We start from the raw sequence: 72,089 nt of genomic DNA on the forward strand, positions 1-72,089 counted from the left end.
CGAAGTGTCAATGTATTCATTTCACATGTCATGGGCGCGTCGGTTGGAAACTACATTGATGCAAATAAATGGTATTGTGATAGTGGCGCAACCAAGCATATTACCCCAAACAAACAATACTTCGTCTCATATAGAGAATTTGTTGTTCCTGAAGTAATCTCACTTGGAAAGCAAAATGTGAGTATGTATGCACATGGCCAAGGAACAATAAGGATTCAAGTTCGACGAAACAATATCTGGTATAATGCTGAAATGAAAAATGTTTTGTACGTCCCTGATGCAAGTGTCCACTTGTTTTCTGTCAGAGCAGCAGCATCGAACGGCTACAGGATAGTAATCTATGAGAGAAGTGTTAAAATTCGAGACGAAATTGGTAAGAACACTGTCATGACTGGTTACATGAAAAGTGGTCTGTACATGCTCGATATACGCGTTGTAAAACCATATAAAAACATTCAGGTGAATTTTGTGACAGCGTCTGATATTCTACAGGTGTACCATGAAAGGTTTGGTCATCAAAATAAACAGCATGTAAAAGATGTTTTGAAGCAAATGAACATCAACGTGGAAGGTTGCAAAGAAGAATTCTGTGATGGATGTGCTTTGGGAAAAATGCATAGACTACGATTTAAGCAAAGAATGAATCGTCCAACAGTTACTGGCGAATTGATCCATGCAGATGTGAACGGACCAATGTCCACCGAATCTTTAGGAGGAGCACGTTACTACGTATGTTTCAAGGATGACTTCAGCAAGTTTCGACGAATTTTCTTTTTGAAACAGAAAAGCGAAGTATGTGATGTGCTTGAGCAATTTTTAAATGAAGCTAGAACAAATGGACATGTTGTCAAACAATTCAGATGTGATGGAGGTACGGAGTTTGTCAACAAAAGAGTTGCTGAATTGCTCGCAAACAGAGGGATAGAACAATGGATTCCTCCACCTTATACACCTGAGCAAAATGGTGCAGCTGAACGCGAAAATCGTACCATTGTGGAAACAGCACGTTCTATGTTGAATCCAAGCAAATTACCGAAAGGATTGTGGGCAGAAGCATGCAACACTGCCGTATATCTTTTGAATCGTACTGGAAAATCTTCAGTTCAGAACAAAGCTCCTTATGAATTATGGTATGGTAGACAAGTAGGAAGACTTGATCATCTGAGAATCTTCGGCACTGGATGCTACGTACATGTAAACAAGAATTTTCGATCGAAGTTTGACAATAAAGCTATTTTCGGACAGTTGGTTGGGTATGTTAACGATAAGGATGGATTTCGAGTCTGGATTCCTTCTCAAAGAAAAGTGATTATGAGTCACGATGTGAAATTCAAACCAGAAGTAGTCTGCAATCGGCAAAGTGATACTGTGGAATTTGACTTTCCTCGAGAGCAGCAGCCGACATCGGGTCAGTGCACTCCGTTGTCTGAGGTGAAGGAACCGGAGGAGGTCACATGCCGAAACGGAGAAAATCAAATCAAAACTGAAGAATTCGTCACGACGTCTTCTTCTGGAGGAAGCAAAAATCAAAGTGAATGTGATAAAAGAGAGGAATCAACGGAACTTTTATCGAAGCAAAATAATGAAACTTCTGACAAAGAAAACTGGAGAAGCAAGAGACAGCGAGGTAAACCATCCTGGATGGAAAGCAATGAATTTTTAATGATAGCAGGAGTTGTTGCTGGGGAATACAAAGACCCAAACTCATTTTCTGAAGTATTGCAATCGAACAACAGAGAACTATGGATGCATGCCATTCATGAAGAAATGGAATCTCTAAAACAAAACGACACATGGAGGTTAGTCGAACGTCCGAAAGATGCACAGGTTGTGAAAAATCGTTGGGTTCTGCGCAAGAAAACTAAAAGTGATGGAAGCACTCGCTTCAAAGCTCGGTTGGTTGCAAAAGGTTATGCCCAAAAACCAGGAATTGACTACGAGGAAACATTTAGTCCTGTCGCACGTTATGACACCATTCGAACCTTGTTAGCAGTAGCAGCTGCAAAGAATATGCAATTGGAACAGTTTGACGTAAAGACAGCTTTCCTCAATGGCATACTTGAAGAAAAAGTGTATTTGGAACAACCAGAGGGTTTTGATGATGGTACCGGTCGAGTATGTCTCCTGAAAAAAAGTCTGTATGGGCTGAAGCAGGCACCACGTTGCTGGAATAAACGATTTATCGGATTTATGAAGAAAGCAAGTTTTCAAAACAGTACTGCAGATCCTTGTCTTTTTTATCGAAACCAGAATAAAAGGCAACTGTATATCGCAATTTATGTAGATGATGGTCTTATTGTCGGCAGTGACAAGAAAGAGATCGCTGATTTTTTGAGAGCTCTGCAACAAGAATTTAATATGACGACAGGGTCTCTCGACAATTTTCTTGGGATGAAAATAAAACAATATGAAGATGGATCAATTACAGTAAGTCAAGAAAATTACACAAAAAGAATATTAGAAAGATTCCAAATGGCTGAATCAAATGCAGTCTCAACCCCTGTTGGCTGTGAAGAAAGTGATCTCGACGAGGCAGTGTCATCTGATATACCCTATCGCGAGGCAGTGGGCTGTCTCATGTATCTTGCAACTGCGTCTCGTCCAGATATCGCCTTTGCAGTGAATAAAGCTGCTCGAGCTACAGAGAAACCAACTATTCAAAATTGGAATCAGGTAAAGCGTATATTTCGGTACTTGAAAGGTACTATGAACTGGGGCATCATTTATAATAAAGAAGAAGAACTGAAAGTCTACAGTGATTCAGATTTCGCTGGTGACAAGAAGACAAGACGTTCAACAACTGGAATTATCGCGAAATTCTCGAATGGAGCTATATCATGGACTAGCCAATTACAAAAAGTAGTGGCAACTTCCACAACTGAAGCAGAGTGAAGGAGCAAAAGAATTAATCTGGCTACAACGTTTATTGTCTGAATTGATTGAAATGCCAAAGCAGCCTCCAACGCTATATATTGACAACGCAAGTGCTATAAAGCTTGCAAAGAATCCGGAATTTCATCAACGGTCCAAACATATCGAGGTTCGACACTTTTATGTACGTGAAAGATTTTTAAATGGTGAACTCAAATTGGAGCACATCGACGGAAAGAACCAATTGGCCGATCTGTTGACGAAGTCGCTTGAACGTGTCCGATTTGAACTGCTAAGAGAAAAAATTGGTTTACGAAGATTGTAACCATGTAATCATTAAGCAAGTCTTATTTTTCTCTTTTGGAGGAAGTGTTGTAATAAAAAGAAAAAATATGACAAGGCTCCCTCTGTCGCGTAGCAGCAGAGTTAACGTTTTTTTTTTTTTAATGTAAACAACCCGCATGTAAGTCAGCCATGTCGTTTACTCGTGAAGTCCACGTGTAAAGTTATTTATTTCAATAAAAAGTAATAATTTCATTTGTACTTAATCTATATCTAGTGCCACAATTAATTTGAATGTTTGTTTATGCATGCTTTAAACAATGTATTCAAATATGGATTTTATTATTTTATTGTTTACTTTTTATAGAAGTATCTTTTCATTTTTCTCTCCTGCTATTTTTATTATAAACATGATTTAAAAATTTTTTTCAAACTTAAGAGTAACATAGTAGTGCACAGTAATTCAATTGTGTGGTACCGACACGTTATTTGGACTCCAAATAATACTTCAGTACATACTTCATCTAGACTTTAAAGTGTTGCCGTGTAGACTTGAATTCAAGCTACATTGACATCGTAGAGAAAATTGTAGCTAGATTTTCCATTCTCTAGCAATACTAGTTTATAAATGCATGTACACTTCATCAGAATTTGCTGCTGCTAACGGAACTTAATCATTGTTCGTATACATTGGAGATGTATTTTTGATGTAGAGAACTCTAGAGCAGAGCTTCCCAATGGAGTCGGTATTGATCCCTTGCAAACAAAAATTTTAAAAATAAGAATTTTAAATATTTTTTAAAAATCTCAAATAAATATAGGAAGATGCCTTTTAAAATTGTGAAGGAGACTGTTGCATACGAGTGTGTGTACACACTGTATATTGAACAGAGAAGAAAATTACACGACTCCTGAGTCGGTGCTTTTTAAAATGACTCCGATTCTCCATTCCTGATAATGAAAGCAGTCGATACACGAATAAGATTTGAAGTTCCTTGTCTAAAGAATTGTAGAGTGAATATAACTGAACTTGTCGCAAATAAGACGACTGGTTGCCGCAGCTACTATAAAACTGAACCGAGAAAAAAATTCCAGTTACAGTAAGTCCTCTACTTACGAACTTAATCCGTTCGTAGCAGTCGTTCGCAAGTCGAAAAGTTCGTAACTCGAAAAGACGATGTTTGGCGCAAAAACTCAAATACAACGTTGTTTTTACAATTATGTAATGTTTAGGCTACTTGAATAATGTTGAATTAAGATTGATTTGAATTTATACTTCCCTTTAACAATCACATGTACAGTACATTGTTTTAAATGAGTAATTTTAATAAATAACTACAAATGTACATATGTATGTACTGTAAATGTTTTAACGTAAAACTTCAAAAATAAACTTGACTATACATAAAAAATAACCAACTGCACTTTAACCCGCCATCTGTCGGCTTTGTTCGTAACTTCGAAAGTTCGTAAGTCGAATGTTCGTAAGTAGAGGACTGCCTGTACCCGACAACATTTGGTGGCGCCATCTGTGATGATACATTCAAACCTCGGTTTTCGAAGTTAATTCGTTTCTAAAAGTTCAAAAACCGATTTGTTCTCAAACTGAAACAAATTTTCTCATAAACTATATGTATTAATCTGTTCCCGACCCCCAAAATAAAAATTTTTTTTAACCTTTAGCTGTATTTGTTACATAAAAGTGCCTACAAATGCGACAGATTAAGTACAGTAGAGCGTCGAAAATTGGAACGTCGGTAATTGAAATGGCCGGAAATTGGAACGATTTTCAGTCGGATTGTGTCGTGCTGAATCGAACGTTTTTGATACTAAATTTACTTCTAAAGTATAATTTTCATGTTTTTTGTATTCTTCAATATATTTATTTTGTTTGTACAAAATAAAGAAATAATTTTTAACGATACGATAGCCTCGATTATTATTATAAAAATTTTCGTTAGGCTTAAAATTGACGAAAATTCAACGCGAAGCGACACGCAACGGAGAAAAATTTGAACATCGGACAGGTTAATATATTTTTTCGTACAAAGTCGGAAATTGGAACAAATGACTAATTGGAACAACCCCAGTCCCAAATTGACCCCAATTTTCGACGCTCTACTGTATATTATTATTATATATGTATAAATCAAAATGTTCATCAAAAATCAAAATACAGTATACTGCCCAGATTCGATTTCGGGTCCCCCAGAGCGGTATATTTTGATATTTGAATTTTTCGGGTGTGGTCCGTCCGGTTTGTCGGGTCCTGTTCCTCACCACCCGGCCGCCCTATTGTGGACTTGGCCGAATCCATAATGGGCTTGCTAAAAGTGGCCCCTTAGTGCCCACAGGGCAGAAAGAGAGTGAAAAAAATGTATCTTACCAGCATGCACGTTGACGCGAGGCGATCTCGGCGCCATGACTTCTGAATCGGTAATCCCGTCGTTGATTGGTTGGGCTGTCAACTTGTGAGGACCCGAACGGGAGTCGACTGGGAGGTCCGAATGTGGGATATCAATCGAGAGATTAAAAATTTCCTGTTCAGACGCAACTAGGAGGAATTGAATATCCCGATTAAACAATGGAAGTTTTTCGATTTAAACAATAGAAGGGAATAAAGTCGAGGAAAACGCGGCTGGAGGGGCATCATATTCAGTCGCGCCGTCCCGTGCCCTCCACCGGGTTCGAGTTGTCATCAGGTGACAAGGAGAGACCAATAGAGAGGCGATTTTTGATGCAAAACGCTTAAAAACCGCGTGTTCAAGGACATCCGAGTTCTTAGTTGTTACTAATTCTTGGTTTTCGGTTCTTGCTTGTCGGTTGTTCGGTTGTTGATGCTAGTCATCTAAATTCACTACCGTTTTTGAATAACCACCACCATCGAGTCGGCGCCCGAATTTTACCTTCGCAGCCCGGAGACATCAGGTTCCTACCCGATCCATCTTTCTCTCCAATCTGTAAATCGAGACTGTGCCACACGCTCCGGGGCTTCCACCGAACGTACGTCGAGGTGGACTGAGTGAGCCTTCAACCGGACGCGGGACATTCCATCAAAAAGAAAGAAAAGAAACTTTTCATTCTCTCCCAGAATTCGGTTTGTGTCCAAGCTTTGAGGAGAATTGTAAGAACCTACTATTTTTATTAAACGGTTTTAAGATGGTAACCTGTCTTAGTGAGTCTTTTCACGCCCACCCGACCGTTTGAACGCTCGAGCGTCAGGACAGATTTCTCATCAAATCGGTTAACTTCACAAACTTTCTATAATGTAGGGAATAGACCGTCTGTGGCTTGCCGAGTAGCTTGTTCGGCAACCGGGACAAATGTGGCGTTCAAAATTTTGATTGAATGGCGAAGCGTTCGAAATCCAAGGTATGACTGTACAGTAAGATCTCGCTTAACACGGGGGATGCGTTCCTAGACGACAAAGCGCTAAGGAAACAGCGTCAAACGAGATCATTTTAATACAGAGTAAATAGGAAAAGGGGAACACGCGACCAAAAATAAACAAATTTTACTTTAATTTTTTTAATATTAATTTGCATAATAATATATGTTAAATAACACATAAACATATGCACACATATACGTAAAGTTCATTTTTTGTGATGAAGGTCCTGGCTCTTCTGAAATTCTTGTTTTTTTGCGATAAAGTCGTGTAGTTACATTTGTCGTTTTCTTTTTCTTAAGCAAATGTCTGTAGCAAGAGATCGCATCCAAAACGATTTTGCACTCATTCCAAAATCTGGATCATTCGCTACAATTTGATCAACGATTTCGGTTATCGTTACCAAACTTTTACTGAGGAAATCTGTAGAGAAATTCTTTAGGTTCTTCGTTCTCAGAATCTTTTTTAGTTCTACATGAATTCCTTGTTCTGCCAGTTCTTGAAGGTCATCGTTGGTAAGACCAGAAACATGCATAAATTCATGAATCTCCTGCTCGTCTACATCTTCTAGTCCTGCTGTATCGATTAGGTTGACAATTTGGTCAACTTAACGATACAGCGATAGGCTTTTCTCGTTGAGAATTCTTGGATACCTTTCAGCCATAACTTCTTCCACACTTCGTTCATGCATTTATCAGTTAATTCTTGCCAAGCGAAGTCGATTTCGCCTATGGCACCCATGATGTTATATATATATATATATATATTTTCAAAATTGCTCCAAATATAGATTTAAGGAAAGTACAGCGCTACTACGAATTGCCATCTTTTGCTGATTGGTTCACGTTTGGGAATAATCAATGAAATGCCGCAATAATTTGAATTAGCGTAAATTCTGAGCTTTTTTTAGACTTCGAGCAGATCGCGTTATATCGAATCAGCGTTAAGTGGGGTCTTACTGTATTTTATTTTTAAAACTTTAGATTTTTAATTATTATAAAATGGCAAAAACATTAATTTGGAGGATAGAGATGGATTTTATAAAAAAAAATTGTAAATGTTAATAACGAGTAATATCGTCAAGTCAGTCGACCTCTTTATCTCTCCACCCCCTGGACCTTTAACCGCCAAAATTGAATAATATCAATCCCCCTAATAAACAAACCTCCCTGCAAAATTTCAAAAAATTCGACCAAAACGCACTGGAGTTATTAGCGAGGTTGAGATCGAAGTTTTAAACGCGAAAACGTGTACGTCGGACGTTCAGCACCGCTTTCCAGTAAGCCTAGAAGTTTGACAACGGCTTTTAGAAAGTCAATGGAATCATGCTCGACATTCCAAACGCCATTGTCAAACTTCTAGGCTTACAGGAAAGCGGCACTGAACGTCCGACGTACACGTTTTCGCGTTTAAAACTTCTGCCTCAACTTCGCTATTAAACTTCAAAGACGGTGAAGATAAGTTTACCCATAAAGACAAAAAAATCTCCGAATTTCGTTTTTTTTTTTTTTTTTTTTTTTTTTTTTGCCTTTCTCGATGTTTCAAGATCCCGAGTCCAAAAATGTAAAAAGCTTGGGTTGGGGTGTCATTTTTAACCGATCGCCACACTTTCCCTCTGCTATATATAGCAGTCGGGAAAGTAAAAACATAATTAAGATAAATTAAGAAAATTTAAAAAATTCTGTGTTGCGTGCCAGGTAATTCTCCCAACGTGCCACTTTTGGTTCGCCATCCCTACACTAAAACCTGACGAAATTCGAATATGCGAACGAGTGTTTAAATTTCTGCAGATTTTAATTAAATGTAACTTTTTTAGTGTAATAATTTCTTGATTGAGCACCAAGCTTTGTAGAATCGATTCTCCCAATTCCCCAGACAAAATTCATACTTAAGATCATTGTGTGTTGAAGTGAGTAGAACAGTATTATTTAAATTCTCGTTGTTAAACATTCTATTCATTATGCTTCTTGCTATATTTGTTATATCCTTTTTCGTTTTCATCATTAACTATTGTAGTCGGGTGGTAGCGCTGTACTTTCCTTAAATCTATATTTATTTGGTGCAATTTTGGAAAAAATATAACATCATGGATGCCATAGGCAATATCGACTTCACTTGGCAAGAATTAAGTGATGAAAGAAGCGTGGAAGAAGTTATGACTGAAAGGTATCCAAGAATTCTCAACGAGAAGAGCCTATCACTGTAGCGTTAGGTTCACCAAATTGTCAACCTAATCAATACAGCAGGACTGGATCTCAGAAGTATACAACATACAGAATAACGTAATGAATACATTTAATATGATACAATGTCTATAACACCCATTTGAAAGCTTAAAATCCGTAAAAATAAGGAACGGCTTCTTAAACTTTTTCCGTTTGCGAAAATAAAACGTTAACTGATAATAAATATGTTTAATTTTAAACAATTCTTTGTTTTACTTATAATTATGTTGTCATCATTAAGACAAAAGTGTGAGCCCGAGAGAGTGCCGGAGGAAGTCCGGCTACCCCTTCCGGCAACAGGTCGTTGACCTACTCACTTGTCAAGGATGGCTGTTACGTTTTGTTGCGCGTTACGCGTTACGCGAGTGGAGGGGAGGTGAGATGGATCGACGATAAGGTGTGGCCGACGGTCAAGTAAAGACTCCATCTAACAACAAAACAACATTTATTAAAATCAACGAAAAAGTTAATTACAAGGGTTAACTACAAGAAAAAGTTAATTCTAAGTTCGTTAAGCTACAAGAAAAAGTTAATTCTAAGTTCGTTAAGCTACAATTTTAATTCTCAATTACGCGTAGGGGAGCTCGGCGGCCGGATGGCCGAGCGGTCAAGGTTAGCAGCCTGCCGCCCTGGGGGATCCGGGATCCGGGATCGAATCCGAACGGGTCGAAAAATCCCCAGGAATTTTTCGGGGGGTGGTCCGTCCGGATATGTCGGTCCCCGTCTCTCACCACCCGGCCGCCCCATTGTGGGCCTGGCCGAACCCATAATGGGCTTGCTATAAGAGGCCCTCTTAGTGCCCACTAGGCGGAAAGAGCTACAAAAAAAGGGGGGGAGCTCGAGAGAGAGTTTACAAATATCATTTCATACCTCTTTGCAAAGACCACAGAGAACGGAATATCCAAAATTATAGGTACTAAGTCAAATTTGTCGCGACCGTGTTAAACGAATAATTCGCGGCTCGTCCACGAGCACGTACTGGCAGACCGAATGAGACCCCTGAAGGGGGGGAAGACGCGGATTTTACAGATTCGCCGTGGGAACTAAGTCACGAGATCGTTGTCGGACGGAAGAAAATGATGAATTCGGATGTTGAGTGTACAATTTTATGGTGTTATAGCGTGAGATCGGTTGTCTTAAAAGAAAGAATTATAAAATTTCCCACGAATTCTGTTTTTCGTTTTTTAAAATCGTAGGAATAATTAATTCGGAAAAACTAGATAAAACCAGAATTTCACATCAGCAAATTTGCACACTTATGAGATGGATGCGCTTGTTTACTTTTGCATAATTATATCTGAGCCGAATATTTGACATACAGGACATAGGATATTTTCAACGTTTACAATGATTTTACAATCGTTAACGATGAAAACGAAAAAGAATATAACAAATATTGCAAGAAGCATAATGAATAGAATGTTTAACAACGAGAATTTAAATAATACTGTTCTATTCAATACAACACAATGATCTTAAGTATGAATTTTGCCTGGGGAATTGGGAGAATCGAGTCTACAAAGTTTGGTGCCAATTAAAACGAGAGCGGTTTCAGTTCATTATCTCAGAAAATAAATATTTAAAATAAAAATTCTAATGATAGAACTATAAGTAAATAAAGTGCAAATGACTTTAGTAAAGGTCGTCGTTGCAAAATCTCGTCTACATCTAATCTCGTTTATATTTGGATCAGAGTTTAATAATGATTATTTGCCGGTTTTATTCGAATAGCGGTCCACCAGTGGCCAAGCGGTCTTGTTCCCAGAACACTGGGAGTTCGGTCGTGGGTTCGCGCTTTGCTCGGATGGGCTGGCCACGTGGCGTTTTCCAGGTTCTCCACGTCTGTAACGCCTAAATAGGGGCTAGTTTCCATTTAAAAGACCTCCCGGAAGGCACCCTTCTAGGCAGATCACCCAAGTGTTGCGTTGCCATAACTAAACAAACAATGGAAAATCGGAAGACTTCAAGGAAAAGTTTTTTGTTTCAGTCTTCAATATTGTATTTTTAAAACACATTTTGTCCCGCATTTTAAAATCTTTATTTAAATATTTGATTTACGATTAGATCTTCAAATGCAAAATTATTTTAGTATTGATGTACAGTACTATAACAGTACTGTAACAGTACAGTACATCGTTGCAAAATTCTAGAAATTATCGCTAGTAAATCTATTGTTGGTTTGCATATCGATGTTTATTCAAAATATTATCTTATTAGTGCATTGAAATCCTTTGCATTTAACTGTTTCTTTTAATTATATCCTTAATTTTGATTTTTATTATAAAATATTAAAAATTTTATATAATACCGTACATTTCTGAAATGCTTTATACTATGTTACTTTTGTTTACTTCCACTTATATTTTATATGTAAATATATATTGCATTCTATTTTATATTTACTATATAAAGATAAAAATAAAAGTAAACTAAATAATGATTAAATATATAAACTATATACTGCATACATAATTGATCATTTCTAGAAATTAACTTTTACTTTGTTACTTTATTATATACAAAAATTACAAATCAATATTATTCGTTGACTTTGAAATAATTATAAAGGAAGACCCGGAAAAACACTATGTATTTACATATTATTTCTTCGAAAATCTTCTCAAAATGAATTTTTCAAGAGCCATCGTAGAATATTCGAATGTCAGACTTGCAAGCAAAGCACACAAATAGGATATTAGAAATATTCCAAAGAAGACAGTTATCTAAGGAAATAAATATAACATGTAAATAGCAATATAATGAAAATATAAAAAATAATACAATACTATAATAATGAAATTTATTCGAAAATTCTGTACGTTAATTTTTCGGTTTGAAATTATTTAATTAAAATATTTCTCAGAATAAGAATGGAACGGGTGTGCTGCATCTTGAACATGTATCAGTAGGCCGGATGGCCGAGACGATCAAGGTGTCAGCTACCACTATGAGGTGCCTGGAATCGAACACGGGCGAGCAGCACCCTAAATTTTTCAAGGAGCGATCTGTACCGGATATGTCGAGTATAGTCCTTTACTCTCCAGTGGCTCCCACTGTGGGCCTGGCCGAACCCACAATGGGTATGGAAATGGTCAAGAAATTAAGGTGTCAGCCCACAATTCTGGGAACTGGGGAACGAATCCGGGCAGATCGAAAAGATTCCAGGAATTTTTCGGGAAGTGTCTGTTGGTTCTCGTCTCTAACCAAACGGTCACCCCCTGTGGGCTTGGCTAAAAAATAACTAATAGACTATGTATTAATTAATATAATTTTCGTTAAAATTAGTGAATCTTACTAATATTATATGCTTGTTTTTCATTCTTAGCATTTCTTTATTTATAATTGGCAGCATCTAACACTTCGTACATGCGGATTTAATATACACAACTTAACATAAATACATCGCATAGCCTATATACACATGTAATTTTAAATTAAATGATTTTTAACGATATATTAAAAATGAATAATTTTCAATATTTCAATAATCTTGAAATATCGAAAAATGGGCTCTTTATTATGAGAGCAATTTAACTTATTTTTAAATATTTGGAAATAATTTATTATTGAATAGACAGAGAAATTTAAAAATACAGAAGAAATAGGATAAAAAGATAAATAGAGAAATTTATATTTTTGCAGTAAATTATTTATTAAAATCTTGTGTGTTATTTAAAATTATTAATAGGCCTACTTAAATATTAACTCAACTGTACTTGGTTTAATTAGATGCACAAAGTGAGGAGGAGACAAACGATGACGAACCAGGGTGTATTGTAAAGATAATGACTACTGACGCCTTTAAATGATTTTTTGCTAATACCAACTCTTAGATTGAAGAGCGTTGCAAAATGGATACTGATTAGGAGCGGAGTGGGTTTGTAAGGGGGTGTTTTAAAAAAGCCTTGGCGCCTTATTATGAAATTGTGAAGAAGAGGAAAAGAAAGGCACAGAAAATAGCTTTGGAATTATATTTTACAAAGGTACGTGATCCTCAGTCAAGCCCGTCATCGATGGATGATCTTCAACCGGTCCTATCATCTCAGAACGGAAAGTTACATCCGGCGGTAAATAAACAACCGACGATGCAATTTTCGGTTTCTGTTTATAAATAAATAAGTTATCATTTGTGAATTATTAGTGTATTAGTACTTTGTATTAGTAAAATTTCGGTAATAAAACCTTTCCTGTAAATCAGGAACGCATTCCTAATAACGTGGATTTATTTTGCACCTACTTTGTTTACTCAGCAATTTCTACGGAAACGCATCAGGCTAAAAATGAGTACAGCTTTACTCGTTTAGAACTTTTTCAATTTGCAAACTATCATATTAATCAAAACAATAAAATTGTTAAAACGCTCCTTAAGTTATTCTTCAATAATTATTTCAAAGATAGCAATATAAATACAGGTATCCTTCGTATAACACGGTAGTTATGTTCGAAAGAGTGCCGTGTTATGCGAATCCGTGCAATACGAACAAAGGATTAATTAATGAAAAACAGATGGTTGGCTCCAAAAGTTAGCAGATGATATTGAGCTGAAATATCAGTAACTTCTTCATTTTTTAAAATTTAAATCATAAAACATGTCATTAATCGAAAATTTGTTCAAGCGGATTGTGTTTGTTCAGTCAAATACCGAGCGACTTTTTTCCAGAATTTGTGTTCGAGTACCGAGATACGGCCGTGTTTCGTTTGTCATTTTACGAATGATTGCTTACCTACAGTTTAAACAAAAGCTTAATAACACTTGCTTTAAAATGTTTAAATAAAGTTTAATAAATACGAAGATTATAATCTATAATAAGAAAACATAGTGACAGTCTTAACGGCCAAAGTCTGAAAGCAACGACAACGACACCTGCTTGATAAGAAAGTTAGTGCAATTTTTTTCTTCCTTGTTCTATCAGTTTTCATTAAAGTAAACCTGACGAAAAGCACAAAATAATTTGAAAATTTCAATATTCTAAATTCCGCGGGCAAATTTGAGGCGATGCCACATGCTTACTTGAAGCAAGAAATACAGTAGAGTTTGCACTCGAAAACTATAAACTTTTGGAGGATTTTCAAAATTATGTTAGAGTAAAACCGGGTTGTACAAGGGATACCTATAATTTGATCTATAATTTTGAATAGATACTAATGCTCTGTATAGTCTTTAATTATTTTATTTTTTGAAATCTAGCATTTTTTAGTATACACGAATTAACGTATATCGTCCTTTTGAGTAAAGGCTAAGTATATTTTTATTATTTTAAATTATCATAATTATATAAATCTATAATTTTTACTAAAGTAGCAAAAACAATAGGGATAGTTTTTTATTGGATTACTTACCATAGAATCTATCTGAAAAAACAGTGGCTTTGGACTAGAATTGAAAAATGTTTTTATAACAATGGGGTGTAAAAGAAACGCACAGTAAGTTAATCTGCTTAACGGAATCCACGCTTTCCACGATAATATTGTATTAATTTTACCTGAAAATTAAATAATTATTATAAATGTAATCAGGTATTTACCGTATAATCTTTCTTTTATGTATAAATACCTCCGAAACCTGCTGTACAAGCGAATATCATCCAAGCAACGGCAATGCTCCACGTTACTCGAGATAAAGCGTCGTAAGCAGAAGCAGCGACAGATCCCATATGTGCGTGATAAACGGCAAAAACAACTGTAGAAGTAACAGTCAAAGACAAAACCCAACATAAAAATATAATTTTCTGAAAAAACGAATAGTATTAAACATTATATATTCAACAAAAACATACAGCAATATTATTATAATTATTTACGTTCAAACACTTACTCTACTAAAATATTGTTTGAAATGTTTTGCTTTATGAAGAGCGTAACCGGTGAGAATGCCTACGAGATATGGCCCGATGCGACAATAAGGCTTGACGTAAATATCATTATAATAATTCATAAAACTAAACAGAAAAATTAATTACTTAAATGTTTCGAAATCAAATAATATAAATTTACACTTTTAAACAAAAACCGAGCGTCATAATGTGAAATAGACGATACACAAACTGACTCATTTTGCAGTTTTCCCAAATCTGATTCCAGAGTTTCGACAGCAGAAAATATTGAGATTATGCCGGATTCTCCGAGAAGTCCCGTGACAATCATTGATGCAACTAAAGTAACGCATATCAATATGATTCCTCCAACAGAAAACCTGAAAAGTTGAAGTGCAGTTTTAATATAAAAATATTTATCTTACTAGTGAAATAGATTTGGAAATTAAGAAACATACTTCCATAAAAGTAACAAAAATATCGGACTGATGATATAGAACTGCATGTCGTTAGCTAAATACCACGTCCATCCCATACACTACAATGAATATAGCATTATCAGTTGTATTATTGTTTAGACAATTCCCAAAATCAAGTTTAGTTTAATCATAGATTACCGTATCGGACAAATCTTTGAAATTTACAATATACAAGAGATTCCACCACCAATAGTTTTTGCATTGAGTGTTTTCTTTTGGCCAAAATGGACCCATTCCCACGTGCAACCAGACAGTTGCATAAAACCCTAAAATCATTAGGTATGTAGGAGTTAACCTGAAAATAATACGAATTGAAAAATATGCCATTAACTCGTTAGACTCTGGCGAATTAAATACTTTTTAATTTTAATGTAGTTAAACATAAAAACGAAAAAAAAATTATAGAAATGTGTTAATTTTGAAGAAAAAGCTTCAAAGTACAATTTCCTTTGTCTCGCCTTAGCGCGAAACTTGACACCGATGTGTCATTGTTTACACAGCTGGATGACCTTGAGAACAGCTGGTGTCGTCTTTCGCGGGACATTCTCATGAAACTCTCGGGAGGAGAAGGGTAAAAAGTAGGGTGAATACTAGATGGCGGTATATTTCTAAATATTTTTTTAAAATTACGATTTTAATTGAAATTTCCGACCCCCCCGACTTAATTAAACGTATATATAATAAAATCTATTAATTAAAAAAATTAAAAAACTATTGGATGCTGTTTTTGACATCAGAAAATAGCTTTAAATAACTTTACCGAAGTAAAATCGACGCACTAGAACTTTAGAAAGATGAATAAAGTTTTATAAAAAAATCCCATAAAAAAACCATTAAGCGTTAATCGCGTGTCATTAAAGGTTAATTAAACTCGCAATAAAATTTTTTCGCGCGGGTAAAAATTTTTCAAAAAATTTGGAGACTTAGAAAACATCCGAAAAATCAAAAAAAAAAAAAAATTTTTTAGGGGTCCTAAAGGACCCCATTTTTTGTAACGCTATACAACTTGCCCGAGATGTCTCGGGCTAAGGGCTGAAGGCTTAAATATGAAATTTTGGGGTAAAGATAATTGACTTACCTCCAAATTCGATGAAGATAATAACGAGTACAGTGAAATTGTTTGTTTTTTCCTTTATGTCTTTTTAAAAATAAATAAGATAATAAAAAGCCACTGCAAATAGATAGCAAAAGTATGAGTTCAAAATTATATTTTTTAACAAGAGAATTAGAGAAAAAGTTTTCTTACCCGATTAAGAAAAATGTATCAACTGCAAATGTACCTTGAATTATGAATAAAGAATATTGCTGTTGAGCGATAGCCAATAAATCGAGAAGATTTTCTAAATACAAAACATTATATAATAACTATATTATCTTAAAAAGCATAATATATCTAATAGAATTATAATTTTACGTACCAGAAATAAGTGCAAATTCAACAAAAACATAACCAGCAATGATCCAAAGCATGCTTATAAAACGAAATCCATGAATGCATTGTAAAGGTTTCTTAACGTTTTCAGTATTAAATATTTGACCGAAATTTGTATATACAGAAAAACAAATTAAGAATTCCACAATTGCTAATAGAAGAAAATAAAAGTCAATTTTCATAGCTTCAAAATTTCAAATTATGAAAAGTTAAATGTTACCTGACTCGGAATTCTTGTCATTTGCTAAATACATTGTGGAGTCAGATATTTCTGAGCTGACGATTATCGCATTTTCGTTGTTAAAATCGTATCTGTTAAAACTTTCTGCAGAATTTCCATTGGCTATGTTCGAATTGTTATCTTCTGTAATAATTTTTCCCTTATTCTTGTAAATTTTTACGACATCGCACAAAGTACCAGCGATCATAAGAACGGCAAATATCGACAATATACACCTAGTTAACAATGGATTCGTTGTCATATTATAAGGATACATTCACATTTTCTAAATATCAGGTTGTAAATGTAAAATTTAGACATTTTGAAAAAGTACATTGACAATTAACAACAATTACAGTTCCGCCTGGTAGGTAATAACCATGAATATCAATCGCATCTCGTCATCTTTTTGCGAACTTTCAATCTCATGAGCAGAGAACGTGTTTTTTTTTTCTTTTGACAAAAGTCTTGAGCGCCTGGTATTGTCTTTGAACTGTGCAATGGTAATATGGTTTTGCAGGGCGCGAAATAGGTGGTAGTTAGTCTGCTCCAAGTCTATGTTATAAGGTGGACGGCCCTGACTAGCCAGCTTCTCTAAGGTTATCTTTATACTCTGTGATTGTCGTAACGGTATCGGACTTTGTCAATTTTTAGATGAACTGTACTATGAACATCTGGCTCGTTCGAACACCAAGATCAGTCATTTGTTCCTGGTGTTCGAACGAGCCAGATGTTCACAATAAAGTTGTTTCGTGACAGTTATGTTCATTGAAAGCAGCTCCATCATAATTACTTAAAAAACACAGATTATCGCTTTCTTATGCACTATCAGCTCTTTGACATTTGCAACACCTGGTTGATCTTTGTTTACCCATGAACATTTGAACAAACGCTTTGCAGATGAAATCAGGAGAAAAAGCACGCGAATGTATTCTTTCGAAAGTTTCGTATTGTAAGACATTACTGATGCGTCTATTTCTAATGATATATATATGCGTGGAAGGGTTGGTATCTCTACTTATATATGTACGTCGAACGTTCTAGAACTTTTTTTCAGTCATTTTTAGAAAATAATCGAAATGTGTAAATTTCACCTTTAAACCTGATATATACTCACATGTAAGCTACGTGACTAGATTCCCATTTTATATTGGACGTTTGACAAGTTATTTGTGTACTGTTGACGTATTTTATAAGTTTATTAACTATCGGAATATAATCTGCAAAGAAAGTATTTTAGTATAATTCTACTTTAGAATAATTAGTAATTGGTTTGGATTAATCAAAACATTTTTATTGGTAAGAATTGACCTTATTCAGATACAAAGTTGGAGTTTGTTATAATAAACAATTTTAAAAAATTAGTTTTTTAAAAGTTAAAATAACTTACGTAAAATTTTAGCTACTGCTTTTGCATCATTTCTCAATATTTCTTCAGTGCACGAATCAGGTACACATATACCAAATTTTAAAGGCATGTTTGCATGATACTATAATTAAAAATATCATTGTATATAATAGATATAAATAGAATAAATTTATATTAAAGAATTACCTGTTGTAGTGAAATCGTCCAAGTAAAATAACAATATTCGCCTTTAAACCCTCCAAAATTAAAGTTTCCAATAACTTTTAGTGGTACGGTGACATTTCGACATTGTTTAAAATCACCCAACCAAAGTAAATTTCCCTTTAATAACCCAGAAGGTAATTTTCCAGTAGCATCCAACACTAATTAAATTATATTTATAAGAAATAAGTTTATATTTTAAAAATGAGAAAATAAAATACGATACTCACTTTGTTCGGCCCAAGATTTTCGTAAATTAAACAACAAATAAATCAAATCATAATTACATTTATTTCCCGAAGTTTTAATGTCAGAATGCATAGTGTCTACAGAATTGTTAATTACATCGAGCATATTGTTATGATTCGATACATTGTACGTCAAATGATTTAAGTCGATAGACACCCCACGATGATCATTTTTATTGAGAAATCCAGGATTTGAGAGGCTACGTGTTATCCAAGCAGTATTTGGTATCGTCGACATGAATTTCAGCCATTCTATTCGTAAATGATTCAATTGTCTCACTGTATTGTCGTCAAAAACATCGACGTCTGGAGCACCCAGCGATCCAATTAATTTTAAAATAAGTATAAAAGACAAAAGTTTCCACATCTGGTCTCGAACTCGTATGATCGATTGTCGCAAATCCTATCGAAAAGAAAGCAAATTTCAACGGTATGTCGACTTTAGAACGTGATTAGAATTTATCATTAGAAATTTGATAAGTTTAATCTAACCGCATCTGATTATAAAAATATAATCATAACATCATTTACCTAGTCTAAATTCTTTGAGTAATTTTTAACTAGAAACAAAGTATTACAGGTAAAAGTCTTAGCTTCATTACAGTAAATATGCTATTTTTTATATACCATATACAAATACATTATTATAGAAGTATTTAAATACTATATGTTATATTGATTTTTGAAAAATGTTCAGTCTCTATTTTTTTTATATAACTTACATAATTATTTTATTGTTAAGAATTTTATTGTTGTTATGTTTTCTTTACATGAATAATTCGAATTAATTTGTTAAGTTAAATTATTTTTACAATAATATTGCATCGAAGTTTTTAATTTAAAACGAAAATCTAACAAAAAAAAAGTCAATAATTTTCATTTTATAAAATAGTTCAGTTATCTATTTTTATTTTTATAATGTCTAAAAGGTAAAAACGAAAATGCTTACTTATAATAGTTGAATTTGCAAGAATTCAGTTAGGTCCAGAAACTTCTGTAGTATCTGTTTCTATCAGTTTTCGATAATTATTATGTAAAGAAACAAAGTCCACCTGATAGCCAAAACAATCATTTTCTGACAGTTGCACTGGATTGTAAACAAATCTAAAAATAATGCATTAGTTATGCGATGCCCGTTTAACTTGATATCAAACTACTAGTTACTATGTAAAAATTTTTAACTACTTTCTCGTATAATTACAATTTATTTCTTTTGATATTAGGGCGGTTTAATTTTCGTTTTGGAGAAAAATGCTATATTAGATAAAGAAGAAAACAATGTTTTTTTTATTAATTTTTTTACAGCCTCCACGTAAGTGTAGGTTAATTAATGCTCTATATTGGTACGAGCAATTATTTATTGTGACATCGTCACAATACCGGGCTGCAATTATTAATATTTTTTAATTAATTTAATTTAATTCTCTCCACCTCAAATTAGTAGTGACTTGTCCCTGTACGTCATACTTTTCCTGCTAGCAATCGAGTAATGCCAGTCATCCATCTAACACCTTTCAGGGGAAATTTTGAATTGAAATAACGTGTCTTTCGGTTTGCATCGGAAGTCCAATTATAGTTAATTAGGGCCTTCTGTCCATAAGGTTTCCAAATCTGGTCTCGTGTTTTATCTATCTAACTACGTTCTTTAGATTAAGGAAAGCCAGACGGACGGACGAACGGACGACAATTGGAATTTATAGATCTACAATTTTTTCAAATTGCAGCCAAATAAAGCTCGTTAAAACTTTACTACAAGCAAATTATAAGTATATTGCCTTGTACAAATTATATTAATTGTATTATTAAAATTTTATACATCCACAAATCCTCTTAAATTTTGATACTTATAAAGTCTTAATAATTAAATATACAAATAAATTTATTTAGTTATTGAAATGGAAAGAACATATCTACGTTGAAAACGAAAATGAATAATTTATAAAATATATAACAAACTAATTCATAATTTAAATATCTACTCGATAAACGTAAAAAAGAGAAGACAATTAAGGATGAAAGTTTCAAATCTATTACTTTCCCGGATGTTATGTATAGGCTACATTACAATGGAAAGTATTGGAATCGTGTCAAATTTGACCCTCCGAGTTCTTTGTAAAATCCCCACGTTTTGAGACCACCTGAACCCAAAAAATCGAAAATAACAAAGAAAAAAAAATTTCCGTGGATGTATGTTTTACTTAATATCTCAGAATGGGGTAACGATAAAGAAACAAAATTTGGCACGGTAGCATGTGTATAAGGGGCATTGATGCTATTAAATTTTGTTGTATTAACGTGGAGGGAGTGGGGAGATAGAAGGTGATCGTGTATCACATCTAAAGTGGGGTTGGATTTAATGAAGATTTTACACGTTATTAGCATTAAAAAAAATCGTTTTTAATAAAACTCATCACTACTCTCAAAATTAAACATTTTGCTATTTTATAATAATTAAAAAATATAAAACGTTTTTGTAATAAAATCTATTAACAGCCGGTAAAGTTACGCAACTTGTTAGATTTTTTAATACTATTATCCTGTTAATTTAGCATATTGATATAGGCTACTTACTACACATAGCTAATCTTGTCTCATTACTTTAAATAACAAAATTACTTAAACAAAATGCATCATTAATGCTATAATTAAATTTTATACAGAAATAAATAAATTTTTTTATAATTAACTGCTTACAACTTGTATATCAACGAAAAATATAAAGGTTTTATATATTTCAAGTGGAAAATCTACTAAAAAGTGATACTGTAATTCTGTATATTCTAGAATTTATCTGTTCGAGATAAGAAGAAGCCTTGGAAAATTGTTGTCACGGAGTTATAAAACGAATCTGTTGTTATTATGTAAACCTATAATTTGAATTATATTCATTTCATTTCCTTAAATTTTCTTGTTCGAATTAAATGTTCTGAATGGTGAAATCGTTGTACGTTTTACATCTACTTTAATTATTGCTATTCGTTTTAATTTGAATAAAGTTTGAAAAACATTTCTACGCCGAAAACAATTGGATTAATATACTAACATTAATTTAACATTAACATATTCTGTTAAATGACATCATTACGAGATTCATATCTACTATGAAGGACAGATCTCTAAATAGATAAATAGATTAACTGAACTACGAATCAAATTCTTTGTTCAAATTCGATATTTTTTCTTAACATTTTAAATCTTCCAATATAGATAATGTTTGAAGTAATAAATTACGTATTTGAAATTCAAATAAAGTGCTTGACTATAACCCGTTGCCTTAAGATAAAAAAATATATACATTAAAAATTTTGATTCCAACTTGAAATTAATACAATTACGTAATGATTTAAATTTATTTTAAGCGCACATACTCATATTTACATATCGTGCCGACGTCTCCAGTTAGTGTCTAACCTTGTGTTATTGTCTGCCCAGTGCCGTAACTAGGCAGGGGCAATAGGTGCGCCCGCACAGGGCACACTTGGAAGGGGGGCCCAAAATGCATGTATTTGTTTTATTATTTTCCCAAACCTAATTAATTAATGGGCCCAAATGTAAATTCTTGCACAGGGCACAGGAATGGCTAGTTACGGCACTGTGTCTGCCTAAGAAAAGCAGTAAATGTGCTAGAAAACTGTTTGGCTATTATATATAAGTGAAATTGAAAATTTATATTTAATGCAATTAAATATAATTTAAGTTAACAACATTTTTTAAACGCCACACGTTAATTCCATTCGTCAAGTAAAGATATATTTTTAAAAAATTTAAAGAGTAAATGGAATAAAAAGTTATTATTTTATAGTAAATAAATGCCGAATTAATAATTTTTTAGTAAATGCAAATGAAGAAAAATTTTTTATTTGAGGAATTTATTTCCGAAACGTGCTAAATCCAATGTTTATTATTTTATTTTACATATAGTATTGCCCCGATTTGCATGGCATTTTTCAATATTATAAGCCATGTATCAGCGAACGCACTATTTAATTTTGGCTAACATTAACTTTTTTAAAAATTACATTATCTGTTTTTACGCTTGACTCAGAGGTCAAAATCTTAACAAATAACCTCTATAACAATGAAGATTTAAAAGATAATCACAATGATAATTGCGGAATTTAGGAATAGTGTTTTATTATCAACCTCTGTTTGCTTTTTGCCCTTAATACTATTTAACACAGTCTAAATAAATAGACACATATATATCAACCTCTGTATCATAGAACTCTATAATATACTCGAGGTCATCTGTTTGAGGAAAATACTTGCGTACTTTATTTCAGGGATAAATATTATTTTAATATGAAAAAGTATAAGTGTAAACTTTTGTACACGTTTTATACTTTAAAGTAATTCATACAATGTAAAATATTAAATGTTAATTGTTAAAAATATCTAAACAATATCAAATATTTAAAAAAATTTTAACGCTGCATTAATTTCGTTTTATTTTCAAGAAAAAATAATAAAAGTTCTCAGACGATGAGAACTTTAAGTCGAATTGGAACACTTTAAAGTGTTTCAATTTGATTTAAAGTAATCGTTATATATTGTGCATTTATTAAATAATCAAACAACTTTTTCCAAGGGCTCTAGCAGATCGGACACTTTAACACAAAGCCGGCCACTAATCTAAATTAATGGACAACTGCTAATACCGGTGGGATGGCCGAGGTAGTAAAGGCGTCAGGTCTACCTCTTTGAGGGATCCAGTGTAAAGATTTCAAACTAACCCCCTTCAAGTTACTTCCGGGTAATCTAAAATCGATTCCAAATTACTTATGTGCAGCCCAAACCCGATTTAGTATTACTCCTGCACTGCTTCCTTTCAGATTTAGCTAAAATAAATGTTTATGCTTATAGCTCATAATGCATTCATTGAATAAAACATGAAACTTACAATATTAAAAGTTAATTTCAGTAAAATAAAGTGTCATCACGAAAATGTTAACTGTATTAAAACCACTTAAACACTAGTTCAGAATGCATTATATATTATATACAAACTTATGATATACAAATATTCAACCTAATTGCAAAAATCTAAAAAGAATGTTACAATAATTGCGCTGACATATGTGCCCTGACTAGAGCAGTCACTCTGAAACGAACTAACGTTATCCAAAATAAATGAGACAATAATTGTCCTCAACAGACCATAATTTTCTAGAGTTTTAGTCAGTTTGGCAGAAGGAACGGACAGACAGTTGCTGTCGGGTTTTAGTCTGCAGGGCTGATTGTTTGGAATGTTACAAGTACCGTTCTGTTCTTTGTTTTATTGTGGTGGAACATACAAAGTACGGTTGATTTTAATGAAATTTTTGCCAACCTAGCAGACAGATGTGACTGTAATGGAGTCGGTAGACATGGTTGTGTAATTTCTGGCACTTGATGAAGTTGGGAGAATTTACTTTTTTTCTGGCACTTTATTTTGATCTGAAAGTCGGTAGGTGGTTTTGCCGAAACCTCTCAGAGGAAGCAATAACTCCTGAATCAAACAAGTAACCAAAAAGTCAGAGAGACTTATTATTTGTATGATGTGGTATAACTGTAGTGTAATTTTTATACTTGTTCAAGTTGTCCTTGATTAAATCCTTTCTTTTGTACATTCGTACATTCTAGCCTCAAGCATTCCATTAATCATCTTATATCTCATACATATACTGTATATATATATATATATAAGCTTTCAGCTTTATATCAGTGTATCAATTTGTTTTTATTACTGTTTTACAATTTATTATTAACAGTAATAAAACTGACTCCGACTCTAATGCCACTGAACTTCAATTTCTTATCTTTATAAAATTTCGAAGAATTATTTTCGAATCTATTTTTAAACAAGTAAATAAGGTGAATTTATTATCAAAAATATTTCTAACAAAATTCGTTTTCTTTAATAATAATGATGAAATTTGCTTATTTAAAATAAAGATTTATAATTTAATACATATTTACGTTGATGTAAATATAACACATATTCAAATATTTCATTTAAAGAACTATCATATTTTTGTTTTATTTGTAAAATATATATTTCGAATATGGCATCTCCCTTAACAGAAAAAATCAGAAATGATACTTTTGTACTTAGTTCTTACACTTTGATACTGAACCTATAAATCACCTTTGCTTTATCTGATTTAAAAGAGAAATTTTTAACAGATAAACTTCCATTTTTATATCACATAAGAAGTTTTAGTAGTAAACAAACACACATATAATTACAGAGTTTTAATTGTCCAGTTATATTATTTTAATTTTTAAAAGTAAATGATGAAAATCCAAATTAAGGTTTAGTATTTTGTATTTAATTTAATATATATATATATATATATATATATTTTATTATTCGAGGTAATATATAATGGCTTTTTCTTTACTACTTAATTTCCAACTTGAACTAACTTTATTAAGTTAATATGGTTCACGAGTTCATACGAAAACACTGAGTAAATACATAGCTTTTTATGTACGAATGAGCTATATCTTCTAGCGCACTTTGACATTGTAGTTAGTGATTAAACAGTTACATTTTTAGAATATAACAAGTTAAAAGTGTAAATAAAGTTCATAAAAAGTAAAAATTTATTTTTTGTGTTTAGTGGGGACAATCGCATTCCTTTAAATACGTCCCTGTTTCGTCAGCTCATTTCGGTGACCTCTCTATATATCTGTATAGCAATTTATAATAATTTTTTTTTATAAACAATGCTAGTTTTGTAAATATATTGATTAAATAGCTATAAATAATAAGGGAAAATTTAATGAAGAATAGTACGACAAAAAATTCTAATTTATAAAAAAAAATATTTATTTATTATTTGTTTAATAATTTTTTATTCTTAAATCTTCTTGGGATACAATACTTACATCACCCCCTATAAGTACACCAGAAATGAGGCCAATACAATTATATTAGATACCCTAAATATAGGCCTACTCATTTCGTTAAAAAATAAAATATTTTTCTAACAAATAACCAAGTAAATTAAGATATTACGACATAAATATATTGCATATTGAATTCAATTTTGTAATTATCGGTTTATGAGACTACATTTGTTAAATTATAAAATTTTAAATTATTTGCACTTATTTTTAAATATTTAAATGAGGATCTTAAATATTACTGAAATGATTCTAAAAGTTTTATCGTGACAAGTCAATTCTAATAATAAAGTTTCGCGGAATGTAGTAAAATTAGTATTTAAAGTTTAATTAATTTTATTCAAATGTAAGTGCATCAATATCACTTTTAAAAGTATATTATACATTATTAAATAAAAACAATCTGATTTATTGAAATATTAGTGTTTGTTTCAGGGTGGGGAGTGGATGGTAATTCACAAAATCTGCTTTTTATTTTCATTATTATCGACCAGATTTGACGAATCGGATGGCCAGGGAAGGGGGAGATTGAGTATGAAGACGAACGAGAAGGGAGTTAGGACCCGTACTAAAAGGAATAAAGTTGTGTCTCTTTAACCTGTGTGAAGTGTTCTTTGTATAATAGGTTGTATACGGCGCCTTACAGTTATTACAGCACCAGGGTAGTCACACAATTAGTGTATCTGTATTGGAAATTTACCTGTTAGGAACAACACATTGATTATTTATATTGTAATATGATATACGAATTTTTTTAATTGTAATATAATAGTACTTTCAAACGGATTAAAAACATGTCTACAATTATTCGTCAAGGGGTACCTTGGGGTAACCCTATCAATTTCAAATTTAGCCTACTTTCCGAAAGAATTTAGCCGAAAATTTAACTTAGAAAGTTTCTGGGGATGCTTAAATATGTCACGAAATATTAATCAGCAAATATTTAGATAATTTGTTTATTATAATTTTAAAAAGAAGAGAATTCTGAGAGAAAGTGTATTTTAACGTAATCGAAAAATTCGTTGAAGTTTGACGAGCGGAACGGTGTCCGGCCCACACGAGCAAACTTAGTGTATAACAATGGCCCACATTTCGAAAGTGAAAGCTCATTTTACTGTTGACCCACATTCTAAGAATTAAAGGTAGTTTATGTAATTTGTATTGTGACATAAAGTTTATATTCTGTAATAACATAGACCAAAAATTAAAAAATATCTCAATTTAACAAAAAATTAATTAATTAAAATCCCGATATGAACTTATAACTTATCGAGAGTATAATGAAGGTTCAGACATCTGATTTTATTTCGATTAGAATTTATGTATAAAATAATCTATTTAAAGTAAACAAAACACTAACGTAGTACTTACAAGTTATGATTTCTCGAAATGTCTAATTGTATTCTAAACTTTCAATCTAATTCAACTGCAAGTAAATTTAACACGGGATGTATAAGATATGCACTGACAACAAGAGGTCGAGGAAGTACATTTAACAGGTTGAACTTTTTTTTTTATCCGATTTTATTAGTATTAGGTCTACGAAAGGGAAACCAGTTTTCCGGTAGCCTTGCCGTATTCAATGTCATTTCGCAAACGAATATAATCTTGTATTAATATAAACAACCGGTTTCCAGATTCTCATATTTAAGTTAAGCGGATCAAATTGTACTTCAAACAATAAAATTACACGTCATAGCATTAGTAGCGTTTTTTACGAATACAGCTAAATAAATACAAACAGTCAAGACTGTGTAGCGCAATATAAACGTACTGTACATGTATATGACGTTCAAATCATATACATAAACATGTATATGATTTGAACGTTATAATGTAATTTAATAAATTCATTTTCGTTAATTAATTAAGCTACATTCGTTCTATATATCCTGTATTAAAGACAAAAGAAAAACCTTTTTATTAGTCATGTTTCCACTTATTCCTTCCAAAAATAGATAGCTCAAAATAAATTAAACCAGCAAATCAATCAACATCTGATATGATTAATAAATATTATTTTATAAATTTATCCGTTTAGTTATGTCAATATGATTCTAGAGTAACCAACTTAACCGTTACTCTAGATCCATTAAAGAAACACACATTTATGTTATATATTACAGAATTTATAATAATGTACCCTAGGAATGCCATTTTGTTCCTCCAGCAATTAATTAATTTATATAAATTAATTGGAATTGAAAAATATTTGGACTATCGTTAGAAGCATAACTACACGTTAATGGCATTATCAATTAGTATATAATTTATATTATGTTTCGTATTATGTATTAAGATGAAAATTCTAAATTTGTAATATAATTCCATGTGGACAGATTTAATTTTTTTTAAACAGGAATTGTTATAAGTTTTTTAATAGTATTACAATGAACTTACAAATTATAATAGCAGATATTCCTGAACAAATTACAAAAAATATACAGTAATAAAAAATTCAGGAATGAGTTGCATTACTTTTCCGGCAAGAATTGGAAATTGTGTGAGGCGCCATCTGATATGAGATTTTACTTTAAAATATATATATATTTTTTTATATTATTAATTATTACAAAATAGCAAAAAGCTTAATTTTGAAACTAGAGATAAGTTTTATGTTTAAAAAATTGTAAATGCTAATAATGAGTAAAATCTTCATTAAGTCCGACCCCACCCGAGATACAACATATAACTTTCTCTATCTCCCTCACTTCTCGACCTTTAGCCACCAAAATTTAATAGCATCAATCTCCTCAATACACAAACCTCCAGGCAAAATTTCAGAAATTTTCGATGAAAGATACGGTAGCTAAGCTTCAAAATGAGTGGACGAAATGGCGCCACACATACACAATAACATCCATATTGCAGGGAAAACTCGAATTTTTTCCATATCTTGGCGTTTCAAGGTCTCGAGCCCAAAAATATAAACACCTTGGCAAGGTAATTTTGTTTATAGTATTTTACATTTCCGTCTGTTATAACATTCCCGTCTGTATATATAACAGAGGGAAAGTATAGCGATACTTTCCCTTTATTATATATAGCAGCCAGGAAAGTATAGTACCAATTCTTGCAATAATCAATGTCTTTAAATGATAATAAAAAATGGAAGAGATAAACTATGATCTTTTCTGTGTTTTTTCGCCTTCTTTTAGGAAATAATTTTTCTAAACTGTACATTTAATAAAATTATAGGAACATATTTTAATAGTTTAATAGCTTCATTATAACAGAAGGAATAATTAATTACTTCACTTCTGTGTAATGAAGCTAATTATTTAATAATTATTAAAGTGTATTCATTCAAAGAAGATAAAAAAATATTACAGCAAAATATTAAATTTCTGTTTCAAATATGGTTATGAAATAGATAATTTATTTAACCTTAACATAAAGAAGTTGAATTCTTTCTATTCTTTTATTACTCAATTTTATCTGAATATTTACTATTATTTATAAAAATATGACATCTTATGAATATTTAATAAGGTTTATGAGTATATTTTCTTTTTTAACCATCATTGCCTTGGGGAAAAATAGGATATGCATGAAATGTAGTGTATGACGTTTGAATAAAAATCATATACAGTATGGCATTCATTATATCACTCCATAATTTTGTGGCGGAGTTTATTTCGTAAGGAAAAATGTTGTATATTACATGAAATTACCTTTAGAAATAATTGTAATACTTGAATAATTTATAATAAAATTAAATATAATTGGACATTTTGATAGCATCTCATAACAATTGCCATTTTAATGATGACTTCAGACTAGTAATCATCTCTTTTGAATTTTCTGAAAGAGAATGTTTATCGAATTATGTAATTCAGAAGCAGAAGGAAAATTCAAAAAATATTATTTTAAAATTCAAAACCAGCTTAAGTTATACGGCACACCCTCATTTTGTGTTTTACAATGACAGCAAATTTTTATTGATTATTTTTTACCTATTTAGAGAATGGAGCTAACTTATATTAAAAAATAATCTGTATTCGATTCAGCTATGAGTACAACAAATAAATTCGATTAAATATTAATTTGTTTATCATTAAAGATAGTGGATAATCTTTAATGCAAGTAATTACCTACTGGTGTTTTAAAGTAGAATGAAAAATAAATACCATAATAAATAAATAAAAATTAAGAAAATACATATAAATACAATAAATTTATCTATTTTTGTGAAATATTTATATTTCGTAATAATTTTTGCTTCGATTAATCTATGTAGTTTTCAGCAATATTAAATTATGGAAGCATTAAACTCATTATATGTAGTTATTTTTATCTTTTGTACAGACAATAAAATTGAAACGTTGCTCGAAACGATAGTGATCAATCGTTAAAAAGTATCAGTATTTCAGAATGTTATTAAAATAAAAATAACGTTGAAGAACCTGTATTTTATTTGTTTTAATGATATCAAACATTGACATTTATTATCATGCATCATATTAAAAGTAGCTGTTAGACTTTGATATTATCAAACAGATAAAATTCCTTTTACAAAGTTACTCATTTGTTACATTTAAACTGAATTTTAGCACAGCTAATTGTTTAATGGAAATACTTCTACCTAATAATTAACATTTAAAAGAAGAGCAACTTTAATAATTATCTTTATTATTGCAATATGGTAAATAGTATTTAATTTCTCTTTCAAGTTTCAGTATGACATCATATTTTAAACATTTTTTATGTGAATGGCTTACGTAGATGGATATTTTTTTTTAATTATTCAAGAGTAATTTCGGAGTTATTTAGTTAAATTTGTTCTTTAATTTTTTTTTAAATTAAAATTAAGAATTTAAAATCTAAATTTATACTTTGAGTTCTGATAAAAATGATATGGGTTCTTAAAAGAAATTATTTATTTCATGTGTATATAAATTTATAATTAAGTAAAATTTGTGTTAACTGAATACAATGTATCCTCAATTGTCTACTCTAATGACAGAAATAGACTCGTTAATAATTCGAAACTACTTTGACAGCCGGATTGGCCAGGCCCCAGAGCAAAAGAGAATTGGCCTATCGTTCTGTGGACTCTTGATCGAATTCTGCGAGAAATTATCTAGGAATTTTTCGGGTTATCTGTCCCGAATATACGGGCCCGTCCTCCATAACCTGGCCTTCTCCATGTGGGCCTGGTCGCGTACGGAGAAAAGGCCCACTAGGCGAAAAAAGACGACAATGAAAAAAAGAATTCAAAATTATGTTGCTAATATATATAGTATTTTTTTAATAGTATAAATGAGTTATATTTTATTTTATTTTATTATTTTTTGCGAAACTATTATTAATATAAAAGAATTTCGTCCTTTCAAGGACGAAATTTGAACTTTTCTATATACTGTATTTGATCTATCGTATTTATATTTTCCTATTAAATGTGAAGGTTTCAAGAGATAAAGTCGACGGATATAGTGATGAGTGAATTTATCAAAATTATAATGATTTAACCAGGAATAGCTTTTGTCGTTATGCTGACGACTATCTTGTAATATGATTCAGATCAAATAATTATATATCATGAGTTAACTTACATAAATACCTTAAGCAGGCTAACGTTTATTAAATAATATTAAATATTATATGAAAACATATACATTTCAAAATAATAATTAAAAAACAATAATGTTTTACTGATTTCCAGACTGAATAATGTAATAAATAATGCATTATATTTTTAGGGAAGTATTTCTCGTATGATCGACAATCTATAGATTCAATTATAATAATGTAAATGATAGATATGTATACATTAGAGAGACATTTGCGAACTCTTTTCGAGGAGGATAATGCAGCCGTTCATTGCAATACATATATTCAGCAGTTTACCTTCACACAGCAGAACACTGATGTAACATCGAGCCCAATACGTTAAAAGCGTTTAAAAAATAAAATAATATTTATAAATGGAAGTTGTACACAATTATGTATATAAAAAGGGAAATTCACGAATTATGGGTTCAATTTTTTAATTTGAGAGTATAAAATACGGAGTGTAAGGGAGGACTAGTGTTGCAGAGGTAGCAATTTGTGTGTGAGGTGGATCTAGTGCTGGAATAATCTTAATTGTTATGCATTTTATGAGTCAAATGTATAACATAGGCCTATATATACTGGTGCCATTGAAGCCTTTTCATTAAGTCTCAAGCTCTTCTACTGGACTTTTTTAAAATTAATGTCAACTTTGCTTAATGTCACAATATTCACGGATGTGATATTAAACGGGTCTTACTATATACGACATATTTATGGCTCGCCTATTTACGATTTATGCTCAATTTAGCTGGAATCTGAAAAGTTTGGGGACCACTGCCTTAGACTGTAATAATAAACAGAATATTTAAATAGCAATTAAATAAATTTTAACGAATATAATTTAATTAACATCTTCAATTAAATTTAGACTAGACTGGTTACATTTTTGTAAACACTTTTTAAGAAATTATATTACATTATGTTTTTCTCATTAACACGGGGTCTACAGCACAGTAAAAATACTCAGTTATACCCGTATAACTGAGTTTTGTTAATCAGTATCAAATAAACTAACTTAAAAATATTTTAATTGAACCTTTTGGTAAACTTTTTTTTCGAAAAAATTAACATATAACTTGAAATAAAATCATCTTTATTTAAAAACTTACAAAATTGATTTAATACTTCGTAAATAGGGCCTATATTTTCTACGAATATCGTTGATAAATTAGGTATCCATTTATATAAAATTAGTTTGGGAAGAAGAAGAAGAATGTGTTTAGTTTAATAAAATAGTGGACACCTTATTTTAATTAAATTTCGTTTTTTAACATACTCATTTAGAGTGACGCATTTTTTCTAAACGTTCAATTCCTTTTTTGCATTCCTCCCATAAAAAACTTTCCTTGATTCATTTCCTTACAGTAGTTTAAACTTCAAAATTTGATGAGAAGCGTTAAACTTTCAATTTTTCTTTTCATTTTAAGAACAACCGTGATGAATTCCGGTGGTTTCATATATTTAGGCTGTGAGAGGATGTGAAATAACCTCTAAATTCAGGTTCTTAAGCTTATTCGAGTTTCTTTTTGCGTATTCAAATGCGGTTTTCAGTTATCGTAACTCTTTTTGGCCTTTGTGAATACGTCTCTTGAAGTCAAATTTCACAACACTTCTCTGAATTGATTTATTCTCCCAGAAATACTTCTTGTAAACAACTTCCTTTCCATTCTTCTGAACAAAGAAAACAACTTTAAACTTTTCAATGGACAGAGAATAAGGATAACAATGCTACATCGAGTATTTCTATTTTCTGTGTTATAACAACAGTGGCTGTATGGAAGTGTGGACCTCATTTATCAATCAATATTCGTATTTTATAATTAGGTCTATAAATTATATCGGTGTTTATACAATTGTATTAGACAAATATACATTACCTTAAATTACTTTATATTACCTTAAATTAAACACTTTAGGGTAATATTTTTGTAAGATAACAATACAATAGTCAACGTTCATAAGTTAATCTGAACATTTATTTTTTTTAGTTTTGCAGATTTTCATAAGATAAATTATATTCATACGTACAGGAAAGAAAAAGTTTGTTCACGTTATATACAAAATTATAATCAATATTACCTATGACAACAAAATAAGTGTGAAAGAAGATACAGAATGATATTTATCATTAAAATTATTTTTAAAGAGTTCTGTTTTTAAATGTTAACTTATTTCTTTGAAAGTCTTCTCAAGATAAATTTTTCAAGAGCCATTGTAGAATATTCGAATGTCAAACTTGCAAGCAAAGCACACATATAGGATATTATAAGTAGTCCAAAGAAGATAGTTAGCTAATGAAATAAATGTAATATTAGATAAAAATTTATTCGAAAATCTTACATAATTAATAATTTTTCATTTTAAAATTATTCATACAGAATAATTTTATGCATTTACCATACAAAAATAAAGATAGAAAATAAGAGGCATGCATTATTGTCGTGGACTATTCGACCACACAAAAAGGAATAAAACCAGAATTAAATAGTTGCTTGAATTAAATTTAATAGATGTAATATATATAAAAATATTTTCAGATTTTAATAATTGTCGCATCTTTCTGTAGCTGTGTTTTCTATGTATTTTTTGTTATCATACAAGTAATATCTTTTAAAATTTCGGCAATAAGTTTTATGTCTAATTAAATATAAGTAGACTACTTTTAAGTGTTTGTTTCTTTTCTGTTTTTCCTTTTGTTTTGTTAAAATTATATTTCGCTTATGAGAGAAATGTTGATTTGTTTTAATTAGAGTTTGGTTTGGTTTGGTTTGGAATAAAGGCTTTATAAACATATTAATCTACGCGGTTAGATGGGAGCAGCTAGTCATTCTAAGGTTTGTCCAAAATTCGCCAATAGGGAAGCCAAGAAGGATAGGACTGATAAAATCAGTCTACACAACATTTTAGCGACCTGCCAAGGGGAGTACATCACGAAAAGATTTTATGGGAAACTGGTCCCTATTTAGATGCTGACACATGAAGAAAACCCGAGAAACTCCATGTGGCAACCTCTTTGTGTTTCACTAAGAGGTTGCCACATGGTGGTGAATCCGCACCAACTACTAGTGTTTAGTAGTTTTGTCCATTCGGTCACTAGTGGATTCCAAGGTGTGGATTCCAAAGTGTTCTTCACATAAAATTTATTTGCTTCCTTTCTAGGTATCCAATGATTATAAATATTGCCGCCAACCGTCTCAAGAGTATTCTTACTGATAGTCGTACTGAATATGCAGATCATCTTTGCATGATCGTCCGTTAATTGTAAAGTTATTTTACCAAAATGGGTGCCAATAACTGTTCCTCAAGAGTTTAGACGCCGTAAGAAATTGTAGTCTGGTCCTGGTTAGATAGATAATTCGAAAGTATGAGAAAAGTGGATTTTCGGATATCAGACATGGAAGAAACTTCCACCTGAGGTTTCACCGGAAGTTGCGACAATCATTATTGATACATCCCTGGATAGTGTCGTTGATTTAATTGAAATTACCAAATTTGTTATAGCATAGAGAGAAAAATCAAAGAAACTATTATAAAACTCAAGACTTAAATAGATTATTTTCTCAACGACTCAATGAATTAAAAAACGAAAACATTTTTAAAATTTTTTAAAATTTAACAAATTATTACTGTGTAAACGTCTTATTTGCTAAAAGTTTGTCGAAGCTGAAGCTTAAACAGAGTAATATATTTCGGGTACATAAATCATATAGTTCACCACGTGCAAGCAAGCTGCACGTGGAGAGTTTAAGTTGTGTTAAACCATACTAAAACGAATCTGCTTAAATTCCTAACTATAGTAGAGAATCGTTTAGCTGAATTTTTGCGATTTATAAGCTCAGGAAAAAAATACACAATTTATTATTAGGTTAAAAAGTTAAAATAAAAAAATAAAAACGAAAGTAAAGAATTTAATTTCGACAAAAATAAACAATATTATTGCACACTAGCAGTGTCTAGTGCTCGGTAGTATTGTTTATTCTATAACCAATATCTCTATAATTATTATGAAGCAAACATAAAGACACAAGCAACAAATTTTGTTTAAATACTTACCAAAGTATCAATTTGAATATAAAACGATTTGCAACTAGAACTGAAAAATGTTTTTATAACAATGGGGTGTAAAAGAAACGCACAGTAAGTTAATCTGCTTAACGGAATCCACGCTTTCCACGATAATATTGTATTAATTTTACCTGAAAATTAAATAATTATTATAAATGTAATCAGGTATTTACCGTATAATCTTTCTTTTATGTATAAATACCTCCGAAACCTGCTGTACAAGCGAATATCATCCAAGCAACGGCAATGCTCCACGTTACTCGAGATAAAGCGTCGTAAGCAGAAGCAGTGACAGATCCCATATGTGCGTGATAAACGGCAAAAACAACTGTAGAAGTAACAGTCAAAGACAAAACCCAACATAAAAATATAATTTTCTGAAAAAACGAATAGTATTAAACATTATATATTCAACAAAAACATACAGCAATATTATTATAACTATTTACGTTCAAACACTTACTCTACTAAAATATTGTTTGAAATGTTTTGCTTTATGAAGAGCGTAACCGGTGAGAATGCCTACGAGATATGGCCCGATGCGACAATAAGGCTTGACGTAAATATCATTATAATAATTCATAAAACTAAACAGAAAAATTAATTACTTAAATGTTTCGAAATGAAATAATATAAATTTACACTTTTAAACAAAAACAGAGCGTCATAATGTGAAATAGACGATACACAAACTGACTCATTTTGCAGTTTTCCCAAATCTGATTCCAGAGTTTCGACAGCAGAAAATATTGAGATTATGCCGGATTCTCCGAGAAGTCCCGTGACAATCATTGATGCAACTAAAGTAACGCATATCAATATGATTCCCCCAACAGAAAACCTGAAAAGTTGAAGTGCAGTTTTAATATAAAAATATTTATCTTACTAGTGAAATAGATTTGGAAATTAAGAAACATACTTCCATAAAAGTAACAAAAATATCGGACTGATGATATAGAACTGCATGTCGTTAGCTAAATACCACGTCCATCCCATACACTACAATGAATATAGCATTATCAGTTGTATTATTGTTTAGACAATTCCCAAAATCAAGTTTAGTTTAATCATAGATTACCGTATCGGACAAATCTTTGAAATTTACAATATACAAGAGATTCCACCACCAATAGTTTTTGCATTGAGTGTTTTCTTTTGGCCAAAATGGACCCATTCCCACGTGCAACCAGACAGTTGCATAAAACCCTAAAATCATTAGGTATGTAGGAGTTAACCTGAAAATAATACGAATTGAAAAATATGCCATTAAATATGAAATTTTGGGGTAAAGATAATTGACTTACCTCCAAATTCGATGAAGATAATAACGAGTACAGTGAAATTGTTTGTTTTTTCCTTTATGTCTTTTTAAAAATAAATAAGATAATAAAAAGCCACTGCAAATAGATAGCAAAAGTATGAGTTCAAAATTATATTTTTTAACAAGAGAATTAGAGAAAAAGTTTTCTTACCCGATTAAGAAAAATGTATCAACTGCAAATGTTCCTTGAATTATGAATAAAGCATATTGCTGTTTTAAAACATCCATAAATTCTAATCCATTTTCTAAATAAGAAAAAAACAATATAGTAACAATCCGTAATGTTTAACGAAATGCTAATTTTAACCTACCAGAAAACATTGCAATTTCGACTACTGTATATCCAACAAAGATCCAAAGCATGCTTATAAAACGAAATCCATGAATGCATTGTAAAGGTTTCTTAACGTTTTCAGTATTAAATATTTGACCGAAATTTGTATATACAGAAAAACAAATTAAGAATTCCACAATTGCTAATAGAAGAAAATAAAAGTCAATTTTCATAGCTTCAAAATCTCAAAGTATGAAAAGTTAAATGTTACCTGACTCGGAATTCTTGTCATTTGCCAAATACGTTGTGGAGTCAGATATTTCTGAGCTGACGATTACCGCATTTTCGTTGTTAAAATCGTATCTGTTAAAACTTTCTGCAGAATTTCCATTGGCTATGTTCGAATTGTTATCTTCTGTAATAATTTTTGCTTTGTTCTTGTAAATTTTTGTGACATCGCACCAAGTACCAGCGATCATAAGGACGGCAAATATCGACAATATACACCTAATTAACAACGGATTCGTTGATATAAAAATATATTCAAATTTTGTAAATATATACTCACAGGTAAGCGATATGACTAGTCTCCCATTTTATATTAGAAGTTTGACAAGTTATTTCTGTACTGTTGACGTATTTTATAAGTTTATGAACTATCGGAATATAATCTGTAAAGAAAGTGTTTTAGTATAATTCTACTTTAGAATAATTAGTAATTGGTTTGGATTAATCAAAACATTTTTATTGGTAAGAATTGGCCTTATTCAAATACAAAGTTGGAGTTTGTTATAATATTAAGCAGAACGTGCTCAGCAAATAATTAATTTATCACACTACACCTTTTGTGTTGCCGAAATAGTTTGTTATAACACAAAATTTTAAAAAAATTCGTTTTTATAAAGTTAAAATAACTTACGTAAAAGTTTAGCTACTGCTTTTGCATCATTCCTCAATATTTCTTCAGTGCACGAATCAGGTACACATATACCCAAATATAAAGGCATGTTTGCATGATACTATAATTAAAAGTATCATTGTATATAATAGATATAAATAGAATAAATTTATATTAAAGAATTACCTGCTGTAGTGAAATCGTCCAAGTAAAATAACAATATTCGCCTTTAAACCCTCCAAAATTAAAGTTTCCAATAACTTTTAGTGGTACGGTGATAGTTCGACACTGTTTAAAATCACCCAACCAAAATAAATTTCCCTTTAATAACCCAGAAGGTAATTTTCCAGTAGCATCCAACACTAATTTAATTATATTTATAAGAAATAAGTTTATATTTTAAAAATGAGAAAATAAAATACGATACTCACTTTGTTCGGCCCAAGATTTTCGTAAATTAAACAACAAATAAATCAAATCATAATTACATTTATTTCCCGAAGATTTAATGTCAGAATGCATAGCGTCTACAGAATTGTTAATTACATCGAGCGTATTGTTATGATTCGATACATTGTACGTCAAATGATTTAAGTCGATAGACACCCCACGATGATCATTTTTATTGAGAAATCCAGGATTTGAGAGGCTACGTGTTATCCAAGCAGTATTTGGTATCGTCGACATGAATTTCAGCCATTCTATTCGTAAATGATTCAATTGTCTCACTGTATTGTCGTCAAAAACATCGACGTCTGGAGCACCCAGCGATCCAATTAATTTTAAAAGAAGTATAAAAGACAAAAGCTTGCACATCTGGTCTCGAACTCGTATGATCGATTGTCGCAAATCCTATCGAAAAAAAAGCAAATTTCAACGGTATGTCGACTTTAGAACGTGATTAGAATTTATCATTAGAAATTTGATAAGTTTAATCTATCCGCATTCTGTTTATAAGAATCTGAGAAGAGGTTGAGTTCCGCGCTAATCGAATAGAAAGTTAAGAGAATCGTTAGGAAGTCTTATAATTTTAAATTATACTAGTATATAAAAGTATTTAAGTAATAAAGCTTAAAAGGAGTAATTTTGTTGAATTGTGATAAACATTTAAAAAATTTTTAAGTTTAAAAAATAAATCTTTCATTATTAATTATTATAAAAAGGCACAAAAGACTATTTTGAAGGTAGGAATTAGTTTTATATTAGTAAATATTGTAAATGCAATCTTGTAAAATTTTCCCGATCTACTCGAGACATGACTTCCGTACTCCAAAATTTAATAGCGCAAATACCTCCTAAATATAAGCTACTGTGAAAAGTTCGTTTTCTAAGCTTTACCTCATCTTGAGATATTAAACAAAATGGACGGCCCCACACAGAAATACATACAAACACACCTACACTCATACTAACAAACAGAAGCAAATACCGGGAATCTCTCTTTTTAACTTTTTGGATTCCTGGGGTCTTAAAACAACGAGAATTGCGAAAAAAACGAGGTCAAATTTGACCCGATTACAGTACTTTCCTGTGATCTTTTAACAGCCGAGAAAGTAATAATGATGGCAAATACAGTATAATCGTAACATCATTTACGTAGTCAAAATTCTTTTAAATGGGTAGGAAGGATTGCATATAAAAGTCTACTTAGCCTCATTGCAGCAAATATGCCGTATTTCAATTCTATATAGAAATGCATTATTACAGATAAATTTAAATAAACAATATCGATTTTATAAGTGAAGGAAGATGAAGAAATTTCTAAAACAAATTATATCCGCACATGCTGTGAGATTGTAATGCGTGTAAATGTATTTTAAACTTAATTTAAACTTTGGAAAAAGGGTTTTAAAACAGTTGAAGCTGGGAATTGCTTTATGATTTTCCTGGTAGACAAGAGCATCATCTTTTCCAAAAACACGGTTATTTCATCAATCATAAACCAGTCAAAAAGTAGATTTTGCTTAACTTGAATGTCTACCTCCTCTAGAAAACAAATGAATCATGCCGATATCCTTTCACTCTCTAAAATTTAATGCATCTAACTGTACAGTGTCTTATATACAAGGTGTAGACAAAAAATTAAACCAGGTATTAGCTAAATGCAAGTGCACGAGAGTGGGCTATTCGATAGTTTAGTGTCCATGCATCTCCGACTCCCTTCTCATGGGAATGGGAATTCTTTCCAAATTTAATTTCGGCTTTCATGAAAAATAGCGGCTCGGGTCAGATTAAATTACAAGTTAAATATCATACGTCCTTTAACAATAAGTCAGTTTTCTTAGTTTTCTTACGATAGTCATTATTAATTTCTTACGATAGACATTAAAAGTTAATTCAGATGAATTATCAGTAATGATTTACAAACTTGTAAATATTTATAAGTAGTAACGGGAAGAAATTATCAAAAAAGCAAACTGCACTAAACTTCGAGTGCAAGTTAAACAAATTATTTGGTAGTATGGTTAACTACTATTATAATTTTTTCTAAGCAAATTAGTGGAGCAGCTTGATTCAAAAGGCCCTTGCGCCATAAAAAATCCAATAAACCAAGCAACCAACCTAAGAAAATTAGTAATAATAAGATAAAAGAAAAAGGGTTTTAATGATCTAATTAGTTTATTGACAGAAACAATTGTAATTATGTTTTCAAGTGAATAGAAACATGTTTACAATTATCTAAACTTTCTAAAGTATTAATTTAAATAATTATAAACAGTTGTTAATATTTTTATAGTCTTTAGATATTTTAAGAGTTCGTACTTTATCAAAGGAGCCAAAAAGAACAAATGTTAGGGGTCAATTTAAAATTCATGTAATGTAATACGTAAAAGTTTTATTTCTTTAACAATTATTTAAAGTAAGTGTATAAACTAAAACAGTGTAAAAGTATAACCAAATTAGAAAGTAATTATAAAAATATTAAAGTATAAATATCATTTTAAATAAATAACGAAGCTTCTGTTAGCAATAAAAAAATCTTATTGACCCTATGTCCCTGGAGACCCGTCTGTGACTTTACACTTTACAAGTATAATCACACTCGTCTCTGTAACTATAATCATTTCGATCGTCAATAACTCATAGCCTAACGAAGCAATAGTAAATCTTTTTTGTATTTATTTTAAAAAGTAATAAAAGTTGCTAGTACATATATGAATTTTATTTTATATAAAAAAAAGACATACAATTAACATATTGTCTTTTTTTTAATATAAAAATGGCACGCTTTAAAAGAGAAAAGCACGTATTAGTGTTGACTTGCCTTTTAAAATTATATGCCATATTTTGAATTTCTATAATAATAGAGACAATAAATGAAAAATATTCTATACTTTTTAATCTATAAATAAATAATGCATTTCTAATCCTTAAATTTCGATATTAGCTTATTCTGGTGTTAGACATTTAATGTTAATTTTCTTAGAATTTGCTATAATAAATTTTATTTAAAATAAATAAAAGAGTATCGTACTTACAATGGGTTATCTACTGACAGAAGCCTATGTTAGAAATGTCTAATTATATTCTAAATTTTCGATAGAATCCAATTGCAAGTGCCACGGCTCAGCTCGGATGTCTGAAACGCACAGACAGTAAGAGTTTATGAAGGAAATTAAAGTACCTAAAGATTTTTCTGTATTCAAGTTTAGTTTATCAGTTTTCCAGTAACCTTGTAATATTCAATGACATTTTTTAAATAAATATCATTTTGCCTATCGGTATAACAACCGGTTTCCAGATTTTCGATTTCATATTTAAGTTAGCGAATCAAATTATAGGCTACTTCGAAGAATAAAAACATTAATAGTTTCGTATGAAAGCAGCTTAAAATACGGTAAAAATTTATAAATATTATAAAACACTCGTGAAAGGGTTTCATCACTTTCAATTTTAACCCTACACAAACCGAGAGCCAGCGATAACCAAAAGATCTAAGCACAAGTGCAATTTCACTAGCTCGTTCCGGAGCCGCATGAATGTGCACCCCACAATAATACATTTTTTAAACGTCTCCAAGTGTTTATTAACATTTTCTAAAAATTTTGATAAAAAGATCGGACACGAAATAAGCTGATTGTGAAAGTAGTTAATTCATGTTCAATTGTATGAGATACCATCCACGCAGTTACACCATGAATTATTCATTTTTGTAAAACTGGTTAAAATAATAATGATTGGATTTCCCGTGTTTTGTAAAGAATTGCTCGAGCGTAAAGGCATTGACTTTAATATTTTAATTTTGCCATTCGGAAATAAGAACAGTAAATTTATGAGTTATTTTGACGTTAACGTCTTTTTTCCACCTACTGTCCCATGTCCTGTCTGTCCATAGCCGAATGCTAGCTTTAACAAATTAAATAGGTAAATTTTAAATGCAATGTTGTTATTTAGATGTGTAACAGTTGCTAAACTATCCGCTAATCATTTCTGTAATATCCAAAATGACATCTAATCCAGGCAATTTTTAAGTTACAAATGAAAAGCATGAATTTTAATATTAATTCCACTTTGTTGTTTATTGTTAAAAAATGAAACATTGGATATACGAAGGCTGTTTTTTACAATACAATACAATACAATATAAATAATACTAACTCTTGCAACAACCAATTTCTTTAAATTCAGTTTTATGCTATAAATCAGCAAAGGATCCTTTCTGTTTCTTGCCATCTATTTTTCGGGATATTTTGCAATACAAAATGATTCACGAAGTTTTAATATATTTAATGTTGTCTAAGGTAAGAAAATTAATACAATTAATTTAAGGAAACGAATGAATAAATCACACTCATGTTTGATATTAAATTTAAAAAAATAATTATTTTTGTTTTGAAGTCTTGTTATAAATAAAACTTCAATTTTATTTTCTGGTTTTACTTAGTCTTAAATTTGTAATATATATTAAAATTATTGTTAAAATTAAGAATTCTGTAGAAAATTAATTATAAATCATTCTGTGTCTCAGCTTTATTTTCAAGTCTGAACTCCATGAAAGCGCTCGAAACCAATTCAATAGTAATGAAGCTAATTGTTTAATAACTATTAAGGTGAATACGCCCAGACAATATTAAAATATTTTAGAAAAATATTATATTTCTATTTTAAGTGCAGTTACGAAATAAAAAGTTTATTTTTCTGTTCAATAAACATCAATACTCAGAAAAATTATTTTAAAAAAGGCAGTTCGAACGCAGAAAATCATTAATAAGTCATTTAAATAACTTTGCAATTGAATTTATTTTATGTAAAATGGTTGTATATTATACGAAATTACATTTAAAAATTATAATACGTATTTTGTAATAATAAAATTGAGTATAATTGGATTTTTGATAGCATCTCTTATAACAATTGCCATTATAATGATGACTTCAGACTAGTAATCATCTCTCTCGAATTTTCTGAAAGAGAATATTTGTGGAATTATATAATTTAGCAGCGAAGAAGGAAGCAAAATTTAAAAAAAATAGTATTGTAAAATTCAAAATTAGCTTTTACAGTACAAGTACATGTTCATTTTCAGTTTTACAATAGCACTACATTTTTATTGCACAATTTTTATTGATTTTTATAATTATATAATGGAGCTAATTTATATATTTTTAAAATCTATATTCGATTCACTTATGAATACAACGAATAAATTTTATTAAATATTAATTTATTTATCATTAATAATAGTGATTGCTCCATAATGCAAGTAAATACCTATTCATATTTAAAAATAGAGAAAAATAACCACAACAATATGAAAAACTTAAAACTAAAAAGATGCATAGATATATAATAAATTTATCTATTTTTGTAAAATATATATATATCTTTTGAATAATTTTTGCTTTAAACAATCTGTGTAATTCTCACAGATTTAAGTTATTAAAAAATTAGTTATTAAATTTAATTATTTGTTGCATAATAAAATTGCTTGAAAAATTGTTCGAAGTGACAAATGTTATTATTATTATTATACAATTTTACTAAACTAAATAAAAAATTAAGAATAAAAATAACATTGACGATACTGTATTTTATATTTTCATTATTCTAATTATACGGAATTCGCATTTTTTTAGTTGATATCAAATGAACGGCTAGGGAAAAAACAATCAAAGTCAACCTTTACGCGCTTGTAAATTAAACCTGTCATATATTAAAAGGCATAGAATGCGATGATGGAGCCAGTTTAGTGAAAAAACAATCATAGTCTCTTCAGTGCCATGTAAAGAAAATGAGGAAGACGAATCATATTCTACTACATTTACAGCGTATACAAAGTTACATAACAAGCAATGACTCAAGTACCAACAAACGTAATCGTTGCTTGTGTCAGTAAATGAAACTCAACGTGCTTCATTTCTTTAGACGTTTAATCAGTTTCTTACGAAAGATCAGCAGGATTCCTACTTAAGTAGCCTGATTCAACTGTGTTCTGTAAAAAGACGTCGGCCGAGAAAACAAATTGAGGACGGCGTACAAATGATTGTGGCATTTATACACGCCATAACCAATTCGTACACATACGTGATGAAAACGATATTGTTACGGAAGTATGCCTTAAAGCATTTATAACATTCCAATAAATCATTTAAATAACTTTGCAATTAGTGTGCCAATTAGTGTGCCAATTTGCAATTAGTAGACCAATAGACGTGTGCAAACCATAAAGAAGAATCTTGCCTCCGCAGTGAGACCTCAAGATAAGCGAGGTTAACGCAAGAATTCCGATGAGTCATATCAACCACGCTTGAGCTCATATCGAAATTCGAAGGGAAAACGGTCCTATTACGGTCTTAAAGATTCCATCAAAGTATATTTGCCTGAAGAGTTGAATATGGTAAAGCTGTATAAAATGTTTAAGAAAAATACCCAACAGTAAGACGTCGCAAGATAAGTATCGGCGTATATTTAATAATGAATACATTGGTTTTAGAGTCCACTTGCAGTTTCTGTGATGCTAGCAAGATTAAAGAACAACGCCTAATTTTGCTGATTTCTTATGGCGAAACAGAAACTCCTAATCTTAATAATTCAGGAAGCACTGGTAGCACTTTACAAACCACTGTTAGCAGTTCAGCTGAAAGAGTACGAATTAAAAGTAAAAACTTTATTTACATAAATCTGATAAGTTTTATGAAAAGATGCAAAAAGCAAGAAACAAAACTAGTTCTACAATGCATGAAAGTATATTTGATTACTGTAAAAATCATCCCGTGCCCAACGTTTCTTCAAATGACGTACGAGCATGTTACAAGTGACAACTGTCTTGCTATGCTTTCAATATCCATGTGTTGTCAACCGAGAAAAGGAGAAAAGTTCTTTTTACATGTACGATAAACCGTGGCCAAAAACGAGTTTCGGCGATTAGCTTCATTGTTGATTAATTTCATGGATAACAATCTTGACAATAATATAAAAGATTTGCACATTTTTTATGATGCTTGCGGAGGGTAAAACGGAAATTATAGTATTGAGAGCGTTGTATTATTATGTAGTGAATCAGATTGACAGGAAAGTATAAAAATCACATTTTCTATAAGAAGGCCTAGTTACGTGGAATACGATTATGATTTCGGTTTCGGTTTAGTAAACAAATGTCGATTGTTTATGTGCCGCACTGCTGGATGAGTGAGTGTTTTCCGAAGTAAACAAAATCCAACACCATTTCATGTGTTTGAATTAAAACAGGACATGTTCAACAGTTGTGATGAATTTTACGTCCATTTTACCTGTGCCGGTCTCCTTTTGGCATTCGAAAAACAAGGAAATGGTAAATGACATCTGTGGTTACCCATACCGTGCTACATCGCAATGCGTACAGTGGATCTTGGTTTGCTTCAAGGTTTCTACTGCAAACTCACAAAATATAATTCCAAAGGTGTTGGAATATTAAAAATAAACTTTTATTCTGCTCTTATCCCATTATTTGTGGCAAAATATAAAGATTTTCAAGCTCAAGCAATTTCTACCAGCTTAACACCATGTTACTTTTCCGCAATCTCACGATGTTAATGATGATTAAGGGTTGAATAAATACTTTTATTTTTATTGTGTGACTTTCATTCACGTTTTCAGCTTGAAGAAGGTTCAAAGTATTTGTTACAATATGAAAAATCACATTGCTATGTATACTTTCAGCTTGGCGAGTTGTCAAACTTTAAAATTACAATTGCCAATTTTTAGTATGAGTGAACTGTAATAGTTCTTTCCCCGAGCCCTTCAAATGTTAATTTTTGTATATACGGTATTGTATTTAAACAATAGCCAGTACACAATTTAGACTATATAATTCAAATGTAATCCATCTTGTCGTTTATAAAGCTACCTATTTCGTTTTTTTTTTTTTTTTTTATAGTTAAACTTAAACTTATTGTAGCAATTAATTGCGTGAACGAAATAATAATAACATGAAATTTTTTTTCTGTGTGTGCTTTGCAAACGTTTCTATATAATGTAATGTTTACAATAATCATATTGTTTTCGGAAGGAACGGAATTATTCAATAAATTTAAAATTAAATTTGATTACTACTTCAGTTAATTAATTAAAAGTACTGTATTTAACTTTCATTTATATCTAGTGTGACATCATGACGTAAGCATGTTTATCTGAATAATATTATATAGATCAGAGATAAACTTCATTATTATTAATCAAGAGTAAAATTAAAATTTTAAGTAAATTAAAATTAATGTATAAATTTAGCACTTTGAGGAAAATAAATTTCGTTTTCCTCAAAGTATAAATTAAACAACAGAATTTTCTAGATAAATCGTTTTGTATGAAACACAAATTTTGTAATAGCCGACTGTATTATAAATAATAAAGCTATTAAATATTTTACGTTTATATTAATTTAAATTTATTTACCTTCCCGAACTTCTATTAATTGTAAAATAAGATCGTTTTTGTTTTCGAAAACATTTAGTTTGGTCAAAATACTTCAATAAATTGTAACAAATTCTATCAAGAATTCAAATCATGTTGAATCCTGGATGAAATGGCGGAAACGGATGTAGTGATAATTCAATTCAAAATTTTATTATTTCTACGATTAATTTTAGGGTGCATATTCGAACATCAAACCTCATGTAAGCGCCTTAGGAACTGGAATCTAATGTATTTGCGTGTAATAGTCTTAAAATTATTTTTAATTGCTAGACAAGTTCTCTTTAAACTACTACAGGTATACCTCGCCTTACGTCGGTAATTGGTTCCAGGAGAGGCGACGTAAGTCGAATTTACTTCTGTAGTTACGACGTAAGTCGAAACTACGGTGGAAAACGCCAATAATGAGCACTTAAAGACCGCTAAATAAGACGACAACACAGAAACACAGATGTTTTCATGTTTCGTTCTCTAACATTTATGATGATTATATTAACATTTACTGCAAATGTACATATTTTAATATGATTTTACATGCTTTTAACGCTTTTCTAGTGATATTACAACTTCAATATTTATGGCGGACGGATATAAAGTCGAATAAAATGACGTAAACTTGATTTTTATTTTTCCATATACTTTTTTGACAAACGACGTATAATCGAGAACGACGTAACTCGAGGTATACGCGTATTCTTTATTTATTCAAAATTTATAACAACCAAAATTTCAAGTTATTTACAAGAAAATATCAAATGTTTCTCCTTTGGTTACTAGAGAAGTCCAATTGAGATAATAATGAAGAGAATACTTATTTTAAAAACGGCTGTTTCTTTTTATTCCTTTTTCATTTTTTCCAAAATAAATTTCTCGAGAGCCATCATTGGACTTTCGAATACAACAGATACAACAAAAGCAGCCAAATACGATGACATTAGAATTCCTAAATAGTACGTTATCTATAAAAAGAAATTTCATTGTTACGTGCGATAAACATTAGAAAATAAATACTGTATATACTTTATCACAATTACAAAAACAGATTATTTACTAACAAACAGTTATTTAAAGTAAAATAAAATATGAACTATTATACAAATGCAATTTATATTCTAATAGTTTGTTTTCTACGTTTTAATGTCATTACTTAATAAATGTAAAAAATAGACAATAATTAAATCTAGAATTTAAAAAATATAATTCATGTCTACAACAACTAAAATACTATTTTCTGCTCCAAATAGCTTTAATTTTTACGGATTAAGGACTTTTATATTCAGTTCTGTGAATTTTTGTAATCCTGTAAGCAACTCCTAGAAATCATCATCTTAAAAAATATTTATTTTTAAGAAACTATTTTGATAGCAAACTGCGTCACATTATATTCAGATGAAATGACTCTTTGATTTGAAACATATTCAATTAAATTTCTTTAATTACTAGCTTTATATTTTAATTTAAAAATTTTCGGCCTAACTTTTTCATGAAGAATTTAAAAATTAAAATATTTCTTTGAGAAACGATTATCGTTGTGTTAAATCATTAAATACATGCCGGATGGCAGAGGTGTTAAGGCGTTTGCTTACCACTCTATGGGATCCATCACCCGGCCGCGCCATTATGAGTCTGGTCCAACCCATAATGCGCTTGCTAAAAGAGGCCCGCTTAATGCCTACAAGAAAGAGTTTAAAAACACTGTAGGGGATCTGGGGAAAATTCCGGAGAGGTTGAAAAACCCAGAAATTTTTCGGGTGAAGTGCGTCCTGATATGTTGGGTCCAGTCCCTCACCACCGGTTGTTCCGGCGTGCCGAATCCATAATGGGCTTGCCGAGATGGTTTTCTTAGTTCCACAGAATGGAGTTTAAAAATACTCTTGTATTGCATTCGTGTCATGCACTGATATACTGCTACTCGTTATGCGTTGTGCAGAGAAGCATGTCATATTATCAATAGAAAGCCTGTTCAGGAATCCCATTTGATATTTGGAATGCACTAAAAATAATAGTACGTATTTTTCATGTTACAAGTTTGTAATTGACAATGTTGCCCATTTTCATTAGGAACTAATGAAAATGAGCCATATTGTCAACAATTGCAAACATTTACAACAGCCCTCTCCGAGAGAAGAATGGACGGGATCGAAATTTTCACCACTGTTTAGCACATGTCCGACATGATATACGTCGCCAAAAAATCTATCGTCATTGTCCTGTTATGTTTTGAAATAATTGGCCGGGAGAGACTTTTATTACCATCCTGTATATTCTCATTAACATATTATTATTTTTTATTACATTGTTTACCGTTATGAATAGCTACTTAACAGCAATGTTATCTAACTATTTAACAAATTTAGCATCAAATGACGCTAAATTTTTTCAAATTTCTCTTAATTTTAAAGTCTTAACTTTAAAATTAAAAACAATTATATTGCTTAATATTAAGGCGATTTATCTATAAATGTATATCAACGTATTAAAAGCACTTATTTGAGCATTCATACTCACCATAGAATCCATCTGAAAATAGATTGGTTTAATAAGGGAACCGTAATATCCTGCTATGACAATTGGATGTACAAGATATGCAGCGTAAGTTAATCTGCTTAAGGGAGTCCATGCTTTCCACGATAAAATTGAATTAACAACTCCTAAAAAAGTTCAAAAAATTTGCTTCTTAATGTAATAAAATGAAATATCTTGATATAATTTCGGATGGGAATTTTTTGTTTTACAAAATTTACCTCCGTATCCGGCCAAACATACAAAAATCACCCAGGCAACAGCTATACTCCATGTTGTACGAGAGAAAGCGTTATAGACGGAAGCACCAATAACGCCCAGGTGAGTATGATATATACCAAAAATAACGCTTGAAGAGAGAGCAATAGCCACAATCCAACCGATTGCTAACACTGTCTAAAAAGATTCAAAATGTTTTTAATATAAAAAGTTTTATAAATATCATAGAGCGCAGTAGGGGTCTGAAGTAAAGCTCAGTCACAAGCGTAATGTTAGTGCCAAATTTAACCGTCAACTAATATCTCGAAGACCAACGAACCGATTTGAATTTAATTTTAAAATATATCCGTGAATAGGATTACGAAAACCATAAATTTTTGAATAAATTCGTTGGATCGTTTTAGACTTACGCAGTTCCAAATTCAGCATTTTTCCTACCAGACTTAAAACGAGAAAGATTATGGCGACATCAAACTACCAGAAAATATGGTAGTCTACATGTGCTTGATAGCTCTTTCGAGAGCTGATCATTACTGTTGTGGTTCTTCTGATACTTTTATTTAAAAATATCGAGTATTTATAAAATTATAGCCTATTTTTTTTTTTTTAATTTTAACATTTCATCAGTCACATTTTAACATTACCACGTGACATGACGTTTTGCGATTATTTTTAATCTATTAATACAAGCCTAATGATATAAGAATAGAATAGTTATAAAATATTGTCCGATTTTCCTTTCCTAGTTCTTATATATACATAACAAGAGAAAATATTGGAATCGTGTCAATTTTTATCCTCTGAGTTATTTGCAAATCTCCACGTTTTGAGACCTTTTGTCTGCTACTGTATATAGATGATAGAATATTTGTGTCTCTGTTCTGATCTGCACCAAATTTTTCATACTTATTGTCAGGGACCTCGAGGAAAATATAGACTACCACGAAACCTGAACATCTGCCCCTCCCTTCATTTCATCATCCATATTTACTCATAAACCCTTTGCTCGATTTGCACCAAATTTTTTAGACTCATTCTCTGGGACCCTAAGGAAAATCTGCAGATTATAACATGACTTTCAGATAAATATAAAATTATCATAAAAATTATTCTATCATAAAATTATTAATGACAGAAAAATACTTATCTCATTTATCCCAAATATCCCATTTAAAAAAACAAGAGAGAAAAACCTCAAACCTCCTTCACCGATACGTTAAAGAACGTTCTCCTCAAAGAATACTGCTTAAAGAACGTTCAGCCAAATTTATATATATACAACGGCACAAAGTAAAGCACGAAGTTTTTTTCTGTCACTATGCTTATTTTTCTGATTTAGTATCACGATTTAGATTTAGATTGCTTAATCCAAAACTTCCTGTAGTTGTACTCTGTGTAACGTGAACTTTATTCATATGCTGAGTTTTACTGTCAAATCTGCTTCCAGTATTCTTGTGTCACAACTTTCAAAAGTTTCCTTTATTTAGATGTTTTTACTGAGCTTTACTTTTTTAATCTGTTTCACCAGTTTTTTTTAATGGGATAAGAATATACTTAGTATAACCTACATGAAAACCAATTCATTGACTTACTTTATTCAAAAGACTTTTGCAGTAATTCATTTTGTGTAAGGCGTAACCGGTGGCAATTCCTATCAAATAAGGTCCAATACGACAATACGGTTTATCGTATATATCATCGAAACAATTGCCAGTTCTAAATCAGCAAATTAAAAGACCGGTGTGTTTTTCGTAGTAAAAAAATTGACGTTAAATATAAAGTAAACTTAAACTTACATATTTGACGCATCTGATTCATTGCCATTGATCCACGAATAAATTGAAAATAAATTGCCATTGGTAGCTAGAATTCCCGTAGTAATTGAAGAAATGCCTAACGCGACATACATCACTACGAAACCGATAACGGGAAATCTAAACGAATTAAATGCAAACATAAATTAATAAAGTAAATACAAATTAATACAATTTATTTTAAAAATTAAATTAATGTTGAAATCTTACTTCCATAAAAGGATCAAGAATATTGGACTGATGATGTAGAACTGCATGTCATTTGCCAAATACCACGTCCACGCCATGCACTATAAATAATGAATTTTCTTCGGTTTTAATAAATTTTAATAAAACTCTAATTCACATTAAACTGTTAGCCTATACATTTACCATTTCTGATGAGCCTTCCAGATTTTGAATATACAGCAAATTTCGCCACCAGTAGTTTTTACAATTACCATTATCAACTTCTTTCGGCCATAAAGGACCATTACCCATACGCAAAAAAATTGTCGTGTACAATCCTAAGAGCATCATGTACACAGGAGTTAATCTGAAATTATGCGAAGTTAACACAGTCAAATCTCGGTATTCGAACTTAATTCTTTCCTAAAAGTTGTTTGAAAATCGATTTGTTCTCAAACCGAAACAAATTTTCTCATAAGAAACAATGTAAATTGGATTAATCCGTTCCTGACATCCAAAGCAAAGTCTGTTTTTCAATCTTGTTAGCTGTATTTTATGCACGAAAATGCCTACAATGCATTTTTATGCATGAGATACAGCTAAAAATTCAATGTGATTTTACAAATATTATAATATTATATATATCTATGTCTATATGTATTCTATATAATACAGTATATTAAAAGTACAATGTTCCGTCACCATCTACCGAATCCAAAACTAACAAGTTCAGTGTTATAGAGATTCCACTCTTACCTCTGGATGAAATATAACCAAATCAATCAAGACAGACAACAAGTACTTTATCCATATTTTCCGAATTATTGTTTCAATTGCTTTAATTTAAAATGTTGATTTTATGGTTCTTTTATAATGACAATTCTAATCCATTGCACAACAATAGTAATAGATGATTCTACACTCTATTTATAAGATTACAATTTGAAATACAGCTTATAATATTCATATCCTAACATATTTTATTCGTAATATTTTTCATAATATTTATAGAAAGAAATATAACAAAACTTACCTCCAAATTCGATGAAGATAATAATATACCCAATTGAACTTTTTAGAACTTCCTTCGTAATTTTTTAGAAATAAATATGAAAGCAGAAGCCCGCTGATTAAAAATAATTATCAAAATCTTGAATATAATAGCATTTTGATTTATTTAAACTGAATGATTTTCATACCTTAACAAAAAGAAAGTGTCAACAGAATACGTGGCTTGTACTATGAATAGAGCAGAAAATTTTCTTACGTAATCCAGGTAGTCGACTAGATTTTCTTACGAAGGTAAAATATAATCTATAACAGCTAATTTCTTTTTGAAAGAAAAAATATATAATATATACTGTATAATATATTTACCTGTAACAGCTAAAGCTGAAAGAAAAGTGTGACCCAGAACAATCCAACACATGCTCAAGAAGCGAATTCCGTGAACACATTGTAATTGACTGCCAGTATTTTTGGTACTTAAAATTTTTACTCCATTAGTATATAGAGAAAAGCAAATTAAGAATTTTACGATTGCTAATGATAGAAAACAGAATGACGATATTAAATTTAATATTATTAATTTTTATAAAATAATGTAGTAAAATAGCGTTATATAACCTGATTCAGTCTTCTCTTGCTGTACTGTTGTCCTGTTTATAATTAATTCACTTTCATTGTTCGTTTCAGATTCATCATAATATTCTCTTGGGCTATAATTCTCGGGTAAACTTTCATTTTCCGTCTTAACAGATAAATACTTTTTAATTTCAATTATAATATCACAGAGTGTGCCAACAACGATGAAAAAAGCAAATATGCAAATCACACACCTATTGGTATATTTTAATTAAGTTTTAGCACATTGAATTAAAGCATATTTTATAATTTTATACTCAAACTCACATGTATACTATTTCTCCAAATTCCCATTTCTTAGTTGAATTTTGACAAGTAATTTCTGCAGTATAAATAAACGGCACGATCGTTTTCACCCAAGGAATAAAAACTATAAAAAGTATGATTTCGAAATAAATTCAGCTCACAACTGATAACAGATGAGATCTTACAGAAGATAGAAATTAAAAAATAACTTCAAAAAGAATCATAAATATTTAAAAAATTGTTAACTTACTTAAAAATGTAGATAATTCTTTTAGATCATTGGATAATATTTCTTCATTACACGAATCTGGGACACAAATACCAACCTCTATACCTAACTTAATATGTAATTAGAAATGTTTTTTATTATAACCAAATCAGAAAACATTTATTTAATTTTAAGTTTTTACCAGATACCAACAATCAAAGACATATAACAGTATTTTCCTTTAAAATTTCCGAAATTCATATTATCAATGACTTTTAAAGGTACAGTTACTTCTCGACATTGTTTGAAATCTCCAAGCCATAATAAATTTCCTTTCTTTAATCCGGAAGGAGGCTTTCCGGCAGCATCCAGCACTAAAAATATTTCGAATCAACTGATATATAACAATAACAAATCTTTAACGATTAAAAATAAAACATATCAATCAAAAATCTCACTTACTTTGTAATCTCGCATCCTTAGAAAAACTAAACATCAAATAAATTAAATCCATGTTACATTTACTTCCTGTCCGGTTAGCTGCGAGTGACTTTATATCTTTAAAATCATAATGCCTATCTGTTGTATTATTTTCGAGTACATTTTCAGTTGTTACGTTCGAAATCCACTTGTTAAAATCAACAATCTGATGGGTTTTGTTTCCTTTAAAAAGTCTTGAATTATATAAACTGGGAGATACTATGGCGAATTCTGGTACTGTCGATATTACCTTCAGCAATTCCTTCTGTAAATTGTTCAGTTCGTTGATTGAATTATAATTAAACACATCATCATTGGGAATATCTAGGGATTGAACTAATTTAAAAATAAATATGATAGAGGGGAAGATTTTCCACATCATTTGAAGATCGTATTTCGAACAAAACGTGCAGAGCTGGATCTGCTTATAAACTTTGGGCTCGTTTCTAAGCTTTTTGTTGTCGGAAACTTATCATTATCAACTGATTAATGATAAGTTTTAATGACATGCGAAAATTTATCCTTATCAACGATATAATGGTAAACTTTAATCACATGATTGGCCTGGTTGTATATTATTTTTTGAATTGTTAAATTTGAATAATGATCTTATAAAAATTGTTATATTTTATTCGTTAAAATACACCGAAAAGTATAATCAGTTGTAGTTATAGTGAAGACAATAACAATAATAAACGAGTTTGGAAATGCTTAAAGCTTTAATCTTATCAACGAAATGTCGTTTTTTTTAAATCAATGTAAAATTGAATAAACATTACACCAGTAAATTCATTATTATCTGAAGTTTCATTCAGTTATGAAACAATACAGACACTTGGTGTAGGCGTTTATATCCTTATACATTTCATATTCTAACAATAATACGAGTATATTTTTTTCCGCATTAATATACTGCGAATATCAATTTCAATGTTAATAAGAGAACAACAAATGAAATTACAAATTTTGTTATTAAAAAGATTGATAGTATACAAACATGTGTTTTGTTATTAGCCATTTCTTAAATAAACTGTTGACAACGAACTTATAAACAAACTAAAACGAATTCAGGTAGGCATATATGATCTCTACGGAATGACTGGCTTTGATATTGTAGAAATGTACCTTTTCACAAAACGGAAAATGATAGAATGCTAATTAAAAATTTTAAAAATCCAATAACGAGTCACGTAACTTTCCCGGCAAATTCATTTAATATTGCGTGTGGCGCAGTGGCGTAGCTAGGGGGTGCGGTAGGTGCGGTCGCACCGGGCCCCTGGAAAACGATAGGCTCGTGGAGGCCCCAAAATCACGAAAAAAGAGCCGAAAAATTTTTCGGGACACACAAATCTGGTTCCGCACCAGGCCCGGAGAATCCCAGCTACGCCACTGGTGTGGCGCCCATCTTTTTATGATATTTATTTTAAATTTTTTTATATTAATTATTATTATTATTATGACAAAAAGCTTAATTTTGAGAATAGAAATAATTTTTATAAAAAAGTAAAAAGAAAAGAAAATACTAATAACGAGTAAAATCTTCATTAAGTTCGACCCTACTGGAGATGAGATATGACACATGATCCCTTCTACATCCCCATTTCATTGACTTTTAATTAAAGTTTATATTAAAAAAAAACATAATATTTTTCAAAGTAAAGTAGAGCGTCGAAAATGTGGCATCAATTGGGGCACTGTATGTTAAATTCCAATTAGTAATTGTTCTAATTTCAGATTTTAGAAAAATAATAATGAGCCAAGGTATACTAGAGATAAGGTAGCGCAACTCGCTCTAGCGAGAAAAATGCTACTGCGCATGACGTCACCATCGAGAAACTTGATTCACTGCCGCTCGGTAACATGTTGCTGTTTATGTCAGAAACGCAATCTTAGAGAAACGAATGCACCGCAAAACTCAAACAACGGTTAATAAACTTGTACGATTGTTAATATGATGCTATTCAAAATCAAATTAATTAATTAAATTACGCCTGTAAACTTATTCTACATAACACGCCGCAATTCACTCGTATGAGAAAACTAATTAGAGAAAAAGTATTCTATAAGCAATTAAATCGTTACTTTACCTCATGGCTACTCTTCAGGCAAATAAACATGAAAAAAATATGAAAAATAAAAAAATAGGCAAATAAACATGAAACAATAAAAAATAAATGTTTTTCCGTGATATTTCCCGAGTAAAGAATAAAATTTTTTTGTTATAAATATGTTTCTTATATAAAACTAAAGTTTAAAAAAAATAATACTAATGCTTCACAAGTAACAAAATACATTTTTGCTTTTTTATTCAATACAAAATGAATGTCTACAATAGATGAATGAATACAATAGATCTAGATATCTTTTTTTTTTTTTTTTTGTATCATCTGTTTCTGCTTCAATATCTGGTTCTGTTTCTCCTTCTGGACCACATTCATATATCATATCTTCTTCTGCAATTTGAGCAGCTCTGTTATTAGATTGGCAAATTAATGGTGATAAGTCCATTCTTGCCATATCCTTTCCTTCTTGCTCTGTTCTACTTTCTAATTCATCTTGATTGGAAGAAAAAGGCTCACTCTTTTCAGCTTTTTCTGAAGAATTCTCACTAATTTCAGAATTTCTTCCAATTCCATTTGCTTGAGAAATTGAAATTGGTTCAATTTTTGCACGTTTATTGTAAGTTCGTTTTCTTACTGCTCCTGTGGCAGCGGCCACAGAAGGCACAACTTCAGTTTCTTCTTTAGGCTGAGAAAATGCATAAGTTAGATGCTCTTCATGCATTTCTTTTGAAGGAAACTGACCAGATAATGTTAACTGTGTTGATATACTTTCAGAATTATCAATAAAAGCATCTGACTGTTCTCTTTTAACTGCTTGAATAAATCTATCCTTATTCTTTATAGGATTATCTTCTTGACTGGAAGACATATGTTGACTACTTGATAAAGCTTGCTGAGAATCTAATCTTAAGTGTTTCAATTTCTTCAGAAAATCTAACAAAAATTCTGGTTGACCATCAGCTTGAGATATTATTTTTGAGACTTCTGCATAAACTGATTCTTGCATTGTACTAGTATTCACAACATTTTTTGATTCAACTTCTCTAGCTCTTGTATTGGAAGATGATGGTATTGCAGAATTACTAATATCTGAAAAAATTGATATATTTGCACTAGCAATTGGACGATCATCAATTTTAGGGATTCTTGAATTGAGGATGTCAAAAGTATCGTTTACAAGTTTTACAAAATCAGAAATTTCCTGGTCATCAGGTAGAAAGAAAGATATTGCTTGAGCGACACGATTAGAAAATAACTGGCAAGCTAGATTAACTTTTTGACGTTCTCTTCCACGCACATCCACATGAGCTTGTGTCAGTTTTGGACATAGCTTCATTTCCCCATTATCCAAGGATAATATTTTCAGAAAAACATCTTTATTCACATGTTTTCCTCCTGGTAAAATAATGCCTTCATCTAGTACATGATTCCTCAAAAGTTTAATCAAATGTGACACATCTGAATAGACCCATATGTGCTTTCCTGGATGTGTAGGATTTTCAAAGCATGTATTTTCATGGTCAACTTTGAGATAGTTCCATACCTTTGAATTTTTTCCTCCCCGATCACACACAACAGCAACAACTATAAATCCTGCACTCTGAACTTTAGTTATTATTTCTTTCAATAATTCACCTGTCATAGTGGTATCAAAGTCATAATAAACAGGCTGTTTCCAATTCCCACACAGAGCACGAGCCATTACTACCTGTACCTGACTGTGAGGTCCAAAAACTTTGTCCATCTCTTGGTCATAACAGAGTCTGGAGTCAACATTCATTTCATCAAAGCTTAGAATGCAGAGAGATTCTAGTAAATGTGAGACTTTCCAAGGCTTTTTCTCATATACATATAACACTTCTTAGACAAAGAACGCAAGGTCAGTGCTTTTGCTATATCTTCTTTTGTCCAATGTGGCTTCATTTTTTGTGTTATAAGACAATCTATTTGTGTTTTGGTAAATATTTTTTTCAAAATATTATTTATTTTCTCATTCACTTCTTCATGTTTTTTACTTTCTAATAATTTTAATTTTTGATTTTTCTCAGTAAGAGCCAAATGTAATAATTTATTTTTTCTTTTCAGAGTAAATATTTCCCTCTTCAAGTGATCAATTTTAGCATTTGCTAAATCCAGTTTTTTTGCTAATTTCACTTCCAGAGAAGGCTCACTTATAAGTTCAGTTTCAGTACCTATGTCAATTTTATTCTTTTTTGGTGAAAGATGGGACAGTCTGTTCAGTGCACGTTTCCGATTTTCTCGCTGTGTATATCTTATTGTTCTGTCATGCATTTTCTCTACTATCTCTGATGTACATGGGACATCCGAAGATCTAACAGGAGCTAGATTTAAAGATGGCACAGCATCAGGTTTTAAGCGTCTCTTGGAAGGTATTGTGGCCGCTACGCCAGCGCCAGAGATCCCGAACACTGCCTGGCAACACTTGCCAACGAGATGTTGGCTGGCAACTTGTAAAAAAGTGGCGCGAAAGTTCGCGGGTCTTTGCTGACGTGTTGGCCGAGAATGTCGGTGACAGTTCTCACCTTTTTAATAAAGTTTTTTTGTTACTGTTCGTGTTTGTCTGCTTAGTTCTAAAGATCAGTGGGATCGAATGAGAAAGGTATATTTAATAGTTCTGCCTTTAGATCTCTCTCATAATCGTCTTTAAGGAAGTGTGCACTGCAAACTGTTGCATTTTCAACATTGACTTTGTCCTCTCGTTTGCAGGCATGAATCCACTTACTTCTAAGAGTAGGATGCTTTGGGAAAGAATGATAAATTACATTACTTCCTTTAGTCTTTTGATTGTAATTTTCACACACTGCCACGCAACAGTTCGGCATTATTCAACTTGATCAATGAACAATAACTAAAAAATTCACACGTCAACACACTACTACTTAACAGATACTTTAAAAATATTAAATTTCATCTTATACTTGTATTCCGAACACCCATCAAAACTTAATTTCAAATATAAACGAACAAAGATCACCACGATATGTCGAAAGCTAACGTGTTTCTCGGAGCGTGTTTCTCGATGGTGACGTCATGTGCACAACGATTAAAAGAGAAACCTACTGCGCACGCAAAATGAGCACCCCCTGATATTAACCTGTCCGATGTTCAAATTTTTCTCCGTTGCGTGTCGCTTCGCGTTGAATTTTCATCGATTTTAAGCCTAACGAAAATTTTTATAATAATAATCGAGGCTATCGTATCGTTAAAAATTATTTTTTTATTTTGTACAAACAAAATAAATATATTGAAGAAAATAAAAAACATAAAAAATTATACTTTAGAAGTAAATTTAGTATCAAAAACGTTCGATTCAGCACGACACAGTCCGACTGAAAATCGTTCCAATTTCCAGCCATTTCAATTGCCGACGTTCCAATTAACGACGCTCTACTGTATATAAAAACTTGTGATATTTTTCAAAGTAAAATAGACACCTGAGTAATTTTCAAACTGTGTTTTATTTACAATCGTCATTTTTAATAGTTAAACTTCAATAATAACTTACTTTAAGTTTAGTTTTTATTGTTAGAAATCGAAAATGGTCCGAACCGCTTTTACTAGAAATGTACTCAAAGTTACATTTCACATGTAGAAGTTATTATCAATAATGCACATTTTAAATTTTGTTATATAATATACGGTGACTCCAGTTTACCTGGCTTTTTAAAAACATTCATATTATAAACATTTGGGTCGCGGAACCGATAAAAACAAATTCGTATATTACTAGATAGCGTGAGCAAAAAGTTTGAGAAACGTTGATATAGCCCGCATCCAAGTATATATTTGTATGACTTTATACAGTGGTACCTCGTTATTCGAATGTATGTCGTTCCAAAAGGCTGTTCGAATATCGAACAAATTTTTCCCACGAGGAATAATGTAAATTAGATTAATCCATCCACTACCCCCGAAAAAATACATTTATAAAAGCATTTTAACTAGAATTTAGATTTAACACAAATTTAACAAGAGGTTTAACAAGCCTGGCATGCATAAATCATTAAAAAAAAAGTATACAAAAATACGACGAAATGAAAAGGTTAAAGCGAAATTTAGAAGAGTTTTGCACTGAGCGACAACTGCAGAATGACTGACACATTTCCTTTGTTTCAGCCAGGAATACAATGTGCAATGAGTGCCAAAGTACTGTACATCTGTAAAAAGATGAATTAATTGGTTTTCACATTAAATGATGAATAAATGTCTTCAAATTTTAATAATAGTCCGGTCTGTTATGTTCAATTTAAAATCAATATCTTTTGGTAATTTTTAAAGTAATTTTAATATTATTAGAAAAAACTTCGCAAATAGTATACAATTTTCTTTCATACTACCAAACTTATACATACTTTACAATTGCTTATACAATTGAAACTTATTTATAAATTTCTCTAAATAAAGGCATCTACGCCATTATTTTATAGATATGTCAAGAAATAAACTATTTAATTTTCTTTATATATTTATAATTTCTGCGCTGAGAATAATTTGAATTGAGAGACAAGTTTTGCAAGTTTTGGCAATAAAACATCTAAATAATGAAACAGTAATGATATTATGCATGTTTTTTTTAGAAAAAACTACAAAGAGGTATTAAGTTTATCAAAATTTCAAAATGAGTGAAACTTTCCAAGGAAGTGAATGATACACAAAAGATTATTAGCTTTACTCCATTTCATGCATAACTTAGAAATTGATTTCAAATCTTCTTGGATACATTCTGAGAACAAACAAATAATATTTTACTATAAAGTGGACATATACAGAAGTTTCTCTTCGCATTCAGTTTAGAAGGTTCATATGACAGCCTGTAGATTTTCGTCAGTCTCCCAGAGAATAAGTATGAAAAATTGATGCAAATCGACCAAAAAGCTAAGGACAAAAAGACGAACATTCTATCGTTTATACAGACAAAATCTATATACAAAAGGTCGAATTTGACACGATTTCAATACTTTGCCTAGTTATGTATACATAACAGCTGGGAAAGTAAAACCGTCGTCACTGTTGCAGTAATGTTGAACACTAGAGCCTTTTTCGTGTTCAAGATGAATTCTACGAAAACAAGAATGTAACTAGGAAAGAAGAGTGCGGAAAGTTGTTCTTTCTCGGGATGGCCACGAAATTTTTGTTACGAGTAATCTATATTGGGAACAGTTAGGCGAAGCCCGTGAGGCGAGCGGAAAATTGGGTTGTCCTACTCCCCTATCGCTCATAAAGCTCCACCGGTATAATTTTTAATGTTGTTTTAATTTTTAATAAAAGAACAAAAATCGACAAGATTGATGCGTAATTGTTATTTATTTGTTTATGCACAAATTTTAACTCATTCATTCATATAATTAGTATAATTTTGCATAAATAAACGTATTTTTGTAGAGATTTGCTGGATTTATGATGAATTTTTCTGAATTTAGGAATGTTTTTGCATTATGAAGAAAAATAGAATAAAAACGACGAATGGAAAATTCGGAAAATAATTTTCAAAGTTCCATTGCGTATCTTTCAGTCCATTCTTTCGCTTCTTTGTTGTATCTTTCCTTATCTCTCTCGTATAATTCGGCCATTTCTTCATCTAACGGATCTTCGGTGTTCGGATCGCAGAGAAGCGAACATATAGAAAGTAGCAATTTGGGAATGGTCAACGCTGGAGACCAATTTTCTTGTAAAATATCTAAACAAATGTAACCATTTATACTGATGTTTGGGTGATAAATTTTAGTTTCGAATTTAATATTAGGAGGTTGAAACGGGTAGTCGTCGAAGAAGATAATTTTGAGAGAGAAGACACCTCCTTCGTATGGACTATCGGGTGGGCCCATTATAGTAGCTTGCCATTCAAACATGTTGTTGTCGATAGGTCCCGCCGTACAATTAGATGGTGGATCTCTGGAGATACTGATCAATTCCCTTTTAATTCTCCTCAGAGCCGTTTCCCTCGACATTTTCTAACTGTTCTTACTTCAGATACGTAGTATAACAATAAAAATGTATTTAATTATTAAACAGTTAATCAATTGTTTCTCTTATTAACCAGAAATTAATTGTTAATATGATAATAAAAACACCTTAATCTAAATTTAGTATTTTAATGATAAGTAAATTATCAATTCAAATTTACAAATTTTTAATTTTTTAAAAATGATTTATTATTTTTAATTCTAAAAAGCAACGATTAACAGATTTCAAAATATTTTTCGACTTTAAATGTTTACAAAATAAAGAATCTTTCATATTTTAGAGATAACGCCATTTTTTTCTTTTTTAAAAAAAATGATATACGTGACGTCACATTTTGCCCATTAAAAATGCAGAGGGACATAAAAATGACGTCACAATATTTAAATTTTTAAAACTTTAATTCTCATTTGAATCGTTTTAAATTTTAAAATTTTGAGGAAAAATTCGAGAATAAAAATTATTGAAATGTATTAAACAATAGCATTTTAATTCAAGGATTGAACTAGGAAAATGTCAACATTGCACGATAAAGTAGATAAATTGAAATTTGTAGAATTTCGCTTCTATGATTTCTTTAAAGAAAAACTAGTTTTACTTTTTGGGTTGTTGTCTATAACAGATGGAAAGTGTGGCAACCGGTCAAAAAAATCACCTCCAAGAATTTTACATTTTTGGACTCGGGGAACCTTGAAACTTCGAGAAATGTAAGAAATTCGGGGGTGTTTTTTGTATATGTAAAGGGTTTTGCTCCTTTCTCATTAATAATTCAACTAATATTAATAAAAAAATAAAAAAATATGGGCTTAAAGTTAAAGTTTGATAAACTCCAAAATCAACTTTAAATCTTAAATTCCCCTTGTGTAACATTTTAACTTATCCTAACTCTTGGTTTAACATTTTAACTTATCCTAACTCTTGGTTTAACATTTTAACTTATCCTAACTCTTGGTTTAACATTTTAACTTATCCTAACTCTTGGTTTAACATTTCTATACATTTGCATATTTAAATTTATATAATTCTCACCAACTTTTCTTTCTGACTCAGAAAGAGTTCTCGAGAATCCTGAGAGTATCCCAATGTATAGTTAGGCATAACTACAATTTTTTTCATTTCTCTTTCTTATCTATTGTGAAAACTCTCAAAATTATTTCAAAATGAACTCAAATTATGAGCAAAAAGTTGACAGTTGCTAGAATTATGCAATATTAATAATAATTGATTAAGTTATTTTGTCGGTTAAAAATCAATGTCGAAAGAACGGTATAAATTTAATCCGGTTTGAAAAACAGTTTCAATGATATTTTATTATTATTATTAATTACTAGAAGTTGAGCCGGAGAAGTTTCTCCGGCTAACAACAGCAAAGATTAAGATTATTAGAATATTTCGTACGTTTAACTCTTCTAGTATATTATATCAGCGATTCCCAACCTGGGATATCCGGGAAAAAAATTAATAATGGCGGATGCACCGTAAGAATATTCGGATTCTACGTTGAGGCCTTTAGCGACGTCACAGTACTCGATGCTTATAATATTCAATAATAATTATTATAATATGCTTATATTTATCTTACTCAAATGTTATTCTATTTTTAAAATGCTTTTTTTTTATGTGTACTGCGCTGTAACCAAGACGCAACTGTTTGACTAATACGCGAAATAAAACTTAGAGAAATAGGCTGCCAACAGGTACGCAAGTCAAGAAAGATTGGGGTATTATATTAGGGTATTTGATTTATATTTACAAAGGTTATATTATGTAAGAGTTTATCACACGAAGTGCCCAATCTAACATTTTAAAATTCTTTCAGTTGTGTACAATAGAGGAATAAAGAATTGTTAATTTAAAATGTGTTAGATTAGTTCTTCGGTGTGATAAACCCTTACGTAAAATAACCTTTGTAGTTAGATAAATTGAATACTATAATATAATGAACATTAAAACGAAAACCATATAGAGTTTGGTTATTTCAGCTTACCATTGTTGTCACGTTTATCTCGATACTCGGATGATAGAAATGATACAAATTCAATGGTCAAGTAAACAGGAATTGAAAATATATCTTAAATTTTACAGATATTATAGTATTTTCTAATGTTAACTGTACCATTCGCAGCTGAATATCAAACGGTATTCTGCCAACGAATCAAATTTCGGAAAAAAACGGACCATATATTTAAACTCGGCATCCTCGAAAACCACTTAAATCATGTTTTGTGTTGCTCGGTAACCTTATATTATGTAATTTTTCTATTCGAATGCCTCCATACCGCTGAATCCTATAGAAAGAAAGGCTGTTGCGGAAGAGAGTCGAAGTTAATTCGATCAAAACGTTAGTCGTTGTCGTCCTCCCGGAAGAGAAAATGGTCAACGGCTACTCATTAACATTGAAATACTATTAATATTTGAAGAGTGATCCGTGTTGGATAGGTTGTGATGGCCCCGCATGTCGAAGTTGTTAACCTTAACGTCCGAAAGACTTCGTACAACTTGTTTAAATAGAAAAAATTCTTGTAAAAATGCTAGTATAATTTTTAATAAATGTAATTTTCGATGTAGTTTCGATAATCGAAATTACATTTCGAAGGTTGCTTATTTTGCCATGTTGATTAATTTATTATTTTTTATCTCTGTTATAAGCTGAATTACTCCTTACAAAAAAAAAAAAAAAATCACTTTTATTAAGTGAGCATTCACTAAAGCTCTTGAATCATATTTAATCATTTTAAGAGCGGAAAATAAACGCTTAGTTGGTGGCAATGCTGTGACAATCAATGTTGTATTTTGGATAATGTCTGGATAGTGCAGTATTGCAGTTTTAACATCCAAACTTGAAGAGTCTGGTCAATGTGAATTATTATTTCCAGTGCATAGTAAATATCATCTTCAAATTTTGTAAGATTTCCTATTCTGTCTGTACTCATTATAGAACTCAAGCTTAATTTTAAGGGTAAAGACGAGTTTTATAAAAAAAAAAATAAAAACTAGCAGATGAGCCAGATGTTTCTCACGCAAAAAGTAACGATAACGAAGATTAAGATATTTAGATTATAGCCGATTTTACCCGTTTTCACTGTGAAATTAGGTCCTCTCTCTTCCGAGACTAATTAGAGAATTTTTAGATGGGTCTAAAAGTGTGTTCGATTTTTCACAAAAACGCAAAATACCGCATCTAAAATAGTACGGTAGAAACGGAGTTCTTCGGGGTAATGCTTAACCCTCTCCCTCTTCCCCCCGTGAGAGGAATTTCGAAAAATCTCTTCTTAGTGTACATTCTTATGATGTATCCTAACTGTGTACCAAATTTCAACTCTTAACCGTTTGAACTCTGAGCATATCATTATTTATTATTACAGTATTACTATTATTATTAACCCATCGCGATTATATTATAAGATTGTGAATGCTAATAACGAGTAAAATATTCATTAAGTCCGACCACACTGGAGATATGACGCATGACCCCTTCTATGTCTCTCACCCTGTCGACCTTTAATAAAGGACCAAAATTTAATAGCATTAATGCCCTTTATACACACGCTGCTGTGCCAAATTTTGTTTCTTAAGCTTTACTCATTCTGAGATATTGTTTAATAGTTCAGAACAGATTAAAGAAATTAAACAAATTAGACGACAACATACGCGCGTGAACGCGGGAATTTTTTCTTTTATTTGACAATTTTTGGTTTCGAGAGATCTCCAAACGGTATAGATTTGCAAAATATTCTGAGAGTCAAATGTGACACGATTGAAATATGTTGATTTTGTCGAAACCGTGTTGTGTTTGATTAGTGTGTACAGGCACAATGAAGTGACGTTTATTTTTTCAACACTAGGCTAGTTGAATCTTTATTTAGTTAGAACGTGTTTTTCTACATAGACGTTTCGGGCTTCAGCCCCTCATCAGCTAACTTGTATCCTTGTAGCGTAGCTCGTTTCTCTGTGTGTTTCCTCCTCCATATCTTCCTATATATCGATGTCAACTGCCGTTTCAATGTCAACTAACTAAATAAAGATTCAACTAGCCTAGTGTTGAAAAAATAAACGTCACTTCATTGTGCCTGTACACACGATTGAAATACTTTTCGTTTTTTATGTACATAACAAGTTGGGAAAGTAAAAAGGAGTCGGAGTAGGAGTCGGGGGGGGATTTTTGACGACTCCGACTCCACAGCCCTGCTTTAAACTATTCTGTATTTATTCAAAATTTATAATAAACAACATTTTAATTATTTTACAAGGAAATTTCAAATGTTGTTTTTCCTTTGGTCACTAGAGAAGTCCAATTGAGATGATAATGAAGAGAATACTTATTTTAAAAACGGCTGTTTCTTTTTATTCCTTTTTCATTTTTTCCAAAATAAATTTCTCGAGAGCCATCATTGGACTTTCGAATACAACAGATACAACAAAAGCAGCCAAATACGATGACATTAGAATTCCTAAATAGTACGTTATCTATAAAAAGAAATTTCATTGTTACGTGCGATAAACATTAGAAAATAAATACTGTATATACTTTATCACAATTACAAAAACAGATTATTTACTAACTGTCTGTTAGTAATTAAAGTAAAATAAAATATGAACTATTATACAAATGCAATTTATATTCTAATAGTTTGTTTTCTACGTTCTAATGTCATTACTTGATAAATGTACAAAATAGACAATAATTAAATCTAGAATTTAAAAAATATAATTCATGTCTACAACAACTAAAATACTATTTTCTGCTCCAAATAGCTTTAATTCTTACGGATTAAGGTCTTTTATATTCAGTTCTGTGAATTTTTGTAATTCTGTAAGCAACTCCTAGAAATCGTCATCTTAAAAAATATTTATTTTTAAGAAACTATTTTGATAGCAAACTGCGTCACATTATATTCAGATGAAATGACTCTTTGATTTGAAACATATTCAATTAAATTTCTTTAATTACTAGCTTTATATTTTAATTTAAAAATTTTCGGCCTAACTTTTTCATGAAGAATTTAAAAATTAAAATATTTCTTTGAGAAACGATTATCGTTGTGTTAAATCATTAAATACATGCCGGATGGCAGAGGTGTTAAGGCGTTTGCTTACCACTCTATGGGATCCATCACCCTGCCGCCCCATTATAGGTCTGGTCCAACCCATAATGCGCTTCCTAAAAGAGGCCCGCTTAATGCCTACAAGAAAGTGTTTAAAAACACTGTAGGGGATCTGGGGAAAATTCCGGAGAGGTTGAAAAACCCAGAAATTTTTCGGGTGAAGTGCGTCCTGATATGTTGGATCCAGTCCTTCACTACTATTGTTCCGGCCTGCCGAATCTATAATGGCCTGCTGAGATGGTATTCTTACTTCCCATAGAGTGGAGTTAAAAAAAACTCTTGTATTGCATTCGTGTCATGCAGTGATACACTGCTATTCGTTGTGCAGAAAAGCATGTCATATTATCAATAGAAAGCCTGTTCAGGAATCCCATTTGATATTTGGAATGCACTAAAAATAACAGTACGTATTTTTCATGTTACAAGTTTGTAATTGACAATGTTGCCCATTTTCATTAGGAACTAATGAAAATGAGCCATATTGTCAACAATTGCAAACATTTACAACAGCCCTCTCCGAGAGAAGAATGGACGGGATCGAAATTTTCACCACTGTTTAGCACATGTCCGACATGATATACGTCGCCAAAAAATCTATCGTCATTGTACTGTTATTTTTTGAAATAATTGGCCGGGAGAGACTTTTATTACCATCCTGTATATTCGCATTAACATATTATTATTTTTTATTACATTATTTACCGTTATGAATAGCTACTTAACAGCAATGTTATCTAACTATTTAACAAATTTAGCATCAAATGACGCTAAATTTTTTCAAATTTCTCTTAATTTTAAAGTCTTAACTTTAAAATTAAAAACAATTATATTGCTTAATATTAAAACGATTTATCTATAAATGTATATCAACGTATTAAAAGCACTTATTTGAGCATTCATACTCACCATAGAATCCATCTGAAAATAGATTGGTTTAATAAGGGAACCGTAATATCCTGCTATGACAATTGGATGTACAAGATATGCAGCGTAAGTTAATCTGCTTAAGGGAGTCCATGCTTTCCACGATAAAATTGAATTAACAACTCCTAAAAAAGTTCAAAAAATTTGCTTCTTAATGTAATAAAATGAAATATCTTGATATAATTTCGGATGGGAATTTTTTGTTTTACAAAATTTACCTCCGTATCCGGCCAAACATACAAAAATCACCCAGGCAACAGCTATACTCCATGTTGTACGAGAGAAAGCGTTATAGACGGAAGCACCAATAACGCCCAGGTGAGTATGATATATACCAAAAATAACGCTTGAAGAGAGAGCAATAGCCACAATCCAACCGATTGCTAACACTGTCTGAAATGATTCAAAATGATTTTAATATGAATATTTCTCTGAATATATGAATACATTTAGTATACATGAAAAACAATTCATTGACTTACTTTATTTAAAAGACTTTTGCAGTAATTCATTTTATGTAGGGCGTATCCGGTGGCAATTCCTATCAAATAAGGTCCAATACGACAATATGGTTTATCGTATATATCATCGAAAAAATTGCCAGTTCTAAATCAGCAAATAAAAAAACCGATGTGTTTTTTGTAGTATAAAATTGGCATTAAATATAAAATAAACTTACAGTTCTTTCGTATTTGGTCCGTCTGATCCATTTGCATCCATCCACGAATAAATTGAAATTATATTTTCGTTCGTAGCTAGAATTCCCGTAGTAATTGAAGAAATGCCTAACGCGACATACATCACTACGAAACCGATAACGGGAAATCTAAACGAATTAAATGCAAACATAAATTAATAAAGTAAATACAAATTAATACAATTTATTTTAAAAATTAAATTAATGTTGAAATCTTACTTCCATAAAAGGATCAAGAATATTGGACTGATGATGTAGAACTGCATGTCATTTGCCAAATACCACGTCCACGCCATGCACTATAAATAATGAATTTTCTTCGGTTTTAATAAATTTTAATAAAACTCTATTTCACATTAAACTGTTATACATTTACCATTTCTGATATTCCTTCCAAATTTTGAATATATAGCAAATTTCGCCACCAGTAATTTTTACATTTACCATTATCAGCTTCTTTCGGCCATAAAGGACCATTACCCATACGCAAAAAAATTGTCGTGTACAATCCTAAGAGCATCATGTACACAGGAGTTAATCTGAAATTATCCAACTTAATGTTTTAATTAAAAATTTTAATTGTATGGTTTATTTACAATGACATTTGTAATCCATTGCACCATAGTGGCAATGAATGATCCTAAATTACGAGTTTGATACATAGCATATAATATTTATATTCGAATATATATCATAATATTTATAGAAAGAAATATAACAAAACTTACCTCCAAATTCGATGAAGATAATAATATGCCCAGTTGAATTTTTTAGAACTTCCTTCGTAATTTTTTAGAAATAAATATGAAAGCAGAAGCCCGCTGATTAAAAATAATTATCAAAATCTTGAATATAATAGCATTTTGATTTATTTAAACTGAATGATTTTCATACCTTAACAAAAAGAAAGTGTCAACAGAATACGTGGCTTGTACTATGAATAGAGCAGAAAATTTTCTTACGTAATCCAGGTAGTCGACTAGATTTTCTTACGAAGGTAAAATATAATCTATAACAGCTAATTTCTTTTTGAAAGAAAAAATATATAATATATACTATATATATATATATATACTGTATAATATATTTACCTGTAACAGTTAAAGCTGAAAGAAAAGTGTGACCCAGAACAATCCAACACATGCTCAAGAAGCGAATTCCGTGAACACATTGTAATTGACTGCCAGTATTTTCGGTACTTAAAATTTTTACTCCATTAGTATATAGAGAAAAGCAAATTAAGAATTTTACGATTGCTAATGATAGAAAACAGAATGACGATATTAAATTTAATATTATTAATTTTTATAAAATAATGTAGTAAAATAGCGTTATATAACCTGATTCAGTCTTCTCTTGCTGTGCTGTTGTCCTGTTTATAATTAATTCACTTTCATTGTTCGTTTCAGATTCATCATAATATTCTCTTGGATTATAGTTCTCGGGTAAACTTTTATTTTCCGTCTTAACAGATAAATACTTTTTAATTTCAATTATAATATCACAGAGTGTGCCAACAACGATGAAAAAAGCAAATATGCAAATCACACACCTATTGGTATATTTTAATTAAGTTTTAGCACATTGAATTAAAGCATATTTTATAATTTTATACTCAAACTCACATGTATACTATTTCTCCAGATTCCCATTTCTTAGTGGAATTTTGACAAGTAATTTGTGAACTATTTATAAAAGGTACGACCTTTTTCACCCAAGGAATATAAACTATAAAAAGTATGAGAATGAATAAGCATATAATGCACTTGAAAAAAACTGTTGATAAGTAAATTTATTGTTTTCGAAATAAATTCAGCTCACAACTGATAACAGATTAGATCTTACAGAAGATAGAAATTAAAAAATAACGTCAAAAAGAATCATAAATATTAAAAACTTTGTTAACTTACTTAAAAATTTAGATAATTCTTTCAGATCATTTGATAATATTTCTTCATTACACGAATCTGGGACACAAATACCAATCTTTAAACCTATATTCATCTGTAATTAGAAGTATTTCATTTGCTACAACCAAAACAGAAAACTTGACTTAACCTTAAGTTTATACCGTATTTTGATCCGCAACGCTCGAAGACAGATAACAGTATTTTCCTTTAAAATTTCCGAAATTCATATTATCAATGACTTTTAAAGGTACAGTTACTTCTCGACATTGTTTGAAATCTCCAAGCCATAATGAATTTCCTTTCTTTAATCCGGAAGGAGGCTTTCCAGCAGCATCCAGCACTAAAAATATTTCGAATATATAACAATAACAAATCTTCAACGATTAAAAATACAAACATATCAATCAAAAATCTCACTTACTTTGTAATCTCGCATCCTTAGAAAAACTAAACATCAAATAAATTAAATCCATGTTACATTTACTTCCTGTCCGGTTAGCTGCGAGTGACTTTATATCTTTAAAATCATAATGCCTATCTGTTGTATTATTTTCGAGTACATTTTCAGTTGTTACGTTCGAAATCCACTTGTTAAAATCAACAATCTGATGGGTTTTGTTTCCTTTAAAAAGTCTTGAATTATATAAACTGGGAGATACTATGGCGTATTCTGGTACTGTCGATATTACCCTCAGCAAATCCTTCTGTAAATTGTTCAGTTCGTTGATTGAATTATAATTAAACACATCATCATTGGGAATATCTAGGGATTGAACTAATTTAAAAATAAATATGATAGAGGGGAAGATTTTCCACATCATTTGAAGATCGTATTTCGAACAAAACTCGCAGAGCTGGATCTACTTATAAAGAAATAAACTTTGTGCTCGTTGAAAGCTTTTCGTCATAGGTAATTTATCATTCTCTTATCAACTAAAATTTGATAAGTTTTAATCACATGTGGAAATTTATCATTTTCAACTGAATAATGTCACATCATTTTAATCATATGATTGAACTGATTATATATTATTTTTGAATTGTTAAATTCGAATAATGATCTTATAAAAATTGTTATATTTAATTCGTTAAAGTACACCGGAAAATATTATCTGTTCTAATTGTAGAGTGAAAACAATAATAATAAACCAGTCTGGAAATGTTTAAAACATTAATATTATCAATGAAATGTTTTTTTAAATCAATGTAAAATAAACATTATACCAGTGAATTGATTATTATCTGAAATTTCATTCAGTTATGAAAACATACAGTCATTTGGCATATGCGTTTATATCCTTATACATTTCATTTTCTAACAATAATATATTCAGCATCAATAAACTGAGAATATTAATTTTTATATTAATAAGAGAACAGCAAAGGAAATTACGAATTTTGTAATTAATAAGATTGATGGCATATAAACATCTGTTTTATTATTAGCTATTTCTTTAATAAACTATTGAAGACCATGTTATAAGCAAACTAAAACGAATTCAGATCTATGATCATTACAGAATGCCTAACTTCCATAGAATGAGAAATGATAAAACGGCAATTAAAATGTTTAAAAATCCAGCAACGAGTTGCGTAACTTTTCCGGCAAAAACATGTAAAATTGCGCATGGAGCCATCTTGTGATATTTTATTAAAAACTTTTTATGTTAATAATATAAATTAA

General features: G+C 30.9%; 3 protein-coding genes across 5 annotated transcripts; all 3 read right to left on the minus strand.

Moving 5' to 3' along the window:
* Positions 1 to 11,360: 11,360 nt before the first annotated feature.
* On the minus strand, positions 11,361 to 18,940 carry LOC136968522 (nose resistant to fluoxetine protein 6-like). Its single transcript, XM_067262497.1, has 15 exons — positions 18,511 to 18,940; positions 18,266 to 18,441; positions 18,101 to 18,200; positions 17,828 to 17,930; positions 16,711 to 16,946; positions 16,477 to 16,641; positions 16,305 to 16,398; positions 16,137 to 16,229; positions 15,197 to 15,353; positions 15,038 to 15,117; positions 14,816 to 14,959; positions 14,582 to 14,705; positions 14,321 to 14,495; positions 14,107 to 14,249; positions 11,361 to 11,489 (listed from the first exon to the last, which is right to left on the minus strand). The coding sequence occupies exons 1-15, from the start codon at positions 18,893 to 18,895 to the stop codon at positions 11,367 to 11,369; spliced, it is 2,298 nt and encodes a 765-aa protein (XP_067118598.1). The 5' UTR covers positions 18,896 to 18,940; the 3' UTR covers positions 11,361 to 11,366.
* Positions 18,941 to 33,098: 14,158 nt separating this feature from the next.
* On the minus strand, positions 33,099 to 38,367 carry LOC136968523 (nose resistant to fluoxetine protein 6-like). The gene is made up of 15 exons (XM_067262498.1): positions 37,965 to 38,367; positions 37,720 to 37,895; positions 37,555 to 37,654; positions 37,204 to 37,306; positions 36,907 to 37,142; positions 36,673 to 36,837; positions 36,513 to 36,606; positions 36,345 to 36,437; positions 36,119 to 36,275; positions 35,960 to 36,039; positions 35,738 to 35,881; positions 35,504 to 35,627; positions 35,243 to 35,417; positions 35,029 to 35,171; positions 33,099 to 33,266 (listed from the first exon to the last, which is right to left on the minus strand). Exons 1-15 carry the CDS (start codon positions 38,347 to 38,349, stop codon positions 33,144 to 33,146), a joined length of 2,298 nt encoding a protein of 765 aa, XP_067118599.1. The 5' UTR covers positions 38,350 to 38,367; the 3' UTR covers positions 33,099 to 33,143.
* An 8,866-nt stretch (positions 38,368 to 47,233) lies between these two features.
* Positions 47,234 to 71,291, minus strand: LOC136968524 (nose resistant to fluoxetine protein 6-like). 3 transcript variants are annotated; one of them, XM_067262500.1, is made up of 15 exons: positions 70,827 to 71,291; positions 70,567 to 70,745; positions 70,406 to 70,499; positions 53,058 to 53,160; positions 52,773 to 52,984; positions 52,524 to 52,688; positions 52,346 to 52,439; positions 52,180 to 52,272; positions 51,351 to 51,513; positions 51,189 to 51,268; positions 50,961 to 51,098; positions 50,757 to 50,880; positions 49,167 to 49,341; positions 48,931 to 49,073; positions 47,234 to 47,381 (listed from the first exon to the last, which is right to left on the minus strand). In XM_067262500.1, exons 1-15 carry the CDS (start codon positions 71,224 to 71,226, stop codon positions 47,259 to 47,261), a joined length of 2,286 nt encoding a protein of 761 aa, XP_067118601.1. In that variant the 5' UTR covers positions 71,227 to 71,291; the 3' UTR covers positions 47,234 to 47,258. The 3 variants fall into 3 exon arrangements, with proteins under 3 accessions (XP_067118601.1, XP_067118602.1, XP_067118600.1); XM_067262501.1 differs by lacking the exons at positions 70,406 to 70,499; positions 70,567 to 70,745; positions 70,827 to 71,291 and adding exons at positions 53,287 to 53,374; positions 53,458 to 53,618; positions 53,707 to 54,150; XM_067262499.1 differs by lacking the exons at positions 47,234 to 47,381; positions 48,931 to 49,073; positions 49,167 to 49,341; ... (7 more) ...; positions 52,773 to 52,984; positions 53,058 to 53,160 and adding exons at positions 66,089 to 66,236; positions 67,781 to 67,923; positions 68,017 to 68,191; ... (7 more) ...; positions 69,836 to 70,047; positions 70,121 to 70,223 and having other exon boundaries at positions 70,827 to 71,286.
* Positions 71,292 to 72,089: the final 798 nt, after the last annotated feature.

Source organism: Centruroides vittatus, unplaced genomic scaffold, assembly GCF_030686945.1.
Source record: "Centruroides vittatus isolate TY-2023 unplaced genomic scaffold, ASM3068694v2 contig_1492, whole genome shotgun sequence".
Taxonomy (NCBI): Eukaryota; Metazoa; Arthropoda; class Arachnida; order Scorpiones; family Buthidae; genus Centruroides; species Centruroides vittatus.

Coding starts and splice junctions, on each gene's coding strand:
- LOC136968523 (XM_067262498.1), bottom strand. CDS start 38,349: ATGTGCAAGCTTTTGTCTTTTATACTTCTTTTAAAATTAATTGGATCG. Junction 37,655..37,719: donor GGACGATTTCACTACAGCAG/GTAATTCTTTAA, acceptor TTTTAATTATAG/TATCATGCAAACATGCCTTT. Junction 35,628..35,737: donor TTGGGAAAACTGCAAAATGA/GTCAGTTTGTGT, acceptor TTTTCTGTTTAG/TTTTATGAATTATTATAATG.
- LOC136968522 (XM_067262497.1), bottom strand. CDS start 18,895: ATGTGGAAACTTTTGTCTTTTATACTTATTTTAAAATTAATTGGATCG. Junction 18,442..18,510: donor AAAATCTTGGGCCGAACAAA/GTGAGTATCGTA, acceptor TAATTTAATTAG/TGTTGGATGCTACTGGAAAA. Junction 11,490..14,106: donor TTTTTCAGATAGATTCTATG/GTAAGTAATCCA, acceptor TTATTTCCTTAG/ATAACTGTCTTCTTTGGAAT.
- LOC136968524 (XM_067262499.1), bottom strand. CDS start 71,226: ATGATGTGGAAAATCTTCCCCTCTATCATATTTATTTTTAAATTAGTT. Junction 69,317..69,389: donor GACACTTTCTTTTTGTTAAG/GTATGAAAATCA, acceptor ATTTTTAATCAG/CGGGCTTCTGCTTTCATATT. Junction 68,795..68,871: donor TGGAAGGAATATCAGAAATG/GTAAATGTATAA, acceptor CATTATTTATAG/TGCATGGCGTGGACGTGGTA.